The sequence below is a fragment of the Polyodon spathula genome, chromosome 17 (genome assembly GCF_017654505.1).
Source record: "Polyodon spathula isolate WHYD16114869_AA chromosome 17, ASM1765450v1, whole genome shotgun sequence".
In the NCBI taxonomy this organism is placed as follows: Eukaryota; Metazoa; Chordata; class Actinopteri; order Acipenseriformes; family Polyodontidae; genus Polyodon; species Polyodon spathula.
The window spans coordinates 7,248,541-7,300,397 of record NC_054550.1 but is presented as its reverse complement, the minus strand read 5'-3'; the positions used below and the strand labels follow the sequence as shown (position 1 = coordinate 7,300,397).

The window sequence follows — 51,857 nt, the reverse complement described above, 5'->3', positions numbered from 1 at the left end:
CAAGAATATCTTCAAGCGCTTGATAATCACCAAAAAAGAGAGAGAGAGAATTTTTTTTTAAAAATAATATAACAATTGCTACAGCGTGCTGGAAGTGCCGGCACAGGACTTGTTTAGTGTTTGTTCACTCGTTTGTATGTTTGTTTAGTGTTAGTATGTTTTGTTTGTCTATTTATTTTGGTTCAAGTGCCGTGTCCTGTTTTTGTACAACAGTTTTATTTTCTGGTAATAATAAACTGCGCAGCAGCGCATTCATTCATTATTTTACTTTTATTTGTTTCTGGTCTGGCATCACCACTAAAGCCAGCTTGTTCAGTTACCTGATTTCATAGAGATATTACAAATACATAGTCCAAGCAGGTAGTAAGGGTGTCTTACTTTTTACAATGATATTTCAAACAGTAAAAACTTACAATGACATCATTCATAGTTTCTATGAAAGTAAAACCTGTATTTAAAATACAACACCAGCATCCACTATAATCTATTTCCAGTTCAGATCATATGTGTTGATACCCTGTGCATTCACAATTCTGTAGGTGTCTGAATGTACAATTTCTAGTTAAATAAATAATGTATTTCAATGACAGTATCTTTATTAAAGTCTTGTGTGACCTCCTTTGGATGTATATAGTTTTTGGAGTAGCAGGATATATTTTATCAAGTTTCAAATGCTCAGTACTTTTGGACTGTCTTCTTTTCACCAACCTCCTCAACTTGATCCTGCAAAACTGGGATATTGACCACAGTATTTCCACCCCAGTGTTAAAATGTGTAATCATTCTCAACATTTATTGCATTCAGTTTAGAGGAATAATATTAAACTGAAAAGACAGTGAACCCTTTTTGTAAAAGAAAAAAAGTTTTTATTTGAAAGAATGTTTTTGTTTGTTTTTTTAAGTGTATTTTCATGATTAAATACAATTTGATATAGGTGAAACTGTTCTGGACTGTTGTTTTGCTGAAATCGATATGTCTGTTGCTTTGTAAGCAAATATAGATTTCAAGTAGGGCATGACAGCTTTCTTCTTGTATTTGTATATACACATGTATATCATGGAAGGCTGCAGGAATTTCACATCAGTACTCCGTTCAGGTTATAAGAGGTCCACTTATTTTAACATACATAATATGGGTAGGCTTGTGTCCTAGTATCAGAGATAAAGGAACTAGGCTATTTACTGCAATCTGATTAAGAATGGAGAATAGCATGTACATTCTGAGGTTGCTGTAATCTTGTTTGTTAAACAATCACATAATGTTTAAATAGTATCTACAGACAGGTGGTACACCATATGGTCTGGGTTATTCTTGAGATTACTTGATCTGGATCTGTTAACTTTTCTGGAGGATAATATACATACACTGTATAGAGATTATGACATTAAACCTTTTTTTTTGGCTTATTATTTTTTGTTTCTGTTCAGATCTTTCATATTATTTATGTATATTGTTCAATCTCATACTGCTTACTACATTTTTACATAATTTACTGTACACATTTTCAACAAGTACATGCCTTGTTTACTTTCTAGCTTTCTTAAATTCCACAAAGGTAGTTTTTGAAACATAATCTAGCCGCAATTCTAAAATCCCCATAGTTTCAGTACTGTCTACTACTAGCGCAAGAATTGAAAAAAAAATTAAACCAGACAATGTACCTTAATAACATACAACCCCCTGTGCACATATCTTCCTCTTGTTGTTTGATGTTTAATACATAGCTGCCGGTTACATTATACTTAGACTACTGTATATGCAATGTATTATTGATTCTAAATAGATTTAAGGGCCATTCCCTTATTCTCATTTTGACGTTGATGATTAGTTATCACGCTGCAACATCTGCTGGCTACTGCTGTCATTGGATAATGGGCAATTTGTGAAATAAGTATTGATTATATAGAAAATCCTACAATTCGTTTTAAAAAGATGCTTCTATTCCATTGATCCCATCAGGTCACAGGACAAAAGCTAAAAAACAAACTTGTTTTCCATTAAACAGTGCACCTTGCTATATTCAATTGTAAAACCTTGTTTTAGTTTATAGAAGCATCTTCACAGAGATATCCTGTTATGCGCTTTAGACAGCACAGTGATAATGACTCAGCTTATGTTAAAGATCTCTTGCAAATCAATGACGTGCTAACTGGGTAGCATATAACAATCTCACACTATGAAAGGCAACGTGAAGATTTGCATTCTATGTACATTCTACATATTCTGCATTCTACTTATACTTGTCAAGGGAATACATGGTGTAGAACTCAGTTGCTCTACCCACTATCAGGAATACAGGATCTGGCACTCGGTTTGATTTCGAATATTTCTATGGTGTTCTTTATAAATTCATGGTAATAAATTAACCACTGTGATATTGGCTGGGTAGTTCAGTTAAATGCACACACAGAAAGGAGAACACTGCTGTTGTACAGAGCTGTACAAAACACTGAACAGACAGTTCTGTTGCTATGAGAATTAAATCTTTACAATGGAACAAACCTCTTCTCACATATTTTGATGAAACAAAGCTACTACTAATGTTAATTGCAAACACTTTTGCACAATTTGCACAACTCTTGCTGTGAACTGCTACAAGTGTTATATTAACTCCAGGGATAGAAACAGAATTTACATTGCCTATTATTTTGAACCATGCCAGGTTTTACTGAAAGCCTGATAGTCTATTACTTCTGTGGTTGTTTGGGGGGTATTAAGATGGGAGCAATGCAATTAGGCTCAGTTGATAAACCTTGGGAAAACATTTCTAATCCAGTGCATTCATAGTCACAGCAGAATTTGCTAACAAACAAATGCAGCACTTCTCCATATTTTAGTGAACAATTTGCATGGCAATGCTGACCTCTGGCCTCCATAAATAAATATTTCACTTCATGCATCGTCTCCCACAATGTTATATTATTTTTCTTGAGTGCTAGCCGATATTAATCTGGAGATAATTATCCACATTCTGTTATTATCTGCGTCAGTATGTCTATATTGCAATTATTTTGTGTGTTTTTTTTTTCCCCCTTTGGCCCATACTGAATGTTAAAACAATATGCATGCAGTAATTGCATTATTAAACTGAATTTGAATTTGGTGTATATTTTTCTTGTGTGTTTCTTTTTTTTTTTTAGTTAAATGATTTGTAAGGGAAGGTTAGTTATTTTTTTAGAAAAGTATATTTACATGTATGCTATTGCTATAAAAGGTAATAACCGCACTATTTTAAGATATTTCAAACCCTACAGTACTTATTTTAATCGCAATCACATAATGCATTTGGATTTCATTAAGATCAGCTACCTTTTAAATTAGAAGTGAATAATAATTCTCCTTTTTTCAACGCTAGTTGCAATGTAATAGGTATATCGTAAATGTATAGTATAAATAAATAAATAAATAAATAAATATATAAAAGATACAGTTTTTAGTCAGGTGAAGGGTTACATGAAAGTTTAGCACAGACTGTAAAATAAATAAATAAATATCTAGTTGCCTAAATCTTTGAGATTATTAAGGCTCATACCATACACACAATAACATGTTTGTGCATCTTTTCTGCAAGGTCTATAGATATGATAAAACGCAGTATACTGTACTTCTTCTGTGAAATCTGATAGTGTCACTGTTACACCATCCCCAGCTCGCTGGTTCGTAAGAGGCAAAAGCTTCGCTGACAGGAACTGACGTCGCGTCTGTGTATGGATACGTTCAACAGCAGGAAAATGGCTACACACATCTCCGAATCAGAAAGGTAGGAAATATGTTATTTTTTTTGTGTGTGTAAAGTAGTCCATTGGAAAAGTTGAGTTTGGTGTGCGATTGGTGAGTGTGATTGACGGGACGTGCTTTGCGAGTATAAAGGCCGTTTCTTTTGTCTCCTGCACTTTGCTGGCAGGTTGCTTTGTTGATGTTTTTTAAAATAATTCAATCACAGTGAAGAATAAAGTTCAGGGTTGTCTTTGTCTTTTAAGTAAATTAACTCGCGAATAAGTTACAGTTTATTTCTGTCACAACACCGTTATAAAATAAAAATATGTGTATGCTACAGGAAATTGTTAGTGTATCTGTACAGTTGCTCTTTGTTGGATAAAGAAGGATTCTTTTTAGGGCTTCGGTTTGTTCTTGTTTGTCGTCGTTCTGTGGATCGGACAACAATATAAAAACATAGAGTTTCTCCATTCCGTACATTATTCTACATAGTTAATATTATTGTAGATTTCATAGTACGTAGACTACAGTTTGTACGGCGCATAGACAGAGCCGATGGGGAGGGGATTTAGACGACTAGGCTGAATAATAATATACTGCTATATGATGTCGAATTGGATGGAACCGTTACAGATATACTGGTAATAATGGGGTTTTGCTTTAAACTTTGAAGAAAATCACAGTATACTGGTATTGAGTAAACTTATAAGCCCATGTTCTCTAAAAACAAGATAACAATAGTTTTTAATGCAATACAGTCCATTGATATGAAAATGTTTGTGTGTGTGTATGTGGTGTTATAGTGTATGTGTATAGTATATATATATATATATATATATATATATATATATATATATATAATTATTAGAAGTAACTTTAGAGGACTAAATTAGAAAACGAACAAAAATCAATAGCGGGCAGTGTGATATTGGTAAGACTAAACTGATCTTTACTAGTCAACATACAGTAGATACTAATGAGTTACATCAGAATTCAGGGGTTAGGAATTGCATTGGAGAGCAAGCATAGTGTTCACTTATGTAATAGCATGCCCTGAGGTTCAAACTATTCAGTAATTGCCTCACGTGCTTTGTTGTTGGTTTGTTGAAGTATAGGCTCCTCCTAAATCCTTGCCTGTTATGGAAAATCGAATAGCAGGGTTAGGTGAATGTGGTCCATGAAGACTAAACCTGAAAGATTTACTTGTGGTTCACAACTAACCCCATCATCATTAATGATTAAGCCACCTGCTACTACAGGGCTCGCAAAATGTTGCCCATAATTGACCTATGGACTGTGATTTGTACAAAGTACACTGACTCAATATAGGAAGAATATCTCAGGGTATCTCATGCCAAGGAAATGCATGTACATGGATAAGGGAGTGGTTACATGTAGAAAACAAAGTACTGATTAGAGGAGAAACCTCAAAATGGAGTGAGGTAACCAGTAGAGTACCACAGGGATCAGTACTAGGTCCTTTGCTATTCCTAATCTAAATTAATGACTTGGATTCTGGTATAGTAAGCAAGACAACTTGTTAAATTTGCAGACAATACAAAAACAGGAGTGGTGGCAAACACTCTTGCAGCAGCAAAGGTCATTCAAAATGATCTAGACAAGATTCAGAACTGGGCAGACACATGGCAAATTACATTTAATAGAAAAAAGTGTAAGGCACTGCATGCAGGCAATGAAAATGTGCATTATAAATGTCATATGAGAGATACTGAAATTGAAGAAGGAATCTATGGAAAAAGACCTAGGAGTTTATGTTGACTCTGAAATGTCTTCATCTAGACAATGTGGGGAAGCTATAAAAAAGAGAAACAAGATGCTCAGATATATAATGAAAAGTGTTGAATTTAAATCAAGGGAAGTAATGTTAAAATTTTACAATGCATTAGTAAGACTTCATCTAGAATATTGTGTTCAGTTCTGGTCTCCTCGCTACAAAAAGGATATTGCTACTCTAGAAAGAGTGCAAAGAAGAGTGACCAGAATTATTCCAGGTTTAAAAGTCATGTCATATGCAGACAGGCTTAAAGAATTGAATCTATTCAGTCTTGAACAAAGAAGACTACACAGCAATCTTATTCAAGCATTCAGAATTCTAAAAGGTATTGACAATGTCGACCCAAGGGACTTTTTCAACCTGAAAAAAAGAAACAAGGACCAGGGGTCACCAATGGAGGTTAGACAAAGGGGCATTCAGAACAGAAAATAGTAGGCACTTTTTTACACACAGAATTGTGAGGGTCTGGAACCAACTCCCCAGTAGTGTTGTTTAAGCTGACACCCTGGGATCCTTCAAGAAGCTGCTTGATGAGATTCTGGGATCAATAAGCTACTAACAGCCAAATGAGCGAGGTAGGCCGAGTGGTCTCTCGTTTGTAAACTTTCTTATGTTCCTATGTTCGTATATACTTTTTCAACTTCAAAATTCCATACTTTTTTCTAGATTTCCATTTTCTTTCCCCAGACTTGTGTTTTAGTTAGTTTTTACTAGTTTTTTGATGGTTATCCACATAGGCGGGCAGCCGGAGAGCATTATAGCTTTTTGATCCAGAGCAGAAGTTGCTCCTGGTTTTCTAAAGTATTTGTCAGAATCTGGAGGTGCATGTCTAGTAAGAGACAATGCAGGTATGCAAAAGAGAAGTAAGATACAATCTAAGAAATGTCCAATATTTGAGAACTACATTGCATTATTTAAAAAGAATATACAAAGTTGCATACTGCAAGTGTACAGTACTTGTGCCAACATAGGACAGAATAATTGTACCAATAGTATACTAAAACCAGACAATGTTGGCACAGGTATATTTAAGTATACTATATGCAGTATGTTACTTTTTTGATATTGGATTCTGAGCCAAACTTTTATACCCTCTGTTAAATGTTGAACACTATGGGTGGTGAAAAATAACAAAAATGAAATAACAAATGTACACACATTTTATATTAAAATGTGCAAGTGTTGTCTATAAAGCATATAAGTCAAATACTAAATACAGTACATCCTCGCTATAACAACCCTGTTTGGGTCCAAAGCCTTTTGTTCGCTGTAGTAAAAGGACAGTCCAAAATGAACAACATAAGCTGCTGGAGTAAGTTAAGGAAGTCACCTTGGATAAAGGCATTAGCTAAACTATTAATAATATTAGTACTGTTTTATTGTTATTTTCTTTATTATTACAGTATTTGTCACTACTAGCACAAAATAATAATAATGAGATTGTGAATAAAAGTAGAATTACAAGTACAGTACCCTATTTGTGGCATGCTGCATCCAGTATTCTGGGTATATCCCATTCATCCTAACACAGTACACACATCTACTGTCCGGAGAAGTCTGGTCAGAAGTGGCCTTCATGGAAGACATTCGGCCAAAAAGCCATGCCTCCAACATGGAAACAAGGCCAAGCAACTCAACTATGCATGAAAACACAGGAACTAGGGTGCAGAAAAAAGGCAACAGGTGCTCTGGACTGATGAGAAAAAATTTGAAATATTTGGCTGTAGCAGAAGGCAGTTTGTTTGCTGAAGGGCTGGAGAGTGGTACACGAATGAGTGTCTGCAGGTAACAGTGAAGCATGGAGGAGGTGGGGCTGCATTTCTGCAAATGGCGTTGGGGATTTGGTCAGATTTAATGGTCTCCTCAAGGCTGAGAAGTACAGGCAGATACTTATCCATCATGCAATACCATCAGGGAGGTATCTGATTGGCCCCAAATGTATTCTTCAGCATGACAGGGACCCCAAACATACAGCTAAAGTCATTAAGAACTATCTTCAGCGTAAAGAAGAACAAGGAGTCCTGGAAGTGATGGTATAACCCCCACAGAGCCCTGATCTGAACATCATTGGGTCTGTCTGGGATTACATGAAGAGAGAGAAGCAACTGAGGCTGCCTAAATCCACAGAAGAACTGTGGTTAGTTCTCCAAGATGTTTGGGCCAACCTACCTGCCGAGTTCCTTCAAAAACTGTGTGCAAGTGTACCTAGAAGAATTGATGCTGTTTTGAAGGCAAAGGGTGATCACACCAAATATTGATTTGATGTAGATTTTTCTCCTGTTCACTCACTTTGCATTTAGTTAATTGATAAATAAACTATTAACATGTCTATTTTTTAAAGCATTCTTACATTACAGCATTTTTTCACACCTGCCTAAAACTTTTGCACAGTACTGTGTGTGTGTGTGTGTGTGTGTGTGTGTAGTGAGGATGTAAATATATAGTATAGTGAGGATGTAAATATATCTACACTCGGCTGACGGTTTGGACCCGAGACTGTTGCTACACTCGGTACTGTAAGTTACAAGCAAGCACCATATATTTAAAATAAAATTACCGGTACATTTTATTAATCACTTTAAAGAAATGAAAAAGGTGATGTTAACATGCTACGTGCTAAATCTGACCATAGCCTTCAATATAAAAGTGTATACCTTGGCTGTCGTAGTGTCCGTTTTACCCTTCGTTTCAGTGAGCAGACACTGTCACGTGACATACCAGTGCACTGACTAGATAAGATTGCTCGAGTTGTCAGGGGTGTTACACGGGGCAATCCTCGTGGGATTTGGTCACAAGCAATGTGTTCGTGTATGTCACCCTGGAAATCACTCAAGAATTAGCAATGAAAAACATTGATCCCTCTAAACGTGTTTTACCGGGATGATCTGTGAGTGGAATCTCGATTGGGAAACCGCTGTTTGATTAAAGCACAGAACGTTATCTTGTTATAGAGTAAAAAAAAAAAAACAGATTTGCCCATCGGGGAGGCAGCCAAAAAAAAAAAACATGTTGTCCGACTGATTTTTTTGGTTGTCCTGGAACGTCAGGCTAGCGATTTTGTAAGCCCTGTACTATGTGATCTCGGTAAAAACCGTCAGCATCTATGCAGTTAAAGTTCAGAGGTCTCAGTTTAAAGCTTTGAACCAGTGCAATAAGCCTTCTGACTATATAATTTCCAGTGTTCCAGGGTTTGTGATTAATTATTAACATATTCATGTGTCGTCTTAATGTAGTTAAGTATTATTCTTCAATCTAAGGCGACTGGCATATATATATATATATATACACACACACACATTATTTGTTCATCCACACGTGTCCAGGACCAGAATTAATAGTTTTGTTAATTACCTAATTTGTCAGTTCAGTATCCATGTGGTTGACGTGGATTGTTGATATTTTATTTTTCTTTCGTTCTCCACTCACTGAATTCCAAGCAAGTCTCTCACCCCCTCTTTGTCAACTCAGCTCAATTGTAACCTACTGAGAATAGCCTAAATGAGTTGCTGCTGCTCAGTTTACATGCCGAAGTGAGCAGTTCAGCTTCTGAATTCAAAGTTCTTTGCTTAGATACGTTAGGAGTGCTGTATTTCATTGGGAAACACTACTAACAAAACGCTTACCTCGGATAGGAACTTAAAGCTTAAAGCATTATGAAGGCAATATTGTCCACACATTGCATTTCAGCTCTGAACAGACATGGTGCTCCAACTGTATGGACTAATCGAAGAGACAAACCAGACACTGAAATAAATTGGAGTCTGTCACTCCTGGTGTGTAAAGCTGCACTCAATTATTAGCTCCCTACTTGGAATCTATCCACCACCCAGGAACTGAGTATTTAGCAGATTTGTGCAGTTTGTGCAAGTGTAGAGACAAGAGTGTGGGTTTTACAAAAAAAAAAATACAGTGACACATGAAACATGTGAGTTGTGTTCCTAGAGAATATATTGTATTTATAAGAGAATATATTGAATGAGTTTTATTATCATTTCTCACCATCTCTTTTTCAGGAACTAGAATATAAAACCTAATTTTTAAAGCTGAAGTGGGAAGCACACTCCCAAGCATTTTGCAGTACTATAATTTAACATGCAACCTTACAATCTTTGTAAAATTGTAAAACCCTTTAAGGTCTACTGCTGTGGTTATGCATTTTTACAAAAACATAAATGTACTTTGATCAGTTGTATTGTTTTCTTCTGTGTGAATAGTGAGAACAATTTGTATCTCTCTTGGTGTTTCAGTGCTTCTTGTATGTTTTAGTAGTATACTGCTATTTAAATAGTTGGTGCCTCTGATGAGGTAAACTCATTGCAGTTTGAAAAATACAAGTTTTAAACTGTTGTTGTTTTATTAGAAATGATGCATGATTTTGAATGCTGGTACTTTTTTGATACAATGCTGCTATTCTAACTGTGGGTTATTGTTACCAATATTAAATATTAGATGTTTTCTGTCGAATATTCCTAGTGTTGAGCCAAGTTCGGTATGCCGACGATTTTGTTTCCTTTGTAGGAAATTTGTTGTGTTTTATATTCTGGTCACTAAACAGACAGTATTGCTGAATGTTGGCAAAAAATGGTTTCTTTTGTGAATGAGAATTATCCCCAAAGCATCTTTTCTGGATGGATAGTGGCTGGAGTTCTGTCAAAGTTTGAATGTATTTGTGTTCACTGCTCACAAAGTTAATTGGCCTTGTTGGCAAATAGTAGTTACTGCTACCATTGCCAGTTTATTGATAAGTGTCTCGACTTTGCAAGGCAGGTCAGCTGTTTCCTGCAGTTTTTTATGAAGTGGGTCACATGAATATAATGTGGTTGTCAACCAATATATTAACACAGTCAACAGGACCTCTTCCAGGGGGCAATATTCCAGACTAGTTCAGTATTCCAAAGCAAAGCTGATTGCGGTAGCTTTTTGAACTTAAATAATTCTGCTTTGAAATGCACCAGGATGTGTTTTATCTTTCTCTGGCTGTGGAACCTTTTCTTAAATCTTCCTGGTATCTTTTAAGACAAACATATAAATCTTCTATTTTTTATCTGTCAACTAATAATATAAATTTTTGCGGTCCTGTGTCGGACCAGGTCCGACATTACAATTTTCCATTTCCAGTCCTATGTCGGCCCCTGTCCGACATCATCAAAAAGACGTCAAGCACAAGTCTCTGTTCGTTTTTTCTCCGGAAAAAGCCAAGTGAGACCGATAGGAGCCGAGAGAAGCCAAAAAAAGGGCGTATCTGAGCAGTACACATAGCCACTGCACCACAGAGATAACACGGACACAAACAAAGAAGACAGCTGCTTCCGCATCCAGCGCTCAAACAATATCACTGACATTTGAAGAGCTTTATGAGATGTTATAATAATAAAATAATGACTTGGATCACATTATTGAGGACTTTGGTGATAAAACGAGTGATCAGGAGAGGATTTATCAGTATGCACGACTATGAAGGGTTATTTGAAAAATGCAGCAAACAAGGGGTGGGGCTTGGCTGGAGATGCAGTACTGAGTGTCCTTTTGCTATGCAGTGCCTTTTAAACCTGTTTTACTCTGAGAAAATATTTTAAACAGAAAGTATAAAATAAACAGCGTGTGTGAAAATAAATTGGACCTGACGCACCGGACAAGTGCTGAATAAATGGACCACTAAGGGATGATTGCTTAACTGTCTTGTTACCAACATATTTGTATTACAAGATGTATTGTAAAATATTATTAGAACAATTTTATATGGTCTGTTTTCAAAGAAACTTAACGTGAGGAAATGTTTTGCCATTTTTATACTGTTTTGTCGGCTGTCTAAAAAGTAGATTTAGTTTGGAAACTTTCGGTGTTACGTTTAAACCATGACGATGAATGCAAGTAATAGTGTATTTCATCTTTGAAATAAGTGTTATATAATGTTACAAAAATGTGCAAGCGATCACCACAAAAGAAAAAAAAAAAGACGATGATTCGCAAACACAGCCTTTAGAAAATAAGATCTACTGCAAGGTGTGTGTCCAGTATGACAAAAGCCAGAGCGGCACATTTGGACTGGGTCGTCTACCTTAAGATAGTCTGTTTTTAAATTGCATGAAAAATCAAGTAATCATTATAACATGTTTAAAACTAATAAAGGCAAAGACTGCCAAACAAGGCGTAACAATTATAACACACCATAAACACCTCTGTGATTTTTTAAGCTAAAAGTGCTTTTTAGAACCGCTCACGCTCTTGCAAAGCATGCATGACCGTGTTCTGATTTTCAATGGATGTGTGACCTGGATGAGGCAAAAGGATTAAATGTAGGGAAAACCTATAGAAATTCTAAACAGGCACAGGAGTGTATACGTGCTATTGCAAGGACCCAGCATCAAGCCCAGTTAACCAGAATGGCAACCTCTAAATATTTGTTCAGTTTATCTTGTACGGTTCTACAGATAGTTCCATTACTGAGGCAGTGACATGCTATGTGACGTATGCTGCCAACGGTGTTGTCCACACAGACTTTATTAGGGTTCAGAATGCGGGGAAGGCAAATGCAGAAACCAAGTCAATGTATCTGGGAATGAGCATTAATATTTATTGTATCTGTTTGTTTTTTGTTAATACAATAAAAAAAATCTACATTTATAAGTGTTAATTTTTTTGGGAAAATAAAATTGAGCCTACTATTTTATGGACCCCAACAGCTGTTGTTGATTCCAACTCAGGAACTTCACATAAGGACTAGTAAGTTTACATAAGGACTAGGAAGTTTCAAAAGGTACTAGTCCTTAGAACTAGTACCATGATTTTGTTTGTTTCTTACTCTGCCACTAGGTGTTAACAAGACTAGTTCCTTAATCCTGTCAATGTTGTTTTAAGGGTTGCTATTACAAGTAAGCCATTCAGTTGAACGTCTAGAGCATTTCAAATACCAGAGCGGAATAGGCCAAGAGTATTTTTTGCAAGTGAACTGATAAGAACTTAAGTGCAAGTCATTTGAAGGGTACTGTACACAGGCTTAATAACAAAGGGGTTGACTGGCTTGCAGGACTGTGCGGTTCAGACAGTCCATATGGAAGCAGGTGTAGTCAACATATAAAAGGTCACATCAAGCTTCATCTGATTTTCCCTCCCAAAGGGCAATGCAGCCGCTCCTGTTGGTCGAGTGGTATTCATGGCACACAAACAAGTATATCTGTGTTGTTTACAATAAACAGTAATGTTTCAGGTCCGTTAAGTCTTTCAAGGATATCTCTTTTCACTAGCGTCCAGATGAAAAGTAAAGACAATCATGGATAGTGGAATGTCAAAGGCTTCAGTTGCTTGGGGTACTACATTCCAAACAGTCCATCTCAAAGCATGTTTCAACAAAACTGGCCATTGAAGAATAGCTTTCAGTTTCCAAAAGGATGTGGGGGAGGGGGATTTCCATTTTTATTCTCGTGTACTTAGCAAAAATCATGCTAACTTCAGGTTCAGGTACAGCATTTAAAAAAAAAAAAAAAAAAAACTGTGCAGTAGTTTAGCAAAGAGGGTAAATATCCTTAATATAGTCTTCCACATAGGATGGTTATTGTACATTCCACCGATATTTCACAAGCTGCAAGTTTTTATTTATTTTTATTGCCAGCTTTCTACTGAACTGAACCTATGTGCTTTTAAAACATACGGTAGGCCTTTTTTCATCTTATTTGTGTTTGTTTAGATCAGATGCATCTTTTTATTTATCATGAGCTGAATTACTGTGAGGGTTTCCCTATGAATACTTGATAGGTTTATATTTAGATTGCACTGTTTTATTAGCTTTAGATTTTGTTCAAACTTCGTGTTTATTAATGTTTATTAGCTTTATGCTAGGAACGAGTTTTGCTTCGGATCTGTTGCTGTGAAAAGAAAAGAAAATAGATTTTTCAGTCTGGTATGTGAGGAATGTGGAGACAAGCCAAAAATAAGCAGCAACTTCAGTTGTAGACTTCCTTTATAATAACCTTAAAACATTGCAAGCAAACTTTTGAAATGTTCATCTGTGCATCTCTGTGTAATGGTTGAACAGCAAATGACACAGAACAGAAAAATCCTAGAAGACAGTAAGATCTCATCAGAGAGTTTAAACAAATCCTTGCAAAGAAGCAGGATGCAGTTCCAAATTATATGCGCTTTAAATGTTCTTTAACTTTTCTGTGACCAGGACTGAGAGCATACTGTGCAGAGGTTTCTTATTTCACAGTTTGATAATAAATAATGAGGAAGAGTGCGAGGGAAGACAAACTCTGAGGGATGAAGAGATACACGCAGAGAATGATCATTTTTCTACTTGTAACCGCACAGTAGTGAACAGTGCTGTTGTGAGGAGCTCTGAAGTCAAAGCTTGACAGCCATTATTGTGATATCACTGCTGCTGTGCAATTGAAATATTGCCATTGAAATATGAAAAATAAATACTCTTTAGAACAACCACATGCGTAGTATAAAGTTAATTCACATTGGTCATGTTGACAAGAAATGACTGCTTTAATTTCCGCTTGTAAGGCATAACCTTCTGAGACAATATTTTTTGTCAATCTTGGTACTTTGCCTGACTGAGTGAGGAGGTATTGGGTAGATGATCCCAGTCTACTACACAGAGGAATGACGTCTAATCCCATTGTGAAAGCATTGAACCTCCCAGCATACTAAAGGTTAGGATATTAGCAGCACAAAAGATAGTTCCTTTTCTGCGTATTAGTTTCGTGTGGGTGTAAAATTCCTTCTATTCACACAATGTCAGTAAAGTGTACTGTACAAGGAAGAATCTGTTTTTGGAGAACAAAAAAAATTGATGTCATTTCTCTTCTGTATGAATGCTGAGGTATGGGTGAAATAGTGAGTTACACAATTAAGACCAAATGACACACTGCAGTAATTCTGTGCATTTGGCTTAATTGAATCCTTAATTGAAGGAGGATTGTTTAGAATGTACACTAGGCTTGGCTGAGTAGAGGAATAAGAAACCTTTTACTACTTCATGAGGGATGCTTCACGCAGCTCTTACCTTGAAAATGCAGGTAACGTGTTTTGTTTTCCGTTTCAGAAATCTACAGTGCTTCTTTTGAGAGACCATCAGCTGCAACATTTTTAGAAAATCAATTTGGATCTTATCAATGGCATCTGCTAGTTGACACAATGGCCCAAATATCCAGCAGCAATGGATTCAAACAGAATGTCTCTCCTGCTCTGGGAACAAGTGGGGCACAAGATGTTGGGAAGGAGGAGGCTCTGCGGATGGAGGCTGAAGCTTTAGCAAAGCTACAGAGGGATAAGAAAACAACCTTTAACCTGGAAACATCCTGTAATGGTGCGAACCAGAGAGCCCTGACCTCCAGCAGACTAGAAAGGGACCTCATTGTCTTTCCAGAGTCCGATGCCAGGAAAAGAGCCGAGAGGGATGCATTCAAAGACATTGATGTTGAAAAGCTCACGAATGCTGAATTGGAGAAACTGTTGTTGGATGACAACTTTGGGGCTGACAATAAAGCACCCAGGCCTGCAACTTTACCAGGAACCCCTGTCTTAAGTTCTTCGTTTTCAGGTCAGTTGTACAGCCAGACTCCGTTCCATGGAGGGCAGTGGAACCCTGGACTGACAGGGTCTGCAAACTCAGCAGTGCCTGGGCCAGTCATCCCGACGTCACTCTACCCTGCAGCAGCTTTTCCTAAGCAAGGCATCCCTTTTCAGGATGGATTTAATCCGAGAATGCCGTCTTACAGAGCTCCAGAACCAGTTTACCTGCCCGCGAAGCCCCAGTACATGCCATTCCCACTCCAGGCCTCGGCGCCGTTACACTCAACAGGAGTCATGCCAGTGTACCAGCAACCTGTTACACCTGAAATGGCAAAATTGTTTGACAAAATAGCCAGCACTTCGGAATACTTAAAAAACGGGAAATCGACAAGCACCGACTTGGAATCTGCCATCACCAAGGCTATGATCCCAAAGCTCCAGACTTCGCAAAACACGAACATGAGTAAATTTGAGTGGCTCGATCTTGATCCCCTCAGCAAGCCAAGATTAGACAGTGCAGAGGTTGCACAACACACAGAGGGAGCTGTGAAGGAGGAGTCCAACGTTGCAGGGGACCCCTGGGATGCTGTGCTGCAGGATGACAGTACTCCAGAAAGCAGTTTTCCTCCTGGAAAATGTGGCCGGTCAGCCTCCTTTCATCCCAATGGGAAATCGCCAGCTGGAACTTCAGTCACAAGGAGCCAGTCTTTAAATATTCGGCCTACAAATGCTCAGCCTCCCAAGATTCCTGGCCAAACCACTGAGGTACAGTGAAGAGATTGAGTGTGATGATTACTTCTACTCTTTAACTCTAATTTTATATTCATGTTTTAACATCTTACTGTTTTTTCATCTTGCTGTGTTTTAAGATGACTTAAAACATAGCCAGCTGCTGGACTTAAATCTCATTAAAAAATCTAGACATTTGTATCCTGCTTAAATATATATTTTATATATAAGGCTTCTGATTTTCTGTGTTTTACCCCAACCTTTTATACTCTCCTTTAAGAATTAAATTGGGAAATCAATTTTACTATTAACGCGTTTCTCAGTTGTGTTTGAGATACACTAATGGCTTAAAAGGTATCAATTAAATTTTTTAAGTCGTGGTAAAACACCCCAAATCAGAAGCCCTATATGCATATTATATAGTCTGAAGCATGCATTGCGTTTTAATCTCAGTTTTCTGCTTATATGAACAAGTGGACACTTATCGACAGTATCGGTTTACAGTACAATCCCTGTCATCCCAGGTTAAATCCCCTATTTGTAACTCCTACACTGTACTTTTCAGCAACTGCATTACATATCTGACCCTGACAAAAACAGTATTTCCTGACTTGGAGCTTTCATTGTATGGATGAGAACATCATTCAGTCAAGGGTGTGTGTTTTTTTCCTAGCAAGTTCATTTCCTGTTGCATTGTGTTGGTCATTCTTTCATCCAAACTGAGCTTTTGTTTGCTTTTGGGTATGTGATGTGAGTGAATTAAGGCTCTATTTACATAATGCAGCTAATTAAGTTTAATGAGCTGATTTATACCAAAAAATAGATTATTCCTGAAGACAAGACCCCAATTTTTATTCCCCAAAAGATTCTCTTTCCCACTGCATAGGTTATGAAAGTTCTGCTCAATGTTGGGCTGCAGCAGAAATGGTCAGATGCTTACCGTACTAAACATTTCAGGAATAGTCTATTTTTTGGTATAAATGAGCTCATTAAACTTAATTAGCTGCATGATGTAAATAGAGCCTTAATTCACTCACACCACATACCCAAAAGCAAACAAAAGCTCAGTTTGGCTGAAAGAATGACCAACACAATGCAACAGGAAATGAGCTTGCTAGAAAAAAAACACACACCCTTGACTGAATGATGTTCTCATCCATACAATGAAAGCTCCAAGTCAGGAAATACTGTTTTTGTCAGGGTCAGATATGTAATGCAGTTGCTGAAAAGTACAGTGTAGGAGTTACAAATAGGGGATTTAACCTGGGATGACAGGGATTGTACTGTAAACCGATACTGTCGATAAGTGTCCACTGGCCAGAAATCAGCTCTGTCTAGCTTCACTGGCATGCTAGTCTTAAAACACCTGAGTGAAAACTAGAAACAGTAATGGTTTTATAGCACAGAATTTTCTGTTGACCAATTTGGCAATTTAGAGTGCCAGGTACTCTCCTTTATGTTATAGTGTTGATTTTATTACGGGTTTAGGTTTGTGTTTCAGGAGAAGAAAGGGTTAATCTATAGTCAGAAAGTGTTGAAGAGCTTCTAACTGTATCTGGTCCTCAGCAATCTGCCGAGGTAGCAGATGTGAGCTTTTGTTTATTGACATGATATCATTCTATGCTGGCTGCTGCAGCTGTAGCTGTGAGAAACAGAATCGTTAATGCACATTTAGCTACAATGGCTACAGCTACAAGCCATTTAAAGTGAAGACACTGTTTCTCAGTTTGCATGATTGCAGTATTTCATTTACTCTGAACACAATTAAAATAGTTTCCCTCATGGATTTAATGACTTGTCCCAAGGACATTTTTTATCAGTTAGCCTGTATTTGTCAAGAAGCAAAAGTACACTTTATGTTTGTTATAATTTATCTTCTTAAAAGCAATGCATAAATGTGCGAGATCTCTTGATAGGAAAAGCCCTTGAAATGTTTTCCATAGTGCTGCAGGTACTGTGGTGTTGTTTTGCGATAAAGTAATTTCAAGTTAGAAATGTCCAGTGTTAGTTTGCTTTTTTCATTTGAATTAGGGATACATCATTTTCTATCACAATTATTTGCTGTATAAGGCTATAATCCCATTTGGCATGGTGGCAAATCCTTCCCCCATCTCCCCAGTGAGATGAAGTGGTCCAATACTGTTAAGCAAACAAACACAAAATGGAGAATGGCATGACTGACGTCAACCACCCAGCACAACATGGCTGCTCAGAAAACAGCAGCTATTGAGGAGAACTGTGGTTGGATAATTCTGTTAATGGGGTGGGATGTACACCATAAGACCACCCCAGTATAGTAGATTTATTAGATTTCTGTTTGCATTACAGTAATAGCACCTATCTTCACGTGCACAGTTATTTTGTGTGAGGGTAGATGTACTAATTTTAAACATTGAACTGGTGTGCGCCTCTGAGACCTGTACAGTAATTGAATAATGCCATGTGGTACTGGTATTTTACCATAAATGTTTTGTTTTATGAAAATAACAGCCGCATTAAGGAGTAAAAGTGATGTTTGAGTTTCAGTATCATTTATTTTCTTTCATTTGTACAAATGCTCTAATGCACTTTGAGATCCTTTGGAGCTGAAAGAAATCCATTCTAGTGGTACTTGTTGTTGCAGCAGTACGTAAAAAAACAGTTAAAGTTAATTACTACGTATTTCTTAACCATCACTGAATAAATGTTTCTGCCTCTTTGCAGACTGACAAAGGGACCAGAAGTTCACCAACAGCATACAATGTTCTGCAAGAACTGGAAGCACAGAATGAAGAGGTGGAGGCTTTCTGTGAAGAAATCGCCAAGTAAATGAATCCATTTTAAGAGGTCACTTTGTTGAATTATTGAAGGGCCAGTTACAGTAACTAAGGAGACCAAAACAAAAGTTAGACAAAGAGCTTTTGGTTATGGACCTTTCTCTGGAGGTAAAACAAGCAAACCGTAGCACTACTTTCATTGTTCACAAATGCTTTCTGAGGGAGAGTTACAGGACATACCACTGCTTAACCATTTCCTTTTTTTTTTTTGTCTTCCACCACTTCCCTACAAGTGAGGCTCATTTAAAATGGCCGCTTAATTTTGAGGGCATTCCTTTTGTTGAATTAAGGAACTGCAGTTTAGTTTTAGATAGTTGTAAAACATTTTGATTTCCCTACTGTAATGCAAAAACAGAAAAATGTTGGGAAAATCTAATACAAGTGTCCCACATTGTGATTTCTGAAAATGTTTTTTTGTGTTCTGTGGATGCTACCTGCTGATCTGTCTTTCCTCCAAGCTGTTTTTATTATACTTTATAACTAAAGTCATGTGCTGTTGGTACATTTTTAACCCTGGTGTTCAGCATTATTATGACCTTTCAGAACTGCCTGTTCTTTGCACCTCCCAGAGGGCCAGGCACTTACAAATGTGTCCTAAAAGTGTGTCGTTTTACAATAGTAGTTTTACTTTTGTTTTTATTTTTATTCGTATTATGCTTGTAAAAAAAAGAAGGGTGAAAGAGCACCTGCATATCTTTGAGAGTAGCTTTGTCTTCTACTTTATTTACTATTCATTGTGTCTCCCGTCAATGGATCATTTATTTTGTTACTCATAATGTGATCATACTTTGATTGCCTTTTTTATTTTTAGATTGAGGTTGAAATTCCCACACGACGATCTTTCCACCAATCCTGGTTATGTTCTAAGTCCTGTCATGCTTCAGAGAGACATGAACGGAGAAAACGCCAGCATCAAGGTTTCAATAGAGATAGAGGGCTCTCAACAGCCGGTCACGTTTACTTGTGATGGTAGGTCTTCTGTTAATAAGTTGATGCATTTCTTAGCTAAACTGACTGATAACAAGTGTTTCATTTCAAAGGGGTCACTTCCACTTTACTGAGCTAAAATTGCAGGAAATTTAAAACCTAGACCGGTCATTTCCAATAAAAAAACAATTTCTTTGCCCACATAACAAATTTAGTTATGTAATCACAATTTATTCTAGGAAACAAGGCTCTGACTCAGTATGCAGGAAAGCCTGGATTTCTTTTTGTCTTCCAAATCGATTGCACAACAAGCATTTGTGAGCAATACCTGATAGAAAGGAACCATCCACTTAAGTAGTCAAACTGTGTTATTGCTTCAGCCCACTGGAAGCTTCTGGCAGTGTTTTTAAGTACATTTCAACCATATTGTGATCAGCCATGGCAAGAATGTTTTCTTCCTGGCCTCACTTTCATTCTGTTTGTGTCATACATTTCCATCAAAAGGATAAACTCAAAAGGAAAACAAGAAAGCCACAGGGTAAACCAGTCAAGCATCTTTCTGCATAGACCATATAGAGCAAGCATTTCACTTGCGTCTGGCACTGGCATACTTACACAAGTGTATTTTTCATTTTGAATTGTGTGTGGGATTGGTGAGTGCAGGCAGTGCATGAACTAGCTTTTGTATAGAAACTAGATTACTATAAGGAATTAGTTTTGCATATTTTAGAATATGGTAATGGAGAAGCACTAAAAAGTGCAATTTATTTCAATGTAGTATGTTGCAAGATGGATCTTTTGGAGCGGCCCATTAATTTGTGTGTTTTAGTTATTTATTGATTTATTTTTATTTTTATCTGTAGTTGAAGTGGTTCTACAGCTCTGTTTTGTTTTAATTTGAGTAGAAATATTACCGTGGCAGTCGTGCATGTATTCTCTCTTAACCACATTGCTTTGTCCAGCAGCCTTCAGCTGTTTTTTGTGTGGTGTACACTACAGTGGCTGACAGTGACTGGCTTCTTTTACTGCTTGTGGGACGAGAGCTTTTTTTCTGCTTTGTTTGAGCCCTCGGAAATCTCATCATAGTTCATCTCAGAGCTTGAGATTAGTGCTGGCCCAGCCTTTGTTTCAGATATCCAACTGTTCAACAGTTTCAGTTGGCGAATCCCTTTCATCACTGTCATGCCAGGCTATAAAGAGTGCACCAGTTTAAAGGTGTAAGTTCCCTTGAAATAAACACTGTTACCTACCTTATACATTTACTCATACATATTTAATTGGGATGTTAATACTTTAAAGCAGGGGTGTCCAGTCAGTCCCGGAGGGCCATTCCAGTCCAGGTTTAACAGGTACAATGATATACTTAACTATTTCAGGGACTGGATGCATGTTTAATTGGTTCACTTAAACAATTCAGAACACTGTTGGAACAAAGACCAGGAGTGGAAGCACTTTGGCCACTCCTACTTTGGAATTTAAATGGTTTCCAAGTGTTTAGCATTTTTCCCTATGAATATTAAATATAGAGGTCAGCTGTAGTGTTTATACAGTAGGTTTAGTGCAAGGTATTTTATTCAGTCATATTATTGAAGACTTTTCTATTGTCACATTAAATGTTCTATACATGCAGTCTCATCCAAATAAATGTTGTTTTATCTCAGTGGTACTCATCTCTGGCCCTCGATCGAATCCAGTGCAGGTTTTACCTCCAGGCAGTTTCTAATGTAGTTAATTGAAACTGCTAAGAGGCAATTAAGTAATTTAGGACCTGGTTTGAATAAAGACCTGGACTGGAATGTTTCTCGAGGGCCGGAGTTGAGCACCACTGTACTATATCCTGAAAGAGGAGCACTCTATAGGAGTTATTCTCATGATTTTGGTAAAGATAATAAAACACTCATAATCAAGTCAGATCATTTAAAAAAAATACAATTGTTTGTGTACTAAAGCAACACAACAGTACATATTCATATACAAGGGAGTTATTTTTATTTTAAGTACAGTGTATTTTGAAAACCTCTCAGAATTTATGATATTTGGATTGTTTCTACTTCCTGTGCAAGTACACTTTTCAAATTATAATACGACTAGACAGAGGAAGAGACATTTTAGAGCCTTCACAAAACTATGACGCCAATGCTAAAGGTAGTTTTGTATTTGCATTGAAACACCAGACTGTATTTATAGTGTTCTTCTCTAGTAACTGATGCAGTTTTACAGTTAAAGAAACATTACCATTTCTAACATATCTAGTGTACAGTCACTTTAGGTATTCAGCTACAGTGTCCTCTAAACCATTTATGTTAAGCTATGAAATCATAGTAGTAGTAGTAATAATAATAATAATAATAATAATAATAATAATAATAATAATGTATCTTTTATCATTTTAAGGTATTGAATAGTTAAAAGATCATCCTATAATTTTATAGGATAATTTATAATTTTATAATTTGTAATGCAAAACATCAGCACAGTGGAATTTGAACAGTGTGACATTATGGTTGCGCCCAGCAATATTAGCAGAACACATCTTGTTAAACATTCTGGATGAATGTGTGGTACAAAATGGAAATCTGAGAAATGAAATAAATAATTTACTATTTACAGCTCGCTGTTCCCTGTTTCTTATCTGTTTCTTTCTGATGCTTTTGTTTCAGTGAGTTCCCCTGTGGAGCTGCTAATAATGCAGGCCTTGTGCTGGGTTCACGATGACTTGAACCAGGTTGACATTGGCAGCTACATCCTGAAGGTTTGCGGCCAAGAGGAAGTGTTGCAAAAGTAAGGCCTATTGTTAACAATGTGCTGCCTAGTTCAAGTTCTGAAAAAAAAAAAGCAGAGCTGGCTGTCTCCCTGAAACAAGGGAGAGTTTATAGATTTTGGCTGGACCCATCATAGTGCTAAACTTTACATACCCACTGCCCACTAACACACCTTGTTAATTCAGTAAAGCTGATCAACGTCAATACTATTGAAATGATGGGACACATAGCCACATTTCTTGTGCAGTGCATGGCATGTACACTACATGCATTAAAAGATTGGCTGTTTGATGTGAGATTCCTAAAACAAGATTTCATATCTATACAAGTGTTTCAGATACTGAGGAGGCTGTTAAACTGGACGGTGGAGCAGCTGGGTTGTTATGATCTTTTTAAAACAATTTTTTTGTGTTCTGCAGTCAGCAAATTCCTATTGCATTACCAGCATTAGAATTGCAATTTATTAAAACATTGATATTTTATATAAATGTATTTATTTATTATCCATTATGTAACTTTGTTTCTGTTCTTGTCCAGTAAACATTGCCTGGGAAGTCATGAATACATTCAGAACTGTCGAAAATGGGACACTGAGATAAAGCTACAGCTCTTAGCTCAAAAAACTATATGCAGAGATCTGGCGCGTGTGGTAAGCAAACCTGCACATGTGTGTGTGTATGTGTATATAATGTATGTATGTATATATGTATGTATCTATATGTGTATGATTCAAGCTGTTTATTTTTATTCAAACATTATGGGTTGCCAGCTGCCAGTGGTTTACCTAGCTTATTGATTTAGATAATTGAGACTGCAACCTTAATGCGTAAAAAGCAGGATTGTTCAAATGAGTTGGTAAGGAAATAACTTTGATGCAGATAATGGATGTACCACCAGATACATACATGTTAATGTGTTCAGATATTTAAATGGTACCCTTGATGTCAGTAACTACTTTCAAAAGTTAAATTAAATGGATCAATGTATTTCATGAATTTTTATTAAATAACAATAATGATCTATTTGTATTAATAGGTGGAGGATGATACCACTCCTGTTGATTTAGAGAAATACCTGTACCAGGTGGAAAAGCCTCTTAAAGAAACCGTTAATAGGTACAGTAAAGAACGTGTATATGCATACGTGTTGTGCTTATACATTTTAAAAGGAGATTTGTTCTTGGTTTAATGTACAGTAATTGATTAATGGCAATGCTATTGTTTTTTTTTTTTTATAGACAATGCCTTAATGATTATCTGGCTTCTTACCACAGTCAAGTCCAGCTGTGCCTTCAAAATGAGGTACAGTACATGCTGTGTTTCTTAACGTATGTGATTCTCAGCATATTGTTACTGTTTTTGTAAGCAGGTAAAATTGCACCCTAAAGCATCAACCTGACATCGTTTGTTGTGGCAATTATTTATTTAAAGGAGAAGTGATTCTGTACTCAATTTATAATAATATTCTGTTTTGTTTTTTGTTTTTTGTTTTTTTGACAAGATAAAGCACTGCAACCTTCAATGCATTAGAAAATCTGATGTCAAAACATAGTGTATTGTGATTATCCTGTGTATATATTAAACAGTAACGGCGCGCAACTATCAGAGACCACACATAACAAACAGACTGGCTGTCTACATTTTTTTCATCTTAACAATTTTAGTGGTCTCAGCAAGTCATCTGTTTTTAATTGTGGAGTTTATTTTTCTTCCATTAGAACAACCAGTACAAAACGGTGGAAAATGTAATCCAGGCTGTCAAGAATATATGCAGTGCACTAGATGGGGTTGAGACCAAAGCCATTACAGAAGCTGTAAAGAAACTCAAGAGGACTGTCAATCTTCCAAGGAGCAAAACCATGGAGGTAAAGCTGGGCTATACATCTTCAGCACTATTGCCAGTTGCAGGGGGGTACTACAAGAGATCATCACAGACCGGTCTTGGTCTGTTACTGCATGCCAAAATAGACAACAGCGTTATTGATTGCTTATGTGTGGGTCTGTTTTAATGATGCAAAGATGTTAATACTGCCACCCTAATTCTAATAACCTTGCTCCATCAAATGCAACTTCCCAATGTAGTCATATTGTTTGATTGATAAGCGCAGTCATTAAATCACCCCAGGGGTGAAAAATCAGTGTGAATAATATAGAGCAGTGGTATTAGGATGTTCCACATTTCAAATAATTAATTTTGACCTAGTGAATATAGATAAATGGAATATTTGTGGTGCATACCTTGTGTAGGGATATGTTTCATACTGGTTATATGTTTGTTAGCCTATTGCCAGCTTTCAGGCCATTGAAACACTCATACATTTATTGAATCATTGCATCTTTTTCTCAAATGATAATTTAGCTTCTCTTTCTAGAAGTTGAGTGATATTAATCCATAAGCCAGCATGTTCTTGCATTCTCCTTACAGTTCTGTCATTTTCTACTTTTACAGCTGGGATCCAAGTCTGCTGATGACTCAAACAAAAGCGCTACAGTTGGTGAGTATGGGTTGTTTGTTTTCTTATGTGGATTACAAAACCTGCAAAAGCATTGTGGCAAAATGGTTGATGTGCAAGTGCAGATGATCAACGAACAGACAGACAATTATAATCCCGGTGCAAAGTTTGTTTAATGATATTTTTGTGTCCAGTGCCTGACGGCAAAACAAATTATGAAGACTAATGATGTTAAGTAATGCAGCAGCATGTATTACTTAATTTGTAATCCCTGAATTTGCCCCGAAATAGTCGTCCCATTTTTTATTATACACCCACACAAAACATAAAACACATACACAAGTCCGTTAGTGTATGAATTAGTGCTAGTGTGCAAATACAGTTATTTGTGATATAAGTGCAGTACCAATGACGACAGCTCCGGAACTTGTTAACTGTCTAGTGACAGCAAGCAAGAAACAAACAGAACAAACAAACACGATACGGATACACAAAACACAGGTCCTTCCTGGTCACTTTTCATAAACCAAAATGAAGGAACAGATTACTTTGCTTCGACCCCTATTTATACCGTCACAATTACAGCCGCTCCTCCAATCCACGGCTGCCACATCACTTCACTTCTGGGTCAATGAGTTAGTGTATCGAACCTCAGCCCCTTTTCTAAATAACAGACTTCCTTTTAACCCTTGGAGCAAAGTGTCAGGCCAAGTAGTCCAGGGTACTCTGTTCCCATTGTTTAGTGCCCTCACAGGTCGGGAGGGAGATTTGCCACCAAGAATCGGTATCTTTCTGTCACAAGCATGTTTCCTGGAAGCTGTAAGTTGCTATCTAGTTGTGTTTCAACGACCTTGAACCTGTATTGCCATATTTGGTTCCGGATCTGGCACAATTGGGATATAGATTGTTTGAAGCGTGATTGTTTTAGACAGGTTCATGGAAACCAGGACTGAGGTGATCTTTTGTTTCAGGGTCCTCTGCTCCTCTAAGCCCTGTTGAGGAAAGCATGAATGGGTTGACGACTGCCGTGTGTGACCTATTGCAGCTGTACCTGAGATCTTTCAGCAGCAGCAGCCCTCAGTCTGCTCTGTCTGGTTCCAAGGAGAGGAGAAGCACAAAGGAATCCTGCAAGGCCACAGAGCACCTCCAGTTTACACTGTTTGCGGCTCATGGCATTCCACCAGGTTGGATCAGCAGGTGAGAAAGTTGGAGACCAGCAGGCAAAAAGTGATCAGATAACTTAGCATGCATAGGTCAGTTTGAACACAGGTGTTGTTATTATTATTTTTTTGTATTTATTTATTTTTTTAAGGACATCAGATATCATACAGCGCATTTTATTTTACACTATGTACATATATTAACATTATATTGTGTTCTGCTTCACTCCCAGTGAATAATCAAACATCAAGTTGGCCTTAACGTTGTAATTTGGTTGATTGATTTGGGATTTTAGCATTCACCGCCTGCAGCAAATGGGTGTTACTGACAGTATAGTCACTGTTTGAAAGTAAGTCACATGTGGTCAAAACTAGTGGTAATTTCTGTTGCATCCTGTGTTTTTTTTTTTTTTTTTTTTTTTTAAGAATAAGAGTTAGATTCAGATAACTGAAGAGAATATGGTCAACTTGTACTCATGAGGAAGAGCTTCAGGACGTTTTATACCAATGCTGGACTCCAGGATAAAATTCACTTGAACTTGTTATAAATAACCATCTGCCATCTAGAGAGCCATAAGCTATGTTTTTGCACTATTTATAAGCTTTCTGGCGTGAGATTTTAAATACTGCAGTGTTTCTAAACATGACTGACTGAAGATGATGTTAGCTGACTCCCCAACAATGCTACTTTGTAGCCCTCTCTATAAAGTTTTCAGAGAATGGAGTAGGGAATTGAAAATACTTGTTAGTGGTGTTATGTCCATATTTGAAACATACTTTTACAGTTTTTTTTATAAATGTTGTATAAATGCTTATTAAAACAAGTGGTGTATTCTGGTATCTGCTGGTATTACCTCACATAGGCCGCATCATTGTAACATTGTAACAGATAGCTGGTGTGACCTACTTCAGTTTACTTGGTTTAATGTTTCTTGGAATTTTTTGAAAATCTAGTCTATTTCTAGTAATGGTCAGTTTTCTGGAGATGTAGTGGAGGTGCTTGTATGTTTTTAGACTGGCAGCCTTGGTATTTGCATTCCAGGTCTTTGTTGCAACAAATATCCTAATGATTTAAATAAAACTGGCCAGGTCCTAACATACTAATGAATAACCCTAGAGTCGCATGGCATTCCGAGTCAGGGGTGGCCTACTCTTAATTTAGTGCTTTCTTATTCTTATGTAAATAGTTGCACCAGTCCGAAAATATGCAGCATATGTTATGCCCGTGTGTACATATTTTATGAGCTAGCACACTGATCACCCTATATACTGTAACTGTGAAGGTAATATTGTCCAGCTGTATCTTGTGACAAGTGTTGGCAACCTACAGTAGGTAAGATGAGTAAAGTTTTCTCTTTATACCTAATGAAAACATGATGCTTTAGGTGCTTGGATAAAAATAGTTATTTCAATGTCAGAATTCAGCTAGTCACACAGCGTTTCAAATGACTCCATATGCAATGTGTATTTCAATACACATGAAACACTTGGTAGTTTAAAGCCCAGTAATATGAAGCAGTATGATTCAGTTAAATAACTTTTAAAATTTGTCAAGCTTGTATATATCTCTACAGTAGAAGTGCAGTTGCGTGTATTTAAAGCATGCCAATGTGTGTTAAAGACTATTGCTGACCTTTCTTGGTTTGTTTTCCTCCAGCTTTGAAAAGTACTACCTGCTGTATTCTCTGACCCATAACGGAAAGAACTTATTTAAACCAGTTCAGTCTAAGAAAGTGGGAACATACAAGAACTTATTTTTTCACATTAAATGGGATGAACTGTAAGTGAGCATGGTTGGGTTTGTATTCTCTCTCTCTTTCTCATGTTAAATTGATGTGTATTTATACATTTCCTTGCTGTTCCTTTTTTGTTTTTTTAATAAGGATGTAGCCTGTATTTTCGTCAACAAACAGGAACTAGCTTGGATCTATGTGAGGAATTAACTTGAAAATGACAATTCAAATGACTGTCTGTTGATTTTGCCTACATTGTGTTATAACCGTTTTATTATGAATTTGTTAATGTGACTATTTCTGTTTACATTTCAGGGTAATCTTCCCTATCCCAATTTCACAGTTACCTTTAGAGTCGATGCTCAGTCTTACTTTGTATGGACTATTAAATCAGAATACCAGCAGCTCGCCAGATTCTAACAAGCAAAGAAATGGACCTGAGCTTCTTGGCAAAGTTTCCATGCCTCTGTTCGACTTCAGACGGTAACTATTCTGAAATGTTTCTAGTGGATTCCAGCCTTTTATTGTATGTTGTGATTTAATGTGACCTTTCTCAGGGGATAACATGAGTTCCTACATCTTCAGAATTTCATAATCAGTTTGTGAAATTAACATTGGAGTGAGAGATATAATTGTTGATGATTTTGGTTAAGTTTGAGTTTCACCCAGTAATGAAAAGGGTTCTGCCTTTTTCACCGAATGCAGTCGCACACTCTCTTAATAAAACAGTTTCCTTTTCTTTCAGAGTGCTAACACGTGGGACTAAGCTGCTTGGTCTGTGGACCTGTTTCCTTGTCTCCCCAGTTGGTACTGTCAGTAGAAAAGGAAATCAGATGGAGAGAATAGTCATGCAGGTAATCATGCCATTAGCTAAAATCTTCAGTTGCGGTGAGTGTGCATGCATCCGGTATTCTCAATTATGAACTATAACCGAGCTTGAAGTCATTTATCAACAAATAAAGCGAAGCAGGGGCGTGCCAGTTAAGTATTAAACATGCTTCAATTAGAGAGTGTAGACTTGACCTGCTTTCTCATTAGGAAGACATGATTGGAAGACATGTAATAAAAGGTGCCTTGTAATCCTTGGATCATTCGGGTATGTGCTTCTTATTGATAAATAAAACCATTGCTTCTTACAGGTTAACTTTCCAAACCCAGCTGTTGACATTCAGTTTGTCAAGCCTCAACCTGCTAGCAGACCACCACAGCCCAACTGGGAAACACTGGATGTAGATGCACAAAAACATCTTAAGATACTTTTCAGTAAAGAATCCACATTAGGGTATGTGTATATGTGACATAAACATATGAGTAGCTCTCTTGATTGGTGTATATATCAACATTTTTGATTTTTTTTTAATTGTTTCATCATTTGTATATTGACTTTTTTTCTGAATAGAATGGGATGTTGCAATAGAATATACCTTTTTAACTACTCATTAGATGCTGCGTATGTTATACATTGTGTATTAATCACTGTTTAAAATGATTATGGTATTACTATTACTACTAATTCATAAGCCTTCCCTTTAAGTATGCATAATTTTGTCAGCTGTCCTAAGGCATTGCTTTAATGGTCTCCAGGAATCAGAGAATGACTACTTTTTGGAAGGTCCAGACTTTTATGATTGGTTGTATTTTGAAACCAGCAAGGCTTACAGCAGACCTTGCAGATATAAATACTGTGAATTGAATTATGTAGAGTTAGATTTGTTCCATAGCTCTCTGAGAAGCCTGTTGGTACAGCTGTATATTTTTGGTACTGTCCCATGTATTCTCATTTGTACCCTTTTCACAGAAATAATCAAATTTAGCAAGCGACAGCCAGCGTGTTTGTGATTCACAGGACAGTGTAGCTATTGAGATCTGTGCCCCCATTCTGTGAATGCATTAAGCAAGTGCATGCCACATTCATCATTCATTGCTTTACAATCATTTGTAAACCATTCCAGGACTTCCTTAGGCACTGGATTAATATCCTCTGATGATAGTCATCCTGATATGAAAACCAAAAATGCCAAAAGTGTTCCACTGAGAAATTAGGCTCATTAATGCAACCGTTAATGTGATTAGGTAGATAGATTAGACACCAGACTTCCTCAAACATTGCTATATTATGCATTGCTTTATAGAAATTAAAATCCAGTCTAACCCGTGTTAATACAAGCATTCTAAAAATGACAAAATTTATTTAAAAACGTCATTCATTTAGTTTTTTTTTCTGACGAAAAATTGCTAATATTAACCTGGACAGGTAATACTTTATGGTTAATATAATATATATATATATTATATATATCTATATCTATAATATATATATATAATATATATAGATATATATATATAATATATATATATATATATTTTAGCAATCGATATCATGTCTTTTTCTTTTTAATTAAAAATCTTGGGAATGTACATGAGAGGAACAATTTGAATTGGAAGCTGCACTGTATACAATATTCCTAACCTGTTTTAAGTAGTATCGGAAACTCTATCTAGCAGCTTACCCAAATTTAATACACAATTTATAGTCTTGCAGTACTGTTGATCACATTTTATGTAAAATAAGGAATTTGATATCTTTTTAGGCTAAATGTCTGGAAAGTTTTTGATTATATTTATCTGAAATTTGGGATTGATTTGCCACAGGTTCTCCAAAGCGGATAAAGAATTTTTATGGGATAAAAGACATTACTGCCAATCACATAAAAACAGCCTTCCTATGGTCCTGGCTAGTGCTCCAAGCTGGGATTGGAACAGTCTGCCTGAGATACACTCCCTCTTGAACCAGTGGCCTCCACTCTCACCTGTCTGTGCCCTGGAGCTGCTCCACTCCAAGTAAGTGGGTCAGTTGTGTAGTCCCCAGTTCAGGCCAGTCTGTCTCCATGCCTTGTCTTAAGGCTTGTTCATACTTTAACTGTGTGACCATTGCTGAGTGCGATTTTCTAGTCCCTCAAGTCGCGCCACTGTATGGCGATTTAAGGGCAACTGGACGCCATGGTTGAATGTTTCTTCTGTTTTAGTTTTTTTCAACTCTAACTAGTCATGTTGCATGACCAGCCTTTTTCTTGCCCAGTGCCAATCGTGAAATTGGTGTGGTAGCTTTCTGGACTAGTGTTAATAGAGTATAATCAAACTTATTTCCTATATTAAAACCCAGGCCTCAGATATAAGAAAGAAATGGATTACATGCACAGGGCTGTTCTGGTTTTAGATCATAATATAGCAGCATGCTGTAATAATAACAAATATTTCATTCCATTCAGATATGCAGATAGTGAAGTGCGCAATGTTGCTGTGACTTGGATTGAACATTTAAGTGATGATGAACTGGCTGATTATCTTCCACAGCTTGTGCAGGTAATACATTTCCACATTTAATAATAAATACTAATATTGCAGTTTTCTCATCATTAAATTTGTGTGTATTTTTGTTTTAAATTCTAGAACAGTGAATGTCCCATATACTAGATTAAGTGTTTTACTGGGTATTGATTTTGAGCAAATGTTCTGTTATACTGGTAAATCCCTTTCAGAGTCCATGATTGGGAAATGTCTGTTCTCCATTTATGTACAATAACTACACACACTTCTTATAGATTAGAGTGATTTTGCCATGTGTCTCCTTGTAGGCTTTGAAGTTTGAATGCTATCTTCACAATGCCTTAGTAGTGCTCCTCTTGTCACGGGCACTGGGGAACATTCATATTGCACACTACCTGTATTGGTAAGCAAATGCATCTCTTATTTATTTGTACTTATTTTTCAAGTTCACAAAAGGCTCTTTTTTTTGACCAACAAAACTGCTATATCCCTCTTTTTTACAATGATCTTTGAGATGCTGTTGTGATCAGGGGTTAATTTGTGCCAGATCCCAGCTCCCAAGTCTAATAACGACAATTATATAGTTTGCAAATTTTTAACTGCATGAGGAAAAAGTTACTATTTTTATTACAACAATGCCAAAAAAGAGTGCTCTTAACAGTGTTGATGATCCTGTTAATCAGATTACTTAAAATACAGCTAAGCAAAGGCCACCATGCAGTTACCGACACCAACAATAAGGCATGAAACCCACAAGCAGATAAGAACTTTAAGCATATGTGGAAGCTACTGTAAGTCAAGGTCAGTACATTAGGTCTAGAAACAAATATGCTATTTCAAATAAAGCGCTGGTTGTCGTAGATGGTAAATATTTAACCATTGTAGCTGGAAAACTGAAATGCATTGTAATTGATGGTAGGCTGTTGAAAGATGCAGTGCAGGATCTGAACTTCGGGAGGCGTTATGAGAACGTATTGGGGGCCCTGCTGTCTTTGTGTGGTAAAGGACAGAGGGAAGAATTGGAGAAGCAGACCAGACTGGTGCAGCTGCTGGCCAGCGTGGCAAAGAGAGTGCGTCAGGCCAGCGGGTCTGCTAGACAGGTGTGTGTATATTCTTTGAAGGGAGCAGTCTCACAGGTTTTGCAACCCTTCCATTTCCATGAGCGCTACTGTCCATCTGTATACAGCATGTAAACATTGTTTACGTAAACATTTATACTAACATCAGAACCATCCTTGTAATACAAATGCCATCCAGGTTACTGACCTAAATAAAGTAATCCTGTTTAATGTTAATGGAAGATTACCCATAAATTCCCACTTATCAATTACTGTTCATTTAAAAACAGGTATTGTGTATCTGTATACTGTAGAAGAATAGATACATGCATGCAAAGCCAAAATGATGACATGAAGGCATGTGAAGTGTGTGCATATTCCATTACTTATTACCCAATGTTTACATCTAGCAATGTATCAATGATTAATAATGAATGATTTGTTTTGCTTGCAGATTGTTCTTCAGGAGGGCATGGACAAAGTGAAGTCTTTTTTCTTAAAGAACAATTGTCGTCTGCCCTTGAACCCCAGTCTGGTTGCCAAAGAGCTCAACGTCAAGGTATGCTGCTTCATTGCTTAAGATGAGCATCGGGTACTATTGTTAGAGCAGTTCTAAAATATCGTTTATTAGGTGTGTGTGTTTGTCTTGTCGTGTAATGTAGTGTTGCTTTATCAGCTGCAGTTTATTATGTTTTACCAAAAATACAGTATGGCCCCAGTGTTATTCATTCTTTCTTTTTTTATATACTAGAATTTAAATAATTGCATGCAAGCTACTAGGGAATGTACAGTACATGCTATTGACCTTGTCTGTTCACTGGTAGTTGTCATTGAATACTCAATCCCAAGGTTTTCTTTATTGTATGTAGGCCTGTTCCTTCTTCAACTCCAATGCAGTGCCCCTCAAAATCGCCCTAGTGAACGCAGACCCCCTGGGAGAAGAGATCAATGTAATGTTTAAGGTAGGCACACACTCCTAGCAATATTAGAAACACACTGGTATTTTTAAACTTTAGATGAGACCTGTTTCTAGAACAATTTTGAGAAGGTTAAAGCCTTCAAATCTGACAACAACTTTACTTCAGCCAGCAGTTCTAATCTGTCATTATATTTTAATATAGTAAAACTTTGATTATCAGAACAAGTGCCTCTGTTTCTGTAACTGAGATAACCAGCCCAATATCTCAGTTTTTTACAGTGGTACAGTACTGTAATTCTATATGTAAAGGGGAATACTTGCTGGAAATGTTTGATGATCCAAACAAATCTATCATACAAACATCACCTAGTCCCAATCTGTTTGGATAATTCAGGTTTCTCTTTATAGCTAAAACCAGCACATTGTCATTGATTGGGAGGAGAGAAAAACGTGAACTGTGGACAGCCATTCAAACATTCATTCAAGAAAGCCTGCTTAACCTTTTTTATTACCAGAGAGCAGACCAAACATGATCCATGGTATCGGTCAGCTGTTTGCAAACAGATCAGTAAAACATCTGAGTGTCTCTGTATCCCCAGTTGTTATGATTTATTAAGGATCTCGAGTATGTCTAAGGTTACAGAACCACTCGCAAGCTCCCTCTGGTGACAAATTTTGGAACAGTATTTTAGATTATTGTAAAGCCATACATATTTGCGAGCCTTTTATTATGCATTTTTCGTATGAAAACAAAACGCAAACATTTTTTGCACGAATATCAAATTCCACTAACAATACATACTTCATATATTGCAACAGGTTGCCAACATTTTTGGAGCAAATAGGTTTTATGGGGGTGATTTGCCAAATATTTTGGTTGTGAATGTTTGTGGCTTTACAGTATATGATGCCTACACTGTACTGGGGATAAGAAATCTAAATGAAAAGCAAGTTGTTTAGCCTTTAATGAAGCTGACTCACCTGCACTGGGTGTCTCTCTCCAGGTGGGAGAGGACCTGCGTCAGGATATGCTGGCCCTGCAGTTGATTAAGATCATGGACAAGCTCTGGGTCCAGGAAGGATTGGATCTGCGAATTGTCAATTTTAAATGCATCTCAACTGGCAAAAACAGAGGTATTTCCAATATTAATCTAACTGAAGAAACTTTACATGTGAAATTGCATTTGTTTCCTGTTTTTTTTCGTAAAACAACAAAACATGTTCTGCTTTGTGTAATGTTTACCACATAGGGTTTTGTTTAAAACAATTGTTGGCTATAAAAAGTATTTGGAATTATTAAAGTTGCTGCTGATCTAATATTCAGCATAGAAAAACTGCCCTTGGATAGCTCATTTTAATATTAAGCACAGAAAGACTCCCCTTGGATAGCTCATTTTAATATTCAGCAGAGAAAGACTCCCCTTTGATAGCTCATTATAATATTCAGCACAGAAAGACTCCCCTTTGATAGCTCATTATAATATTCAGCACAGAAAGACTCCCCTTTGATAGCTCATTTTAAACCCTGAAAAACAGAATACAAAGAAAAAGACAACTACGTATTCGTATATTGGATTAATTTACTGGTCTTCTGTTTTGAGTGGAGTGTTCCTTCCTATACTACTAGTTCTGTCTAGTTTTGAGTAGACATGTCTGTATACAGGTCTTCAGTGTTGAAAGAGATTTAAAAAAAGAACATTTAGAATATCATTAACTTTCAGTCACACTGAATTAAATACATTGCTAAAACAACCCCCACCCCCTCCATTATTAAGGCATGGTTGAGCTTGTACCAGCATCAGATACACTGCGAAAAATCCAGGTGGAATATGGGGTAACAGGATCCTTCAAGGACAAGCCCCTGGCAGAATGGTTGAGGAAGTACAACCCAGCTGAGGAAGAATATGAGAAGGTAAGCAGCAAGCTGCACATGGTACGGGTTGGGCCATCTACTGACCTGGCAGTGCATATCGGTGCTGTGCTGGTTCTGGACCTCACCTGAGCAGCATTGGTAGTGCTTTTCTACTGAGGCTCGAAACCGGAAAACTCAATTGTTACTTGACCTATCTGAAAAAATCTGTTTCTAATTTTATGTTGCTTTTTGCATAATTTACACATCAGTTAAATTCTGCTTGTCTGATTTTTAGCTGCACAGAATAAATAAAAAGCTGTTTATTTGTATTTTATAATGCCTGCTTTCTCTGTCTTCCAGGCATCGGAAAATTTCATCTACTCCTGTGCAGGGTGCTGTGTAGCTACGTACGTTCTGGGAATCTGTGATCGACACAACGATAACATCATGCTGCGCTCCACAGGGCACATGTTTCACATTGATTTTGGAAAATTTCTTGGACATGCACAAATGTTCGGAAGTTTTAAAAGGTATAGTTTTTGGTTTTTTTCTTTTATATATTAAATTCTACTGGCTTGTCTCTTTTGGTACTTAACCAACACTTAATTTCTACTTTGTTGATCAGGGATCGAGCTCCTTTCGTGCTGACTTCGGACATGGCTTATGTCATTAATGGTGGAGAAAGACCCACACGCCGCTTCCAGTTGTTTGTGGATCTCTGCTGTCAGGCATACAACCTGATTCGAAAACACACCAACCTTTTCCTCAACCTCCTTTCTTTGGCAAGGACTCAAATTCAACCTTTGTTTTTGGTTTTGAAAGCTAAATTAACACGCTGTTAGCACAGCTATCCTTGCCAGGTTCCAGGATTTTGTGTGCTGTGTTATTATACGTACATAACAAGAAATAACCTACAGCTAATTTTACTGTGTGTTTACAATTTGCAGATGACGTCATCAGGTTTACCAGAGCTCACCGGTTCGCAGGACCTCAAGTATGTTTATGATGCTCTGCAGCCCCAAACAACTGACGCTGAAGCAACTATTTTCTTTACAAGGTATTAGACTGAAGTCATCTTCTCTCCTAAATAATATCTTTATTAGTAGTCAGAGTGTAATGTAAGACTCCTCTTGCATAGAAGAATGAGCCATACCAGGTTTTAGTGTGAGCTTAATTACACCCTTGGGCTTAATTAGAAACACTACACACCTTTTTTTTTTCCTAGGCAATGTTCAATAAAGGCCACAGGAAAATCGTGAATGGCAAAAACTGCTTCTCAATTATTCCATGGTAGTTGTAGTGTGTGTTTTACACCATATAAAGCAGAAACACAATTGATAAACTTTTGTCTGCCCCCTGCAGACCTGGTCAGAATACAAAGAAAGTATTCTTTGGTATCAGTGTTGTCACTTACATAACTGTATATAGTCTTGAGGACTGTGTGCAGACTGGAGGATGATCTTTGTTAGTCCGTTCTTAACAGTGTTCCCTTCCTTCCAGGTTGATTGAGTCGAGTTTGGGAAGCGTTGCTACAAAGTTTAATTTCTTCATTCACAATCTGGCACAGCTGCGTTTTTCCGGACTGCCTTCTAACGATGAACCCATCCTGTTGTTTTCTCCTAAAACCTACTCTATGAAACAAGAGGGGCGAATCAAAGAAGTGTCTGTCTTTACCTACCAGAAGAGATACAACCCTGACAAGCACTATGTGAGTGTGTTGGACAGTTTCAAAATTCTTAATTTGCTTGACCTCTTGCTATGGTTAGTTCAAATGTATAAAAACATCAGTACAGTAATCATTTTACTTTATTAAAAAAAAAAAAAAATTCACAAGAACATGCACAATACAAAATGATTATTCTGAAAAAAAAAAAAAAACAATGTTTTCGCACAAGTCAGTTACAAAAGAAAAAAATCGAAAAGGAGAAAACACCTGTAAAACTTACAAAACTACAAATATTGCATTGTTGAGCCACCATTCGATTACAGATATTGAATGCTTTTTTTTTTTCTTTTCTGTTTTTTGGTAGACTTATGTTGTGAAAGTTTGGAGAGAAGGACAAAATGATACCAGCTTTGTTTTCCGCACATTTGATGAATTTCAGGAGCTGCACAATAAGCTCAGCGTCCTCTTTCCTCTGTGGAAACTGCCAGGGTATGTCACTTTGATCTAAACGTTAAAACATGTCTTGCCTTCAACGTCAAAGTACAGTGCATAATTCTTACCATTTAAATGCTTCAGGTTCCCCAGTAAGATGGTACTCGGAAGAACCCACATTAAAGATGTAGCAGCCAAAAGAAAAGTGGAGTTGAATAGTTACATACAGAATCTGATGAGCAGCGCCACAGAAGTATCGGAGGTGACCACGCACAAGAACCTTCATAACATTATTGATATTTGAAAAAATGATTTACAGTTTAAAACATGAACAGGTTGTATTAACTGTTCCTTTTTTCTTTTTTCTTTTTTTTAAATCCAGTGCGATCTGGTATACACGTTTTTCCATCCAATAGCAAGGGACGACAAGGCTGAAGGGTTTGAGGGCATGTCGAAATCTCCAGGTGTGTTATTTAAAACAGAACTCAATGTTTCACAAGTACTGTAATAGCATTGCTGACCAAGCAATGCATATGATGAGCAGTACTCTGGGAGTACTGCTTCTTTGTATATGTATTTTTTTTTTTTTTTTATTATTGAATTTTTCAGATGTGAGGCCGATGAGCCCCACGCCGGGCACAGTTGGAGGAGAGGTGAAATTATCTGTGTCCTATAGGAACAACACTCTGTTCATCATGGTGATGCATATCAAAGACCTGGTAAACTGCCTTTAATAACACACTTCACACTTTACAAGTGCTGTCTTTCTGCACTTCTCAATGGAAACCTGCCATTTTATATGTATTTTTTAAATTGGGTTTCAGGTAACTGATGATGGAACAGATCCAAATCCTTATGTAAAAACATATTTGCTTCCAGACCCCCATAAAACATCTAAACATAAAACAAAAACTTCAAGGAAAACCAGAAACCCAACATTCAATGAAATGGTAAGCATTTGTTTTGTTAAAATTGCTATTGCTAATAATGTCTAGTATATATTGTATATAAATACAGGATTTATCACACTGGATAATAAGAGCTGTATTTTAAGGCTGTACAGCCACCAGGTTTATTGTTAAAGTAGAAACTTATCAGTGGCATCATGCTCTATATTGGAGTGGGTATAGAAATAGACACAGGAAAAAAACTGTGGCAGTTACATGCACAAGTAATAATGAAGCAAAGTGCTACACTGTTTCTCTTTAATGTTTTATTTTGCAGCTGGTGTACAGTGGATACAGTAAGGACAGCTTGAAGCAGAGGGAGCTCCAGCTTAGCGTGCTTAGCGCAGAGTCACTGCGAGAGAACTACTTCCTAGGTGGTGTCACGCTGACCTTGAAAGATTTTGACTTGAGCACAGAGACTGTTAACTGGTACAAGCTGCAAGCTGTTCCTTACTTTTAGGCTCATGATGCTTCCAGATACACAAGGCTTGGATTGTTTTAGGCAATTCTCTCCTGACATTTCTTCATTAGGACTTTTCTTCCTTTTAAGCACACTGTCCAGTTTCCTGAATATGACTGAAATGTTTTGTAAATGCACAATTAGAGGACCAAACTGCTCACAATAGATCTGTAATTTTAAGTAGCTTTCGGATTGAAGCACAAACCCATTAAAGACCATGATTTGGTCAAGCCCTAGCTCTTGGTCTTTGTTGCTTATTATAATGGTGTCCTACTGAAATTGGCTGAGTTTGAACCAAAAGACTACTTCTGCAGGTCAACACAATCAGAAACATGTGCCAAAAAATAACACATTTATATATATATATATATATATATATATATATATATATATATATATATATATATATATATATCATATCATTCCACTCACTCTGGAAACAAAATAAGAGGGTGCCTTCTTCAAGAAAATGTTATTTGTTTGTTTTCTCCTTTTAGTCTTGAACATATTTTGAGAACAGATTTATTATTATGAGAATTAACACTAAGGTATGTATTTTATAAACGTGTTACAAATTCCTTCGAACTAATTATACATCGCTCAAGGGTTTCTGGGGGTTTGGACACAATAGGGTAAAGTGCTCATGTAAGTATTCTCTGAATAATATCTAGAGTTAGAATCACATTTTAATGTATTTTTTCATAAATTGTTAACATTTAAATTAGTTGCAAATGAATACCATGCTGTAAAAAGTAATACGAGTGCATTTGCTGTCAATGGCTAAACACACTTTGCTAGATTATCAAGCTAATCTGAACTACAGGTGTGCATGCATCTTAAAAGAAAGAGGTTGTACTTGGATAAAGACGTCTGCCAAATAAACTAATAATAATACTTTAGTTGATTTACTATTGACACGAAGATGATGTACTGCAGTGCAATATTTTATTTTTTGCGAAATTCATATAGCACAGGTTATAGCACGAACTTTTATTATTGATATTATTCTTTTAAATGTGTAGTTCCAGAATGTCCTGGTATTAACAGCAGCAGCTTTAAACATTACATTGCTATCCTACATAATTTACTTTTTCAATACTGGCAGGACTACATTTAATTTCTCAAAGTGATAGAGTTCTCAACTTTATTTCTACATGTATCACCAATTGCCATATGATTCCAAGTTAACAAATGATGAATACACTTTGGAATACAGTGTAAATGTACATTGTGGTGGGATGTCAACACATAATACCAAGAATTATAAAAACAATATTGTCTAAATTTAAATTGAACAAAAAATACACACAGAAAACAAAGAGGTGGGATTTTATGATAAAGTTTAATTCCAGTCATTATCAAGAACAGTGATGTACTGTACAGTCCCTCTTGCAGAACAATTAAACTGGGCCAAATATGTTTTCCTGTTAAATATAAATTAAGGTAGTGTTGCTGTTCAGTTACTGTGCAGGCTATTTTTCACAGTTTAAAACTCCTTAAATGTTAACATATGTTTAGCTGTCTGTCTGTCCGTCAGTCAGTTAGTCAGTCAATCAGTCTATAGAACTGCCACTAAAAGCTGTGATTAGCCTGGGTGTTATATAATCATGAATTTTCCAAAGCAAATAAATAAAAGTACTGTATTTGCACTTTTTACTACATGTTAAAAATAGAAACCACTGGTATGTGTTTGTCTGACCATTTGAACAGCTACATATTTATGCTGAACTGTGTATTTTGAAGAGACTGGAAAATCTATATAAAAAACCCCATATTTAAGTTGTTTTGCAAATTTAAGCACTTTTAAAAAAAAATAAAAAAAACAAACGTTATTATTTAGCATATTTCATATTTAGTAATTGCACTTTGATTGGAAGTGTATTCGGTATGTATATTTTCTAGATGTTACTGTTGTGTAGAATAATACTGTTAACTTGCTTTTATTGTCACAGTAATTACATTCTAACACCATATCTTGGTTAACAGACCTTTTCTTCTCTAAAAGTAATTTTATACTTAATCTAGCACAGTTTGTACTATTACAGCAACACTACTTTAGTGTACAAATTTGGGTTTACAGAATCTCTGTTGTAAAATGTTTTTGCTGTGGTGCTTTAAACTGAGCTCATGCTGTTGTTTCCTGTGGAGCGTACTGTTTTGAATGATACCTCACTGATGCTGTTAAATGCCTTCACAAAATGGTTCTATTACAAAAAAAAAGTAATTACATTTTCTAACTTGTTTTAAACCGAAATAACATTAGCTAAAATACAAAGTTTCTGTTTTGTTTTTTTTTTCTTTTTGTGTGTGTAACCCTTAATTACAAATCGCAGCAACACTTTTTGGTATATACTGTACAGTGAAACATACATTATCTAAACTTTTAGCAAACACTCTGTTTTCCTCTGCCCTATTACAGGACATATGGCTATGTCCTCTAGCTCAGCACATTCATATTTAATTATGTATTTCATTTTGCAGAGGTGGTATTGTAATTAAAGATTCTTGATTGGGAATGCATATTAACATTGTAACCATTCTAATCTGAACAAATAGAGTTTATAAATACAATACCTCCAGGTCCCAGTCAGTTAATTGAGGTTTCACTGTATTTTATGATTTTCGACCCAGGCTGAAACATGCAGAAGTGCAGTTAGTCCCTCAGCTGAAGGTTGAGGTTTCACTGTATTTTATGATTTTCGACCCAGGCTGAAACATGCAGAAGTGCAGTTAGTCCCTCAGTGATGCAGACGAACTATAATTATCAATTGCTTCTTGGTCTCCTTTTACTAAACCCAGTGACTTCTGCTTTTGAAAGATGTGTTTCTTTGATTAAAGAAGATAGCAACCTGCTAAAACCACCTTTATCAAAATAACTGCCTGTACAATTTTATTTTTCACATTTCCAAATCTAATCATTAATAACTGAGCTATTGCCTTAAAATGCTCATACTGCTGAGAATAGACAAGAACAGAGTTGTTGGGGCACATGACAGGAAATAAAATTCAGCTGCAAACAAAATATGATGTAGCAAATAATATTGTTTAATAGTATTACTGTTTATTGTATATTCTCATGTTATCTGCGTACTGTGACTAGAAGCATGTACATGTTTGTAGAACAACAAAGCATACCACAGCAGAATGCTTGCCTGTTAGGGTTTCAGCTTTTAAAACCGAATATCTTGAGATTGTTATCTTGACACTTAGTGAAGATGTACAGTATTTGTTAAATCCTGTCCACATACTTATGGACTAAATGTGACTCCATTACTATTCTAACAAATTTTGAATAAACTTTTTTTTCAAAACTGTTGTGTTTGTTATTTGAATACAAGAATCTGGATTGAGGTTTTCATTTATTTCTAAGATGCACACAAAGCTGCTTCGTAAGTATGTTTAAAAAAAAAACTGTGTGTGTGTGTGTGTGTGTGTGTATATATATATATATATATATATATATATATATATATATATATATATATATATATATATATATATATATATATATATATTGATATATAGTTCAGTAGTATCAAGTCTTTCACCTTCATCCAATTAGTGACAGAACAGAAAACCACATAGATAAAAAAAAAAAAAAAAAAAAACTTTAATGACTGTTAAAATGATGGACTGCCTGGCAACTGAAGATTGGGATATGGAAAATCAGACTAACGTCAGTTAGGATATGAAAAACAGACAAGCAGTCTGAATCAAGTCATAATATGTATGGAAAACGAGATACCTTCAGTATGTAAAAACTTCAGTATGTAAAAAAGGTACTCTCATACATACAAATGTGAAGAGTAATACCACTGGAACTGTCCTCATTTCTCTATTGTACTAATGAAAGCAATCTTTTCTTACTTTCCGTGGTCTGGTTTAGAACCTGCGACTTTGTTGTTGACGTCGAGCGTTTTTTTTACGTGACGTGCTTTGCGTTCGATAGCACGTCACTTCCCTGGCAGCCCACGATCTGCCTTCAGCCTCGTTCTGGTCTTTCTCTTCCTCTCGATCGCCATCATGGGTCGTATGCACGCTCCCGGGTAAGCAGGGACTTGAATCTAGAAAAGTGGGTTAAAAACCGCATAGAATGGGAGAAATGGACTTGAACAAATTGGGGAGGAGATTCATTACACGGGAGGAGAGCCGGAGCTAAAAAAAAAAAAAAAAAAAAAAAATATTTAAACATAAAAAAATGGGTTGCAAACTGTTCCGCTCAGACGTGGATCACAGCATGGCCGCGTGTGGGCTTCCCTGTTTTATTTGTGAGTGGAGAAAGCAGAGTTGCGCTACATAATGTAGACAGCGGTAGAAAAGTGCAGTGAAAACGACACGCCACGGAAAGTAAAATGAAACACAAAAGCCACAGCGAATGAGTGGTTAACGTCGCAAAAGCACGGACTCGTTGTTAGGGTTACTACATGGTGGGCTTTTGCCGATTTGGCGGACTTGTAGTTGGCTGTTATTTTTCTATCAAAAGGATCTACTGTATATAGGATAAAATATTTCCTCTGTAATACATTTTAGTTCACATTGTAACGTTAGAGCCCATTTCAGTTTCGTGAAATTATCAGGGGTGTTTATTGCGGCCTACTTTGTATTGACTGCATTATATGTAGTTTGCAAATAACAACCAGTGTCAGGATGATTAAAAAAAAAAAAAAAATGCAACTCATTCAAATTTGAAAACGTAAAACGCTAGAACGTTTACACTACCAAGAAGTGCCAGTACTTATACATGCTCACATCACAAGCTTTTAAGCTAATATACTAAACTAACGTTTTATTTTTGAATTAACAGAAAGGGCCTGTCCCAGTCAGCGCTGCCTTACAGACGCAGTGTGCCGACAGTAAGTATGCTTTAGTTTGGTTACATTTAAGAATAGGCACTACACTAAACCAGATGTATAATGTTAGTAATCTTTTCGTTGTAAACGTGCATGGCAGAATCTGTGCAAAGGTTTTAGTTGATAAACGTTTTGTTTTAGTTGTTTGATTACAATTTTGCATTGTGTTTTCCAGTGGCTGAAACTGACAAGTGACGATGTCAAAGAACAGATCTACAAGCTGGCCAAGAAAGGTCTGACCCCCTCGCAGATTGGTAAGTTGACCTTTAATATTTTCAGTGACTGGTAACAGACCCCAATTAACTCTAAACTTGGACTGCCCAATGTTTTCTAATGGTAAGGCACCTCAAGATCCCTGCTAACCCGAGCTTGTGAAACGTTATTGTGTTTGGAAGCTTGAAATATTATAGCTTCTGGAGCAAATACATTTGTTTTTGGAAGTTGCATTTACGTGGTCAGCACAGTAAAGTGTTTCAATGTTTGCTTCTCTTTTAGGTGTAATCCTGAGGGACTCCCATGGTGTTGCCCAGGTGCGCTTTGTCACTGGCAACAAGATTCTGAGGATCCTGAAATCCAAGGGTCTGGCACCAGACCTGCCTGAGGATCTATATCATCTGATCAAGAAGGCTGTTGCTGTCCGTAAGCACTTGGAAAGGAGCAGGAAGGTAAGTTTGCAATATCTTGGTTATGAACAGAAGATAATTTGACACCATGGTTAAAATGCAGAATTCTCAAATTCTGATCATTGTTAATTATTCTGTGTACTTTTGTGCAATTTTAACTATATTGACAGAAATCTAAGGCAAATTGATTTAGCAAATAATCAAATATTATGCTTTCTTGTTTGGGAATGGCACAGGTAGATGCAGCTACTGCTAAATAACTCATCAGTGAAGCCTGTGCAATTAATTTTTCTTAATGAATAAGAGATTTAGGGCTGATTGCATGCTAAATTTTTGAAAACGTAATGCATCTTTTCAGAACACACATTGATACCACCTTTAAGTGAATGCATTACTTTAATTCAGTGCAGTAACAATTTATTCCTGTTTATTTTCAGGACAAGGATGCCAAGTTCAGACTGATTCTCGTTGAAAGCAGAATCCACAGACTGGCCCGTTACTATAAGTCCAAGAGAGTACTTCCACCCAACTGGAAGTAGTATGTATTGCATTCATAACATTTCCTGAATGTTTAATCTGCAAGCCAACCTTGCAGTTAGTGTGTTGGATATCACCCTCCTTGTTTTAATTAAGTACACCTGAAAGGGAAAATTGGCTTTTTAGGCAGGAATTGTAGATTAGCTTTATTTCATCTTCAAAAATGTTACCCTAGAAGATGCTATAACTTGTCTTTTTTTTTTTTTTTTTTTTTTTTTTTAAATAAGCTTATTTTTATTAGTAATCTTTAGTCAGGAGAATAGATATTGGAACTGTGTGTGTGATATATATAATATGTGTAAGCTCATGTATCTCAAATGAGATTCTCATGTTGGCTACCAAATGAAGGCTTATCTACAGTTTTGCTGGGAATATATTGGGTTGTTACCTTGAAAGATCTGTAACCACCTTTTTTTTTTGTTTCTCCTTCCACAGCGAATCCTCCACCGCATCTGCACTGGTTGCATAAGTTTTGTCATTTTTTTGGACAGAAATAAATGGTTTCACCTTGATGAAAAGCATGTGTCTGTGTTTTTATTAGTGCCATGTATTCTTGTAAGGGAGGGGGTGGTAGTCAGTTTGTGGGTCAACACAAAATTGAAACTTAGTTGTGCAGATGGGCATTGATTTTTGTGAAGGCAATGTGGGCTAAATGACAAACTTAAGTTATGGGGGATGTCTGTATTGTCTCTAGCTTTTGTATTTAAGTTCTCAATTGTCAATGGCTGCTGCAATAAATGTTAATTGTATTAACTTCAATTTAATCTGTATGCATTACAAATGTTGCTTTTACTAGTTACAGTTTTGCTGTATGCGGTACATGTTTATTTTTTTGTGAAACAGGCATGTAAAATGACTAGAACACAGAAGGACATTTTTATAAACAGGATTAGAAGGTCCTGCACCGAGTCCCAGTTTTCACAATCTGCTCTGTACTGACAGTACCTCATATTGCAGCATGGAGTCTCACCTGACTGAATTTACTATTAGGTTGTTCCTGCAGCTCTGTTTAACGGGTCTGATTGCTCTTGATGGATTTAAAAATGTACTTTTATTGAAGGGACTTCAGAAACCCAGGATGGATTGAGTTTCTAACCCAGTTTTAAAGTCATAAAAGTGAAATTGATCTGATACTAAAATCATAATTAGTATAGGGCCTAGCTTAGACTTGTATTTCTCAAACTGGGGAGCGTGAACTGTATCCTGGGGGAGTGCTAGGTTCAGGATTTATTTTATTACAGCGCATATCTTAACCTATATCTGTATAATGGGCATATAATTTATTTTACCTTTATTGGCTGTTTTGATTGGCTTGCCAATGATACTTCCACCAATCAGAGGATTGCATACAGTACTCACAGCGATCCCACCCTCAGACAGACTGGTATACATAACAGATTAAAGAAGCACTCGACAAGAGAAATAATGTGTCACGTGTCAAAGTGGATATGAGAGTGGCAGTGATGAAGCCAATTCGCTTGAAAACATTAAAACTAGACCAGACATTTCCATCAATGTATTTAAAAAATGTGGAATTGATGATGTGATCAGAAACTCAGGCAGTGTAAACTGCACCTGCTACTATAGTAGTACTCTTTTTTTTTTTTTTAATATGCATTTTAGATCACTGCAGTTCAGTTATGCTCCACAGTATTTTGTCCTGATATCTTACTAAAACGGTCTAATTAAGCAACTTAATAGTTCTGTTAAGGGTCTAGTTAAGTAACGGAGAGCTCTGTTGGAATGAAAACCAGCAGACACAGTGGGTCCCGAGGACCAGGGTTGGAGACCCCTGATCTAGATCGTCTGCAGGTGCATGATAATAGTGTGGAAAAGTTTGTAAGTGACAGAGCATGCTACATTATATGTCAAGTAAAATATTAAAGTGCCTGTGAAGTTGACTGTATACATTGGGAACCTGTTGAGGTGCATATCGTCTTAATAGATAGGATCACCATAGTCGGTGGAGATTTAGCTTTGCCGTTTATTGATTTTTAATGGTTATTCGTGACGTGTTTGTGGGGGTAACAGTCACTAGGTTCACATGTAATAATTAGAGCGTGATCTTTGTGTGTGCACTGCATAGTTATAATGTTCATTCTACGTGACATAACAGAACGAAATAGAGAGCATAGGGGATTACACGTGAGAAGTGAAAATATACTGTAAAGAAGAGGACTCAACCCCGTTTTGTTTAAAATCGCCACCGCCATTGTGTAACCCTAAGCAAGTCACTTACCCTCCTTGTGCTCTGTCTTTCGTGTGAGACGTTGCTGTATGTGACTCTGCAGCTGATGCATAGTTCACACACTCTAGTCTTGTATCTTGTAAAGTGCTTTTGGATGGTGCTCCACTATGAAAGGCGCTATATATATATATATATATATATATATATATATATATATATATATATATATATATATAACTATAATACAGCATTAAAGTGACGGACTATGTATATGTCATCTTAGTGTGACTTAGTGGAGATTTCCAGCAATGAGGGTGGGCGGGAAGAACAATAATTGACACCAAGTCTTTCTAATTTCAGCCAGTCACGATTGTGTATGCAAGTGACAGGGTGTTTCCAGCACACTGCCTAGCCTTATTTGGCAAAGCTGTAAACCTCCTTTGTGGAAATACTACGTTGACGTCAAAAGGGTGTCATTTTCTATTTGAGTAACGCCATAGACGTGTACTGCATTTTTTAAAACACAAGTAGATAGTAGTGACATGCTGAAACAAATAAACGGAATTAGCTCAATTTAGTTTTCATGTTGCCTGTGTTAGAAAAATGAAGTGTTACCAAATTCACACGCATATCGTCGCTGAGAAGAACCCCGAAGAAATCAAACTGGCTCGGACAAGAGGTTTTAAATCTAATGGACATTTTTATCGCTGACACGTATATAACTACTATGGATTCTCCGAGGCAGGCTATTGAAACTAAGAACACTGTAGCGAGATTTTGGGGGGCTGGTGTGTTGGTCGTTCCGTGGAATTTACAGATATGGATTTCTGTAATTCTGGAACCGCTGAGATTAATACTTCAGATTGTCTATCGACTATGGACAGGTAAGCCTATATACTGACTGCCATTTAACCGCGTATACTGCACTTGGACCAGCTGCGGGAAAGTACAGGCTGATTACATTCCGATTTTGGGAACAGGGCTTTTTTTTTTTTTTTTGCTTACTAAGTAGTATGGCCAAAACAGAAATTTAGCGCTCTTTAAAAATCCGAAATAACCGTTACCTTTCTAGAAATTCAAATGACTGTTACGATTTTTGAATTTTGCGCTTTTTTTGGTTTCTGTCAAAAATATACGGTAATTGTATTGAGGGTTTTTTTTTTTTTTTTTTTTTTTTTTTTTTTTTTTTTTTTAATTTATGTTGTGCTGTGAATAAGTATCATCATTCTCAGTGAATGTACAATTTAATTTTTAACCACGTTGACACGCAATGTGGCACGTGGGGGCAGAAGTAAACGGCTTCCGTGATGGTCAACAGTAAGGGTAAACCTAGCATCACATTACAATAGTGCCTTCTAAATACACACACTAGTGCTTTATAACATTTATTATAAGCGCATTTTGTTCAGTTTAGCCTTTATCACTTTCGTAATATAGTATACCTATTTATTTTTTTTAACTTATTTTCATATTAGCAGGAAGTGCTGTAATATAGATGCACGTTCTTTTAAATATTAGTCATTAAAAAATGAATATGACTAAATACATATAAAGACCAGATAACCAAAATATTACAGCAGACCACTGATACAATTTGCATTCAAATGTAAATAGCTTGATTCCAGTAACTAATGTTTTTTATATTGAATTGTCAGCTTTTCAGGTATGCAGATTGGAAATGCATTGGGGAGTCCAGCTCATCTTGTCCCCCACAGTCAAGCGAAACAGAAACAAGGAAGCCCCTATGTTAAACCATTTAGCCTTAAGTGACTCGGAGTCACACATTATGTACAGCAATGGCAGAAAGGACAAGTCAGGCTCATTTGAGCCATTGTTTTTCAATCTTCAATCCCAACAACGCAACGAATGCAAAGCATTTCTCATACAAAGAACACATTTAATTTGTGATCCAGACCCCAGCAGCACTGAAGTCTCTGACCAGTCTCAGTCCAGTTGTGACTCACCCATTGCTAGTGATCAGGAGGAAACATTTGGTGAATTTCCAGTTAAGGATAGCAGGGAAGCAGTCGGCACAGCAAGCAATAATCCAGAGATGGAGCGACTGGAAAGCCTACCTCATGACAAAGCAGGTGAAAGTGAGGATGACTCGTGGGATGAAGTTGAAAGCAGTTGTCAGGAGTGGGATACAGAGGAAAATCAGAAGTTATGGGAATGCTTTTTAAATGCAGCAGACACTTATAATCCACTCAACTTTTCAGAATGTATTTCAAGCTGCCCTCAGAAGAAGCAGTCTAACCCTAATGAGACTCGGTGTCTTAAAGGTGAAGCAAGGGAGAACTCTTCTTTCAGCAGTGACTCGGAAGAAGTGGCTGAAAACAAGAATTGTTATAACTGCTCTGAAACTGAAACTGAAGAGGATGACTGGGACAGTTCCAGCAATTGTAGCGCAAGCGACCAGGAGGAAAATAATAAACTGTGGGAATCTTTTGTGAATCCCATGGACCCTTATAACCCTTTGCATTTTACAGCCTGCACTGTGAGCACCAGCACAACACAGAAATTGTTGGAATGTTTAAACAAGCACGCAGGGCCGGCGAAGTTGCCAGAGAAGAAATGCCTGACGTTGGAAAACAGTACAAAAGACAGCGGCTATGACAGCCAGTCTGTAAGTGATGATGAGAGTAATTCAGAAGATGAGGAAAGTTGCGAGAAGCTTAACAAAAAACTGTGGGACTCGTTTTCACAAAGTGCCGACCCTTACAATCTTTTGAATTTCAGAGCTTGCCTGAGAAGTTCCCCAGCTGACAATAAAAGTGAAGGTAATGGGGTGAGAACTGAGACAAACGGAACTAGGCCGGTGAAAACCACCTCAGCAAAACCAAACTTACCAAAGAGACATTTTAAGCATTACTGTCAGAACAAAAGCAAAGGTAACCAGCAGTTTCTTACCTGGAAGAAGCCTGCCAAGGTGACTGCAAGGCGTACACAAGAGAAACAGGAGAAAGAAATTGTGAAAAAGGTTAATAGGTTTTTTTATTGTAGTTTTCGTACCTCAGATTTACATGGTTTACATTTGCTTATCAGCATAGAGTAATTATCCCTACATGCAAAATACATGTAAAATGGACCTGAATATTTTAGTGAAACTATGCAGAGTGTAGTTGTATAGAGTATTTGTTACTTGAAATATAGTCTTGATTTTTTTTTTTTTTTTTTTTACATTTTTGCATTATTGTTACAGGCTACAAAGCCCCAGCTAACCCTAGCTGTGATCTAATGCAATATGACTGCAATTATGACTCAGCCAAAAGGAATGTCTCAGTGAGAATATGATAGCACGTGACCACTGAATAATTAGTCCATAGCTGTTCCTTGTGTCAGATGATATTGTTTTCTGCATGACTACGAGTAAGCACTCAAAATACAATCAAGCCTAGACACTGTCAACTGGGTTGTGCTTTAAGCAATTTGAATCCCCACGCAGTGCAGACAATAATGTATTCATTTATTTTAAATGGAGTGCAGTGCTTTCATGGGAAGCTGGTTACTGTACATCCAATTAGCAGTCTTCTTTTAACTAGTTCGGTTTGGAATACATGTGTATTAAAATGCTTCTTCCTTTGTTTCAGGTTACATTTTCACCAGTTGTTCATGTCCATGTCATGCTTGCTTGGGACTTTGCATTAAGAGCAGCTCGGAAATCTCCCTGGGAAGAAATGGCACGTGACAGAGCCAGGTTTCAGCGCAGGATTCAGGAAGCTGAAGAGACAATAGGCTGCTGCTGGAATTCTGATCACAGGGAGAAAATACAAACTCGGCTCAGTGCTGAAGACAGTGTTGCACTCACAGCCCTGACGTGATTGGAACGCTGACATCACACTCCAATGTGGAATATACCATACTTTAAAATGCACTGATATTTCAAATGATTAATTACAAAATACTGTAATACTTACATTTTTTTTTTAAATGAATATCTAATGATTTTGCTACTTCATGTAAATGCACTTAGTCTAAAAATACTGTGTGTGTGTGTGTGTGTGTGTGTGGTCCACACCACACACATAATATATAGATAATATATATATATATATGATATATATATATATATATATACCTTATTCTAAACAGATTTCGTTAAAACATTTTTGTAAAGTTTATTAAATATTTTTGTGGCTTTTCTAATTCATTTCAGTCTTTTTTTCTGTGTTGCTGATATTGTACCTTGAATGCAGGGTGGAGTATGTGAAGATATGTGTTGTCTGTTTCAAGCTGATTAGCAGCCAGTATGAACTTGGCAATAACTGCAAGTACTAGAAAGTAAGTTGCTTAAACAGTAAGAACTGACCCATGTGAGCATTATTTGTGGTTCCTAGTCCAGGAAAGAACCTGTTAATGCTCTTGCACTGATAGCCTGTTCTGTTGTGTTTCATAGTGAGACCCTGACTAGTACAAACTTTTTAAATTAGTTCCTCTATATACTTAACACCTGTATAATGACCACTTTAAGATATAAGCAGGTTTGTCTGTACTGTATAGTTACTTTTTCATAATAATAACTACATTTCAAAACAATCTATGTTCTTTTATGAACAGAGTCACAGTAATAATTAGATGACAGACTAATCGTGGTCTTCACTGTAAGTAAATGATTCACTTAGTAACACTAACCACTGATTACACTTGGTGAAATGTCAGTGTGCTACCTGCCTGTTAACACATTATTTGCAGGTTTATTTTCTATGTCAAAACCCAAGATTAATTTTAATTTACTCGGTTGTGTGGCTGTTTTTTGATATCTTGTATCAAGTAAAAAATACCTTCTTTTTTTGCTGTTCCTTCATGAATGCAAGCTACAGAAAATGTCAGTCTGCCCTGGCTTTACAGAATCGTTTAGATTACAGATTTGCTTCCTTGATTTATAACGGAGATTACAGATGACATTAACAACTTCATGTGGTTGCTGGCTGTAGCAAGAGCACAACTTGTTATGTTACAGAAACCTTGTATACCTACAGCAGAAACTAACATTAGTACAGAAGCACAGCTGACAGAAGGGTACTTTATGGACAGATGTAGTTAAATCTTCACCCAGGAATATTTAATATAAAATTGAATATCGTTGTGAGACACAGTAGATTTAATACTAAAACACAATGGGCTTTAATTATCAAAGCCTCACTCCAGGTCAAAGGAAAGCACACCTTTCCCGGTAATATTACAGACAATTGAGAATAACTGTCCTAAAAATAAACCCTTCATGTCTCATTTATCAGAAAAGCTATTGTCATATGGAACTTGATACTGTTCCTGGTGCCAAACACAAAACTGCAGAACTGTGCCGAAATGTATTGCATATGAAAATAAAGCTGGCTTTCGAGGCTTGATTAGTGACACAATAGGCTATAGAAATAGGATATTTTGTAT

The 51,857-nt window shown here is 36.7% G+C and overlaps 3 protein-coding genes and 1 long non-coding RNA gene across 4 annotated transcripts; all 4 read left to right on the top strand.

Annotated features, from left to right (window-relative positions):
• Positions 1–3,673: 3,673 nt before the first annotated feature.
• On the top strand, positions 3,674–38,650 carry LOC121329775 (phosphatidylinositol 4-phosphate 3-kinase C2 domain-containing subunit alpha-like). Its single transcript, XM_041275557.1, has 33 exons — positions 3,674–3,760; positions 14,562–15,796; positions 18,464–18,564; positions 19,388–19,545; positions 22,164–22,284; positions 22,803–22,914; positions 23,301–23,380; positions 23,503–23,566; positions 23,983–24,129; positions 24,714–24,759; positions 25,689–25,914; positions 27,535–27,657; positions 27,926–28,093; positions 28,356–28,464; positions 28,750–28,892; positions 30,263–30,451; positions 30,880–30,973; positions 31,246–31,340; positions 31,857–32,037; positions 32,450–32,554; positions 32,865–32,957; positions 33,919–34,048; positions 34,690–34,826; positions 35,127–35,296; positions 35,392–35,548; positions 35,714–35,823; positions 36,267–36,474; positions 36,797–36,921; positions 37,009–37,126; positions 37,247–37,328; positions 37,474–37,583; positions 37,689–37,814; positions 38,089–38,650. Exons 2-33 carry the CDS (start codon positions 14,654–14,656, stop codon positions 38,269–38,271), a joined length of 5,154 nt encoding a protein of 1,717 aa, XP_041131491.1. The 5' UTR covers positions 3,674–3,760; positions 14,562–14,653; the 3' UTR covers positions 38,272–38,650.
• A 42-nt stretch (positions 38,651–38,692) lies between these two features.
• LOC121329774 lies at positions 38,693–41,582 on the top strand. The gene is made up of 2 exons (XR_005951809.1): positions 38,693–40,871; positions 40,949–41,582. It is a non-coding gene; the product is annotated as an uncharacterized LOC121329774 (long non-coding RNA).
• Positions 41,583–42,254: 672 nt separating this feature from the next.
• LOC121330404 (40S ribosomal protein S13) lies at positions 42,255–44,799 on the top strand. Its single transcript, XM_041276903.1, has 6 exons — positions 42,255–42,317; positions 43,076–43,124; positions 43,297–43,375; positions 43,617–43,786; positions 44,182–44,282; positions 44,717–44,799. Exons 1-6 carry the CDS (start codon positions 42,295–42,297, stop codon positions 44,748–44,750), a joined length of 456 nt encoding a protein of 151 aa, XP_041132837.1. The 5' UTR covers positions 42,255–42,294; the 3' UTR covers positions 44,751–44,799.
• Positions 44,800–46,925: 2,126 nt separating this feature from the next.
• On the top strand, positions 46,926–50,456 carry LOC121330360. The gene is made up of 3 exons (XM_041276827.1): positions 46,926–47,353; positions 48,125–49,449; positions 50,060–50,456. Exons 1-3 carry the CDS (start codon positions 47,161–47,163, stop codon positions 50,288–50,290), a joined length of 1,749 nt encoding a protein of 582 aa, XP_041132761.1. The 5' UTR covers positions 46,926–47,160; the 3' UTR covers positions 50,291–50,456.
• The last annotated feature ends 1,401 nt before the right edge of the window (positions 50,457–51,857 follow it).

Coding starts and splice junctions, on each gene's coding strand:
- LOC121329775 (XM_041275557.1), top strand. CDS start 14,654: ATGGCCCAAATATCCAGCAGCAATGGATTCAAACAGAATGTCTCTCCT. Junction 23,381..23,502: donor CTTAAAGAAACCGTTAATAG/GTACAGTAAAGA, acceptor TTTTTTTTATAG/ACAATGCCTTAATGATTATC. Junction 35,549..35,713: donor TCCTCAACCTCCTTTCTTTG/GCAAGGACTCAA, acceptor TACAATTTGCAG/ATGACGTCATCAGGTTTACC.
- LOC121330404 (XM_041276903.1), top strand. CDS start 42,295: ATGGGTCGTATGCACGCTCCCGG. Junction 43,787..44,181: donor ACTTGGAAAGGAGCAGGAAG/GTAAGTTTGCAA, acceptor GTTTATTTTCAG/GACAAGGATGCCAAGTTCAG. Junction 44,283..44,716: donor CTTCCACCCAACTGGAAGTA/GTATGTATTGCA, acceptor CTCCTTCCACAG/CGAATCCTCCACCGCATCTG.
- LOC121330360 (XM_041276827.1), top strand. CDS start 47,161: ATGGACATTTTTATCGCTGACACGTATATAACTACTATGGATTCTCCG. Junction 47,354..48,124: donor TGTCTATCGACTATGGACAG/GTAAGCCTATAT, acceptor TTGAATTGTCAG/CTTTTCAGGTATGCAGATTG. Junction 49,450..50,059: donor AGAAAGAAATTGTGAAAAAG/GTTAATAGGTTT, acceptor CCTTTGTTTCAG/GTTACATTTTCACCAGTTGT.